At 43.3% G+C, this 58,370-nt stretch overlaps 5 protein-coding genes across 14 annotated transcripts; all 5 read right to left on the bottom strand.

Moving 5' to 3' along the window:
* Positions 1 to 2,066: 2,066 nt before the first annotated feature.
* On the bottom strand, positions 2,067 to 15,609 carry LOC106577532 (splicing factor 1). 2 transcript variants are annotated; one of them, XM_014155642.2, is made up of 12 exons: positions 15,212 to 15,609; positions 14,499 to 14,630; positions 12,188 to 12,263; positions 6,599 to 6,751; positions 6,190 to 6,279; positions 5,859 to 6,042; positions 5,588 to 5,703; positions 5,343 to 5,450; positions 4,657 to 4,843; positions 4,201 to 4,459; positions 3,839 to 4,003; positions 2,067 to 3,610 (listed from the first exon to the last, which is right to left on the bottom strand). In XM_014155642.2, exons 1-12 carry the CDS (start codon positions 15,465 to 15,467, stop codon positions 3,282 to 3,284), a joined length of 2,055 nt encoding a protein of 684 aa, XP_014011117.1. In that variant the 5' UTR covers positions 15,468 to 15,609; the 3' UTR covers positions 2,067 to 3,281. The 2 variants fall into 2 exon arrangements, with proteins under 2 accessions (XP_014011117.1, XP_045557282.1); XM_045701326.1 differs by lacking the exons at positions 12,188 to 12,263; positions 15,212 to 15,609.
* Positions 15,610 to 19,734: 4,125 nt separating this feature from the next.
* On the bottom strand, positions 19,735 to 24,695 carry LOC123723714 (RNA-binding protein 4.1). Of its 4 annotated transcripts, none has more exons than XM_045701321.1 (4): positions 24,574 to 24,695; positions 23,515 to 23,942; positions 22,196 to 23,087; positions 20,241 to 20,521 (listed from the first exon to the last, which is right to left on the bottom strand). In XM_045701321.1, the coding sequence occupies exons 1-3, from the start codon at positions 24,651 to 24,653 to the stop codon at positions 22,216 to 22,218; spliced, it is 1,380 nt and encodes a 459-aa protein (XP_045557277.1). In that variant the 5' UTR covers positions 24,654 to 24,695; the 3' UTR covers positions 20,241 to 20,521; positions 22,196 to 22,215. The 4 variants fall into 4 exon arrangements, with proteins under 4 accessions (XP_045557280.1, XP_045557279.1, XP_045557277.1 ...); XM_045701322.1 differs by having other exon boundaries at positions 20,252 to 20,521; positions 22,172 to 23,087; XM_045701324.1 differs by lacking the exon at positions 22,196 to 23,087 and having other exon boundaries at positions 19,735 to 20,521.
* A 175-nt stretch (positions 24,696 to 24,870) lies between these two features.
* On the bottom strand, positions 24,871 to 28,838 carry LOC106577530 (RNA-binding protein 4.1). Of its 2 annotated transcripts, none has more exons than XM_014155640.2 (4): positions 28,719 to 28,838; positions 27,510 to 27,945; positions 26,374 to 27,201; positions 24,871 to 26,135 (listed from the first exon to the last, which is right to left on the bottom strand). In XM_014155640.2, exons 2-3 carry the CDS (start codon positions 27,919 to 27,921, stop codon positions 26,390 to 26,392), a joined length of 1,224 nt encoding a protein of 407 aa, XP_014011115.1. In that variant the 5' UTR covers positions 27,922 to 27,945; positions 28,719 to 28,838; the 3' UTR covers positions 24,871 to 26,135; positions 26,374 to 26,389. The 2 variants fall into 2 exon arrangements, with proteins under 2 accessions (XP_014011115.1, XP_045557281.1); XM_045701325.1 differs by lacking the exon at positions 28,719 to 28,838 and adding an exon at positions 28,299 to 28,575.
* A 345-nt stretch (positions 28,839 to 29,183) lies between these two features.
* Positions 29,184 to 46,331, bottom strand: map4k2 (mitogen-activated protein kinase kinase kinase kinase 2). 3 transcript variants are annotated; one of them, XM_014155632.2, is made up of 32 exons: positions 45,905 to 46,331; positions 42,478 to 42,535; positions 42,118 to 42,208; positions 41,186 to 41,250; positions 41,028 to 41,083; positions 39,276 to 39,323; positions 38,992 to 39,034; positions 38,743 to 38,815; positions 38,351 to 38,482; positions 37,770 to 37,832; positions 37,481 to 37,562; positions 37,042 to 37,152; positions 36,717 to 36,795; positions 35,571 to 35,629; positions 35,337 to 35,389; positions 34,971 to 35,009; positions 34,540 to 34,573; positions 34,236 to 34,392; positions 33,789 to 33,964; positions 33,139 to 33,180; positions 32,777 to 32,861; positions 32,605 to 32,684; positions 32,453 to 32,513; positions 32,064 to 32,187; positions 31,799 to 31,860; positions 31,595 to 31,698; positions 31,283 to 31,466; positions 31,097 to 31,177; positions 30,913 to 30,999; positions 30,686 to 30,756; positions 30,509 to 30,564; positions 29,184 to 30,391 (listed from the first exon to the last, which is right to left on the bottom strand). In XM_014155632.2, exons 1-32 carry the CDS (start codon positions 45,998 to 46,000, stop codon positions 30,304 to 30,306), a joined length of 2,640 nt encoding a protein of 879 aa, XP_014011107.1. In that variant the 5' UTR covers positions 46,001 to 46,331; the 3' UTR covers positions 29,184 to 30,303. The 3 variants fall into 3 exon arrangements, with proteins under 3 accessions (XP_014011107.1, XP_014011108.1, XP_014011109.1); XM_014155633.2 differs by having other exon boundaries at positions 31,799 to 31,857; XM_014155634.2 differs by lacking the exon at positions 33,139 to 33,180.
* Positions 46,332 to 46,434: 103 nt separating this feature from the next.
* On the bottom strand, positions 46,435 to 56,016 carry LOC106577528 (menin). 3 transcript variants are annotated; one of them, XM_045701318.1, is made up of 10 exons: positions 55,886 to 56,016; positions 53,281 to 53,799; positions 52,824 to 53,032; positions 52,472 to 52,600; positions 51,613 to 51,653; positions 51,349 to 51,436; positions 51,021 to 51,157; positions 49,732 to 49,864; positions 49,200 to 49,373; positions 46,435 to 48,207 (listed from the first exon to the last, which is right to left on the bottom strand). In XM_045701318.1, the coding sequence occupies exons 2-10, from the start codon at positions 53,714 to 53,716 to the stop codon at positions 47,695 to 47,697; spliced, it is 1,860 nt and encodes a 619-aa protein (XP_045557274.1). In that variant the 5' UTR covers positions 53,717 to 53,799; positions 55,886 to 56,016; the 3' UTR covers positions 46,435 to 47,694. The 3 variants fall into 3 exon arrangements, with proteins under 3 accessions (XP_045557274.1, XP_014011105.1, XP_014011106.1); XM_014155630.2 differs by lacking the exon at positions 55,886 to 56,016 and adding an exon at positions 55,166 to 55,465; XM_014155631.2 differs by lacking the exon at positions 55,886 to 56,016 and adding an exon at positions 55,166 to 55,458 and having other exon boundaries at positions 53,281 to 53,779.
* Positions 56,017 to 58,370: the final 2,354 nt, after the last annotated feature.

Genomic DNA, 58,370 nt, shown 5'->3' with positions numbered 1-58,370 from the left:
CCGTTCCATGATCTTGCCATCACGGTTGACAACTCCCTTGTCCCCTCCTCCCAGAGTGCTAAGAACCTTGGCGTGATCCTGGACAACACCCTGTCGTTCTCCACTAACATCAAGGCGGTGACCCGATCCTGTAGGTTCATGCTCTACAACATTCGCAGAGTACGACCCTGCCTCACACAGGAAGCGGCGCAGGTCCTAATCCAGGCACTTGTCATCTCCCGTCTGGATTACTGCAACTCGCTGTTGGCTGGGCTCCCTGCCTGTGCCATTAAACCCCTACAACTCATCCAGAACGCCGCAGCCCGTCTGGTGTTCATCCTTCCCAAGTTCTCTCACGTCACCCCGCTCCTCCGCTCTCTCCACTGGCTTCCAGTTGAAGCTCGCATCCGCTACAAGACCATGGTGATTGCCTACGGAGCTGTGAAGGGAACGGCACCTCCATACCTTCAGGCTCTGATCAGGCCCTACACCCAAACAAGGGCACTGCGTTCATCCACCTCTGGCCTGCTGGCCCCCCTACCTCTGAGGAAGCACAGTTCCCGCTCAGCCCAGTCAAAACTGTTCGCTGCTCTGGCACCCCAATGGTGGAACATGCTCCCTCACGACGCCAGGACTTCGGAGTCAATCACCACCTTCCGGAGACACCTGAAACCCCACCTCTTTAAGGAATACCTAGGATAGGATAAAGTAATCCTTCTAACCCCCCCTTAAAAGATTTAGATGCACTATTGTAAAGTGGTTGTCCCACTGGATATCATAAGGTGAATGCACCAATTTGTAAGTCGCTCTGGATAAGAGCGTCTGCTAAATGACTTAAATGTAAATGTAAGATGCTGGAGGAAACAGGTACAAAAGTATCTATATCCGCAGTAAAATGAGTCCTATATCGACATAACCTGAAAGGCCGCAAGAAAGATGCCACTGCTCCAAAACCGCCATAAAAAAGCAAGACTACAGTTTGCAACTGCACATGGAGCAAAGATCGTACTTTTTGTACAAATGTCCGCTGGTCTGATGAAACAAAAATACAACAGTTTGGCCATAATGACCATCGTTATGTTTGGAGGAAAAAGGGTGTGGCTTGCAAGCTGAAGAACACCATCCCAACCGTGAAGCACGGGGGTGGCAGCATCATGTTGTGGGGGTGCTTTGCTGCAGTTCACAAAATAGATGGCATCATGAGGATGGAAAATTATGGGGATATATTGAAGCAACACCTCAAGACATCAGTCAGGAAGTTAAAGCTTGGTCGCAAATGGGTCTTCCAAATGGACAATGACCCCAAGCATACTTCCAAAGTTATGGCAAAATGGCTTAAGGACAACAAAGTCAAGGTATTGGAGTGGCCATCACAAAGCCCTAACCTCAATCCTATAGAAAATTTGTGGGCAGAACTGAAAACCTGTGTGGCCTACAATCCTGACTCAGTTAAAGCAGCTGTCAGGAGGAATGGGCCAAAATTCATCCAACTTATTGTGGGAAGCTTGTGGAAGGCTACCCGAAATGTTTGGCCCAAGTTAAACAATTTAAAGGCAATGCTTCCAAATACTAATTGAGTGTGTGTAAACTTCTGACCCACTGGGAATGCGATGATAGAAATAAAAGCTGAAATAAATAGTTCTCTACTATTATTCTGACATTTCACATTTTAAGTGATCCTAACTAACCTAACAGGCAATTTTTACAAGGATTAAATGTCAGGGATTGTGGAAAAACTGAGTTTAAAATGTGTATGTAAACTTCTGACTTCAACTGTACATGTTTTTTTGTGTGGTTTTCATAAACCCAACCTCACCTGCACACTTTTGTTTTTACCTGCAAGATTGATTTACACAAGACATGTGAAAGAAACTAAAGTAAAACCAAGAATACAAGTAGTTTTCTTGGATGTAGGACTGCAGACATAGTACACAGAAAAACAGCCTCATGACTGGGATGTTACATAAATTGAGGGAGGCTGAGCAAGCATTCTGTCTACACGGATTAAAACGATGGTCTGCGGAAGCTTTATTCAAGCGTCAGTGATGAAAGACACTTTGCAAGGCAAGAAGAAAATGACTGCAAAATTAAAGATTTTCTGTTTAATAACAATCAAGCAACATGGCAAGGACTATTCATTCAGGCTAGACCGAAAACAGGGCTGACAAACCAATTCCAAAAATAGAGTAAAAATACAATTGTATAACATCTAACATCATTTCTTCTTTTTTTCTCATTAAGCAACAAAAAGGGAACAGAAGGCGTGGTGATGTTGCGGAAGCAATATAAGCACTGCACACAGCTACAGATCAAAGCAAGGAGGGGAGAGGTTGTTAACAGAACAATCAAGCATACGATCAGAATCAGAAGTTGTTCAGTGTATCTTTTAAGCCAACTCGCTCTAGGATCCTATTCCCTGCTGCATCCTCATGGACCTAAATTAACTCGCATCTGGGGAAAAAGTTCATTAGAAACAGTTTACAGGGTTAAAAAAAAAAAAATACAAAATAAAATTATAGGGGATTAGAAATTATGCAAACAAATTGATAGAACCCAAAACCTATATGAAATCAGACAGTATTACAAAAGACCCGTTTTTCTGACAAAATAATTAGGAAGGAGATTCTCACATCCAAAAGATCTGAGCAATTACACTTCACATCAGGTTTAATTACAAAAATATCCAGCGCTGTGAAACGACAGCAAATGAATGGAACATGACGATGAATGAAGCTTGAGCCCATTGGACTGCCATGCCTACTAAACTGGCTGGATCATCAGAACAGTAAAAGATCACGTAAATGAAAACAAATAGTTACTAAGCTTCAGCTCCAGTCCAGTCGGCAAACCAAAGCTTTTGTTTGAGGTGATTTATTTGGTGTGAGAGATGGTGAGACAGTTATAAACCAACCATGGAGGGAGTAAGCCCTGCAAAATAGATACAAGGCATACCATATACTCTATGCACAGCAGCAGTGTTGGATGGACACAAGAGAGCCTACACAGTCAACAAAAACACTAACTTTTAAAAACAGAAATTCTGTAAAGAAAATGTACAAATTCAACCACACCACCTCCCTTGTTTGAGGAGTTTCTCTGCACGTTAACCATGACTGTGATTAAGGGAGTATAGCACAGGTCATGTCATTTTACTGAACAAAAACTATATGCCCTGGGCAGAGCTGTGTATCAGTCCATTGGGTAGCTGGTTGTGTGGTGTGCTGCGAGTCCATGGTGCTGAGTAAAATCTGGGAGGGCTGTGTGGTTGAGACTGAGGAACCTGGGGAGGTTACAGAGGGTGTTTAATTCTGAGGGGGTGGAGGTGGTGGTGCGGGGGGCATACCGAAGGGGGGCATGCCTGCCACCCCCATCCCCATCATGGTGACAAAGTTGGAGGGGTCCATGGGCGGAGGGGGAGGAGGGGCGTACATCATGCCGGCCGAGCCGGGGGGTGGGGGAGGAGGGGGAGGTGGGGCACCGGGGGGGAGAGGGGGCTGCACCCCGGGCGGAGGGGGGACCATGGAGGGGTTGCCCATGGGCGGAGGGGGCTGGGTGGCTGAGGCAGCGGACTGTTGGGGCTGCTGCCAGGGGGGAAGGTTGCCAGAGCCAGGACTGGATGTCGTGGTGGTATCTGGGGAGGAAAGAACTTTAGTTAGTAGGACATACAACAAACAACATGCTGCACTTACTCAACATTAGAAATCCCTCTAAGATCTTACAGGAATGATGCAACACTTAAAACATTGTCTATGTAAAGCAGCCATGTGTCAAATCTCGAAAAGTGTGAGAAACTGGCTGTACTTTTCTGTTTAACTGGTCAAAGCTTCAGAAACAAAGAGCCTGCGGCTAGTGTTCTTACTCTGTTGCCATGGCAGTGGTGCACTAGTGGCCATGCTGCTGGCGGGAGGGGGTGGGGGGGCCTGCTGTTGCCATGGTGGCAGGGGACCTGAAGGTGGCGGGGGAGGCTGGTTGTTGGGGGGCGGAGGTGGTGGTGGCATCATACCCATGGGTGGTGGCAGCAGACCTGAAGACAAACGGAGAAAATATGGACACAAGATGGCACAACCGATTGGATTACAAAGACAAAGCCCAGACGGCCTGTGTTTATTACATTTGTGTGTACATGACACCACCAACGCAATTTACAAACTGGGATAACAAAACGGAAGCGGGCTACAACAACAAAGACGGCACATTGACAGCAGGCTGTCTCCCTCCTACCCATATGGTGTCCGTGTCCCTGGCCCATGGGGGGCGGTGGGGGCTGCATCCACGGGGGTGGCATTCCATTGTTGGGGGGCATGTTGTGCCCTCCCATGTTGGACATGGGGGGTGGGAAGTTGTGGTGGCCTCCGTGACCTCCGTGACCCCCGTGGTTGCCATGACCCCCGTGTTGGTTGCCATGACCACCGTGGCCTCCGTGCATGCTGTTGAAGTTCCTGTTCTCAGACTGGCCAGAGTTCATCCAGGGAGGACGGCTCTGCAGTACAAACACAGAATGAGATGAGAGGCACTTGTATTGTTTATCGTTGTATTGTTTATCTGCTGTATTGTTTGTTCATCTGCTGATGAAATTCAAATCCATCAATCTTCTAACTTGGAATGTAAAGGCCTATTTTTATGGATAGACTAAGAAAATGGAAGCTTGGGTCGTGCTAGTCACTTCATTTAACTCACCGGTGGTGGCTGGTTGTTGTTGTTGCCTCTGTTGTGACCACTGTTCTGGTTGTTGGAGTGTCCCCCGCCAGAGGAGGGAACAGGGGCCTCGCCTAGCTCAGCCATGAGGGACAGATACTCCTTGTCCATACGGGCCTTGTCCTGGGCAGACTGGGGAGGCTCACCGGCCCTGGGCGCCGCAAAGGAGCTAGAGAGAGGAGAGAGGTCCTTATAATACATGGTTGATTTTTGGAAAAGATCCTGAATGGCCTTATTTTCTGTCAGAACTATAATCACTCCAAGTAGCCACTGTTCTGGGTCCTCTGTGTAGACATGTCACTCTACGCCCCTCATGACACAGACTCCACACTTACAGACTCCACACTTACAGACTCCACACTTACAGACTCCACACTTACAGACTCCACACTTACAGACTCCACACTTACAGACTCCACACTTACAGACTCCACACTTACAGACTCCACACTTACAGACTCCACACTTACAGACTCCACACTTACAGACTCCACACTTACAGACTCCACACTTACAGTCCGACTGCAACGCCTCAAGGGGCAGGTTCCTGGCATCTGTAGTACCAGATTGGGCTAGCAAAAAATGATCTTCCATTCAGTGTGTTTAAGCAAAAAGACTGCTTTCTGACCAGAAATCCTTTACACAACAGTATGTAGCTGGTTAGCTACCTGGTGAACTTGCAGTCAGAGGAGATGTGGCCTGCGCCACCGCACTTGGTACAGAGGGTGGTATTGGTGACACTGCGGGGTTCAGTGCTCTGCCACGGACGAAGGATCCTGGGTGGGGAACAAAGAGAAGCATTTCATATTTAACCAAGAGACGTGAAGAGGAGAGCAGATTTATCCAGGCCAGGCAGGGTACATGATTATGCAACCGTCACAGAATGGCTGCTGTCAAAATGTGGCAGGCTCACCGGTTGTCGTCCTCTCTCAGGGTGCCGTTGAGTCTGGCCAATTCCCTCAGCTGCATCTTCCTGAGGTCGTTCTGGTCCTCGGGGGTCTCGATACCCTGCTTCAGGATGGTACGGATCTACGGAGGAGACAAGATTGGACCACTCTCAGTATGTGTGGACAAATCAAAATACAACTGCATAGTGGCAGTACAATCCAACTCAATGGACACAAAGGTAAGCTAATAGTAGATAATGAGTTGTGAGTATGATGGGTGTGGGGGTGTGAGCTGACCTGTTCCACCGCCTTCTTGACGTTCTCCATGGTGTTGGCGGTGACCAGGGCGTGCAGCGGCTCGTCCTCCCCCGGCAGCATCTGACCGTCCTTACGGCCCACCTTGCCCTCCTTCACCGAGCCCTTGCCACGGATCATGATCTTGGCACAGCACTCCTTCTCTATGTTCTTCAGGGTGTTGCCACTGCAAGGACACAAGTAACACACTCAGTGTGTGTGTTGCAGTAAGGACTCATAGGCGCCACCTACTGGACTTCTAGGCAAATCCCCAAATAGACCCACAACACAAAAGGAACATTCGATCGATCCATGGTAAAGGACTATAACTCACCGTGGCCCAATGAGCAACCCAACAAAGTTAATCTCGGGGTACTCGTCCTGTGGGATCATCACCTTGTCGTTGACCCTAGTAGCTGGGGGCCTGTGGGGGACAACTATGTTCAGTATAGTGAAGGCTATAACCCAGTCTCTACACATTCATGCCAAGGTGAAGAAAATAAAGCATGGCTGTTCTCAGAAGCCGTGTGAAAAGTACCAGAGACCTACAGCAATAGCTCTGAAATTCAGACCAACCATAAAAGGAAAATGAGTTATTGCCACAACACCATAGGGAACAAACAAGTAATAAACAATTCTGGGAGGAGCAGGAAACAAACTAGAGGGTTAACAGTTGTTGCTTTAATAACGGCTAACGGGGATCCAAATAAACAAGACTATGTTAGGAGATAGAGAAAACATACTTGTAGTCAGCGGGGGGCTTGAACTCAGGGTTGAGTGCCACCATATCGGTGATGAGGGAGTGACGCTCCTCCTCGATCTTTTTGCGTGTGCGGTACTCCCTGGTATTCAGCCTCTTCCCCTCGCTGTTGTAGATGGGCTCTGGAGACGGGGACCTTGGGGAGGGGGAGAGAGTAGACAGACAACCATTAATAGCTCTAAGACCATTGACAATCATACACAAGTTTCTCTATGTCTAACTATGCCTTAAATAATGTTACCATGAAATAAAACATTTTAAGGAACACTTGATAATAGCATGGTCATGTCCCCAAGCCACTTATCAGTGAAGGGAAGGCAATGCAAGAGAAACAATGGTTACAGCAAGCATTTCGGTCACTGGTGGAGAAAAGAAAGTGTTCTCTCATAGGGCTTGTTATGAGATATCAATATTGGTGTTAGTTTTTGCATTCTCAAAAGGAAATGTCGGTTGCTAATAGGCTGTAGCGTTTGACTGGCCAATTGGGTTCTGGTATTTTATACACGTCTGAAAAATGGGGACATATCACCTTGTGATATGTAATAAAGACTACTCTGAAGGGGCAACGACAACTTCATCAAATAAATATATCTACACTGAACAAAAATATGAACACAACATGTTGGTCTCATGTTTTATGAGCGAAAATAAAAGATCACAGGAATATTCCATATGCACAAAAAGCTTATGTTGGTGAGCATTTCTCCTTTACCAAGATAATCAATCGACATAAAAAAAATATATAATAATAATCGAGCCACCCGACAAGTGTGGCATATCAAGAAGCTGATTAAACAGCATGATCATTACACAGGTGCATCTTGTGCTGAGGACAACACAAGGCCACTAATTGGCATCTGACGGCAGGAATGTCCACCTGAGCTGTTGCCAGAGAACTGAATGTTAATTTCTCTACCATAAGCCGCCTCAAATGTCATTTTAGACTATTTGGCAGTACGTCCAACCGGCCTCACAACCGCAGACGACGTGCTTGGTGTCGTGTGGGCGAGCTGTTTGCTGTTGTCAACATTGTGAACAGAGTGCCCCATGGTGGCTGTGGGGTTATGGTATGGGCAGGCATAAGCTACGGACAACGCTTACTCACCAGACATGTCACCCATTAAGCACGTTTAGGATGCTCTGAACTGACGTGTACGACAGCGTGTTCCAGTTCTCGCCAACATCCAGCAACTTCAAACAGCCATTGAAGATGAGTGGGACAACATTCCACAGGCCACAATCAACAGCCTGATCAACTCTGCAAAGGAGATGTGTCACGCTGCATGAGGCAAACGGTGGTCACACCAGATACTGACTGGTTTTCTGATCCACGCCCCTACCTTTTTTAAAGGTATCTGTGACCAACAGATGCATATCTGTATTCCCAGTCATGTGAAATCCATAGATTAGGGCCTCATGAATTTATTTCAATTGAATGATTTCCTTATATGAACTGTAACTCAGTAAACTCTTTGAAATTGTTGCATGTTGTGTTTATATTTTTGTTCAGCATAAAAGAAAAAAGGGGGAGGGGACAGAATTAATCCTGCATACAGGTTGTAAAGGGCAACCAAAAAAAGGATGCATTCCTCAAGGAACTGCTGGTTTTGGGAGTCGGATGGTGCCATATTGGATGCTGAGGTGGTGGGTGTTTAAGCCAGGTCCATACCTCCTCTTGGACGGAACACCTGAAAACCTGTTACGCTGCATTAGAGGCTCTGCGTTTGAAAAAGGTTAAGGTGACGAGGGGTAATTTGGGGTTAGAGAAAATGAATTATGATTAGAAGTTAACCCTTTTCATAGAGCGCTCACCCACAAGAGAGCTAACATTTGGGCGAACAATTCAGGAGAGAAAAAGTAGAAAAATCTAAATAGAGGGAAGGGTTCTCTTTTTATATCTTGAAATTTCCACCGGTGACAACCTGAAACACTCCCGTTATTTGTTGGAGTGACATTATTAGCGTCCTGCGATGAGCTTTTTGTTGTCGCTGTGGAAATATCTGATTAAGATTACAATGAAACTATGTCAAATACAGATGACAGGGACAGTGGCCAACAAAGAGATATCAATCTCACACTCATAAAAATAATATGACATTTCCTGCTGGAATAATAGATGCAGACTACTACAGTGTCAGAGCTGATCTGTGTCGTTCCGGAATAGCCAGGATCAGAGGGGTTTCTCCTCCAGAGCCTCAAAGTTCCAACTGGAATACTGTCGAACCCACTGGGCGGAACTTTGGGAAGCTTCATTACGGAAAACCCATTAATGACCATGGAAAAACACCCAACGGTTAAATGTTCATTTGTCAGGTTTCAGGTGGAATCTAACAATGGTTGGACCATTTGAATTTACGAGACAAGCCAAGAAAAAAGGGTAACACATTAGGATTAAAGTCAGGTCAAGCACTGGCAGAAAAAGGTTATTCTAAAGAAACCCATTACTGAAAACCAAACTTGTCCTAGTTGGTTGTTCATATAGCAATCTGTATATCATTGAGTAACTATTTAAGATGTTAGATCTGGGTCTACTTACTCACTTTAACTTACAGCTCTATGACTATCAAAAGGAGAAATATGCAATCACAAACTCTAAATTATAAGCAATCATAATAAGCTGTTAAACCAATAATAGATTAACTTTGTCATAAGTACTGACCCAAACCTACTTTTAAGTTGAAGAAATGGTGTTAATCTAAGATGCATTCTAAAAAATTCAAACACATTGTCAACATCGGAGTTGACAGAAAATGGCTAAACCATGACGCACACGTCGACATATTAGCTCAATTATAGTCAACAAAAATAAGACTATGATAGATAAATACAAGAGGTCACAGCTAAGGCCGTAGGAAATATATAGTAAGTGTGATATACACTCCCCTACGTATTTATTTGGACAGTGAAGCGACATTTGGCTCTTTAGTCTAGCATTTTGGATTAGAGATCAAATGTTTCATATGTTTTACCATTTAGTAATGAAGGCACTTTATGCATCTAGTCCCCCCATTTGAATAAATATATATTAGTATTTGGCTAAATTCCCCTCATAGCGTATTAAAGTAGTCAAAAGTGTAGTATTTGGTCCCATATTCCTAGCACGCAATGACTACATCAAGCTTGTGGCACGTCAAACTTGTTGGATGCATTCGCAGTTTGTGTTTCAGATTGTTGTTTTGCCCAATAGGAACTAAATGATAAATAATGTACTGTGTCATTTTGTAGTCACTTATATTGTAAATAAGAATATAATACGTTTTTGAAAACTTCTACATTAAGGTGGATGTTACCATGATTCTAGATATTCATGAATTAATTGTGAAAAATGATGAGTGAGAAAGTTACAGTGGAACAAATATCACGGCCCGGTTGCATAAAACACCTTAGGTAAATTTTCCCCTCATCTTTTTCCTTAACTTGAAGTCAGTTGGACAAAATATTTTAGGGTGAATTTCCCCGTTAAACTAAGTACAAAGGTTAAGGGTGTCCATGAGGTCCCTTAACTGCCTCATTATGTATGGATATCAATGTAAACAACATTTGTAGAGGTGAATGTTGATTTCATCTGCTCTGGTTACAAAAGGAAAACGTCAACCAGCTAACTACTTAGCTAAACAATGGAAGGTGCACGATCCATGGCTACAAAGCTAGCTGGCTAGTTAGCTACAGCTACTCTGTAAGCTAGCTTGACGTACTAGAAAGTAATATAAACAAGCTGAGAAAAAAGTAACTACAAGAAACATGGTTTATTATCTTCTGAAGCAAATTGATTATCCTGTCTTGGCTGTATAAATTTAACTTTGCTATCTCACAAAATGAAAGCAATCTCTTTGAGGAGATGTTTAGTCAGTGAATCAGGCCATCTCCATGGTAACCAGATGCTCCTCCTGCTATACATGCCTTCAAACTACCCTAAAACCCCTTATGTATGCCCTTACCTAAGGAAATATTTGAGGGGCTTTATGCAACGCCCTTAAACAATTCCCTTAGGTAAGGGAAAATTATTCGATAAGGTAAACCCTTACGGGAAACACTTAACATGTTTTATGCAACCAGGCCCATACCCACCTGAAAACTGTTTTTAAGCTTTCAAATGGGGGAGGGAGACTACATGCATAAAGTGCATTCATTTCTAAACGGTAAAACAGATATGTATGAAAATCTCCACAAATGAAAGGTGAAATTCTGTACTTTTGCCTGATAAAACATTTGATACCAGATGCAAAATGCTGGAGTATAAATTGAAATTAAACATTTTAGTTTCACTGTCCAAATAAATACATAGGGGAGTTCAGAATATTAGGGCAATTGTCTTTTGACAGAGCACAAAGTAATGCATAGTAATAATTCCATCTGTCAGGAGACAATGATACCATTTAAGTATAAGAAAATAATTATGGAATATAAGAATATTATAAGGGTACAAACTCAAACGAGGCTCATTTAGATGGGAATAAATGTAAACTGGAAATGCTTGAACACCAAGTAAGCAAGAGGTGACCATGGTAACTTCACAGCACACCTTGACGCAGAGCCATAAGGTTTATATAATTACCACTTTGTAATCCTTCCAATTTAGATTCCTACCAATTCAGAAATGAAGAGCTACATCTAACAAATTGGCCGGGGAGTAAAAAAGTAATCATACACACACACATGCACCTTTCTTTTCCTACGACCACTGACTTTTCTGATAACTACTTTGTTGAAGGAAAATGTACTTGCTACAATTGTGATATGTTGTCTCACCTAGCTGTCTTAAGATTAAGGCAACAATATAAGTCGCTCTGGATAAGAGCACCTGCTAAATGACTAAAATGTACATTTGAACACCTTTGTTTTCTCAATGACATTCAATTCAGCATTGAAAAAAAGTGCAAGTTTGAGTTTGTTCCATCTGAGTGAGACTGACCACAGGTCAGAGACCATTATGATGGCACACCAAATGTGTTTGATGGGTTGCCGGAAAAGAGCAGGAATAGGAATGGGTCCTTTTTGTCTTCTAATGCGTCTAAAGGGGAAGTGATCTCATTAAGGAGTTTGGGTAATCCAAAAGGTACCCAACTGATTACAGTTTTGGACAGGTAACTAGTAACTAACGGATTACATTTACAAAGTAACCTACCCAACTCTGCAGATTGGGATGTAACACTGAAAAGTAATTCTGAGGAAAACTTTAGTCTTCAGTCTTCCTGGAAGTTGTGACTATAAGCACCCAGAAGTATGACATCCCTAAATACTACTGGAAGGAGAAGCATATCATATTATGGCGAAACGTTGGATATTCAATTTTTGCATCTGAGCTGCTAGAGTGTGCGGCTCTCCCTTATTTTCAAGTTTTCTACTCCGCTAGCCAGCACCTCGCCTTAATAGGTGTGCGTTTCTTTTTCTTCTATATTATGGCACTACCACTGCTGGATAATAACTAATCCTTACAATGGCTACTAAACTTTAGGACCTAAAGCATCTTCTGAAAAATATGTCTAATTTTACCAAAGACCAACATTTGGCGTCAAAAGAACGACAAGGTAGAGAAAATGTTACTGTTCGTGGGTTTAAAACTTTTCCCGACCTGTCCTCAGGGTTAACAGGGATTCCCAGGTCTCCTGTACGCAGTTTACGAGTCAGGTCTTCGATCTGCAGTTGGACTGGAAGAATTCAGGTTAGGAAAGAAAAACAAGAAGGATGGAGAGAAATGTGGTTACAACAATAATATTCAACTGGAGACAGTGCTTGAATTAAGATTGCACTGTCTCATTTGTTTGAGAGGCAAAAACACATGACTACAATGAATGATGAATAATTTACATGAAAATACAAGGGGAATAAAATGACTTTGAATTTCAGCAAATATTCTACACGAGTAAAAACCCTTCTTCATTTCTGGGAAACGGAGGTACCAAAATGACCATGCAAAACTCTAGAAACAATTCATTGAACTGTCATCAATAGCTAACAAGCTCCAGGATGTTTTACAAATGCACAGGTGAAAAATTTGGCATCCCAGTGATGAAGGGTTTAAACAGCAACATTTTAGCGTGGATCATTAGACCAGGGTTCCATTCGATGCCCGCCAGCATAAATTAACCACATTCCAAACCCCACCCCAAACGATTCAAGAATAATTCAAATTTGAGATTGTCATACGACGGTAGTTGAATGTGGCTTTGGCATAAAAGGGGAACCTGATCCACAAGTAGGACTAACACAATATACATTAATAAAGTTGAAGAGTCACTGTCTGCACTGCTGAAGAGCTACAGCTGAGGAGCTATTTGTTATGTAAAATGAGAAGGAACAAAAATAAAATCACTCATGACATGCACATTTCTGTCTGTATGGGATCATGACCAAATTTACCCCCCCAACTGCCAAAAACTCCCACCTCTTCCTGGCAAGATTCAACAATGACTCAATTATGAAGTTTCAGCTTAATTGACAAATTATGCCAGAGATGAAGACAGCCCCTGTAAATTTATATTTCACTGCCATTTCATCTTACGGGCTTCCAACAAATCCCTTTGGACCCCCCCCGCAGTTCTTGTTTTGAATGATTAATGTAAACATAGAAGTGAGAACATAAGGCAGGCACAAATTAGGCTTGGGCGGTATGCCATATTCTGAGGTATTTTGAAATACAGACAGCATGACTTAACACAAAAATATATATATATAATAATAATAATTGCTTATAACTAAGTTAACGATCCAAGATGTGCCAAATCAATTCTCAAACTCAGGGCTCCAGCTATGCATTTGTCTTGCTAACTTGCCAGCTAAGTGGCTAGCTTGCAAGATAAAGCTTCTTAGGGTACAGCAGACAATCAATCCCCTACTGGATCAAGAAAAGAAAAAAAGGTTCTGGATACCGCCCAACCCTGGCAGAAATGAATGTTTACATACCGAGGAAGACCAACCAAACAATGACATACATTGATAACCCCTTCTGTTATTGAGGGGTAGACTCACCTGCTTCAAACACCCTACAAGTGTCTAAAGCCAGTTTGGTGGTGTTACACTACTGCTGAAAGGCATTTATTGTCAAGCCGACCGTTTCTTAAACTAATTTCGTTTGAAAACATCCAGATGAGTGCCTATTTTAAAGGATGCACTGGAAATGAGTATGATGCTTTCGCCATTGCTCACACATTAAACTCACATGTATGATATCAAGGAATAATTTTGCATGTTACAAGGACAACATGGGTAGACCCTTTCATGCCAGGGCAGCTGGTGAAGTACAAGGGGACAGTGACCTGCAGCCCAAAACAATTACACGGCAAGCAGCAACACCTTTCTGATTTGCTAATGGATGTCCAGTGGTATGCAAACCTTAATGCTACCAAAAGTGTGCTATAGGAGAACCACATTACTGTACCTCCTTGTCTTAGGACAATGGCCTTCCTTCACACTCCACATCAACCAGTTAGTATACTCAGTGGATTAGAATACTGAATTTCGTCTGAGCAATAGGATTTTGAATTATAGCTTCAGTTGCATAATTTTTTACAAAGCTTTGTCAATGTATTGGCAAATACTGTACTTGAATCATCTTGATGAATGCATTTGAACCAGTTTGTGGTTATGCACCAGTCTGAACTTTGGTCAGTCTCCCAGCTCTACCAAGTGAGTGACCCAACATGTCCTGTAATCTGATTCAATCAACTCTAACTGATGAAATTTAGCAAACATGTCAGGAACTATGAATAACATTTCAATATGCAAAAAGTGAGAAAATCATGGCAACTGGATCCCACAGGGTCAGGTAAAAAAGAACACAATACAGTAACACCCCTTGACTTTGATTTCCTGTAAATCTAGAACACTAGTAAAGTGCAGTTTACAGTTCAGTTAGGTTATACTGTAGTGGAAAAGATGGTTACCTATATAGGCCCTCTCCTGATCCCGAGTCAGTCCAGGCGGGATGACGGTGGGCATGCCAGGAATGACCGTCTTCTGGTCGGGTGTCTCGCTACTCCAGCGGCTCCTTTTCCTGGCTTTTTTCTGACCGAAGTCTGACAGATGAGATGGAGGGTATTCTCAATTTGAGTATTTATACATGTTCACTGAATTTACAAATGGATTAACAGACAACTAGCTAAATGTTAAATTAGTAACGTTAACGTCAGCTAACGTTACACAGCTAAGACGATGCCAGGGTGACAGATGCCCTAAAAATAAGGCCTGTTTTTTCGTGATTACTTCAAAACTACGACAGGCAGCTGGGACATAAGGTAATATTATGAAACTGGGCTCCACCGCGGATTCAATGAACTAGTTTTTATTACAAAAAAGCATTGTTAAAAATGTAATGTGTCCAGCCTAACGATGGCTAGGTACTTGTAACTACCACGCATTGTTTGCTAACTAGCGTTAGCTATTACTAATTAATGTCTAGCCATCTTTATCTTGTTCACTTCACTTGCAAGTGTGATAATGTTGCAATGTTTCGCATAAACGTCAATGAGCAGTTAGTTAACGTTAGCTATCAGCGTCTAAAACATATCTAGATAGCTAAGCCCAGCAACACCAGCCTCGCACATACAGCCCTACACTCCAGACCTTTCTCTAGATAACGTTAGTTAGCCTGGCTTACCTGACTGAGACGGAATTCCTGCTCCTTGGGGTGGTTGTGGCGGGGTGGGAAAAGCGGCCACCGCAGCAAATACTGGGTGAGCTTGCGGGAAAGAGACGTTTGGAATTGGGGGCTGAAAGTTCGGGAGCGAGGGAAAGGAAACAGGCGGCCCCGGTGTAGGCATTAACCCCGCACCGGGCCCGGCTTCAAAGCCTCGTTTAGCGCCAATACTCGGGTGCAGCTTCCCCAGAGGGGTTGCATTTGCTCCCGTAGCCATTTCCAAATGTGCTCTGTTTCAAATTAAAGTTGTATCAAATTAAATTAGGCTTGTAAATATATTAAGAAACATGAAATTCAACAACTTCCACAACCTTCTCCACTCGCGCTGGGGGGTGTACAAGATGGCGCACGGCGGAATATCACAAAGGAGGACGAACTGTACAGCAAAGCTCAGCTATTGGTGTAGCGCAGTGCTAGCCGAAACGTTCCCTCTTTTCATTGGATAAAACATGGGGTCTCAACTTCCTCAAAAAACGATTGGACTCTTATCTTGACAATCATTTAGCCCCACTCTTTGATTGGGCTTTGAAATGTGTTGCCCGTTGTTATCATTGGATAAAACATAGCGTCAATCTGCCATCGCTCAATGTCCTCGAAACACGATTGGACTCTAATCTTGACAATCATTGAGCCGCACTCTTTGATTGGGCTTTGACATTTGCCTACCATTACCCGCGCGCGCAGACAGCCCAGTTGTGCCCCTGGTGCCCGTTTTTGTTATACCTCAGTGGTAGTGCCAGGGAAGCACTTCACTTGTCACTTTGGATTAATACGTTTAAATAAAAAAATAAACATGCACTGACAAACCTTAAAACATGATTGCATTGAAATTAGGATTATCACCACTCCATACTGCAAATAGATCAAAACATTGAAAAAACGAGTTATGGTGGGTATGCTCTTCTTGATATTAGATTATTATAAATATAGCTGTCAGCAGCAGTGAAGTGAGTTCGAAGGATGGCAGTTGGATAACAAAGCAAGCATTATCATGTAGCATTATCATAATTATCATTATGTCCAATCAGAGAAAATGTCCATGTTTATCTATCAATACCAGAAGGATGACTCAAGTGAAGTTTAATCTAGTGCTGTAGGTTAGTTATCTTTGAATGCAGCAGGTAATCTTTTTAAAGTCATTACTTAATATACTGAGTTTATATACCAATTCTGGGGTCAATTTGACTAATGGTGTATGTTAACATTTGTGAAATATTCTCAGCGTTAGTGTATTGGTATATTGCAGGCATCTTTGAATACTGGGACTAATTTTGTCTAAATCTGTTCGTGTATTTTTTTTATTTAACCTTTATTTATCTAGGCAAGTCAGTTAAGAACAAATTCGTATTTACAATGACGGCCTACGCCGGCCAAACCCTAACCAGGATGACGCTGGACCAATTGTGCCGCCCTATAGGACTCCCGATCACGGCTAGTTGTGATACAGCCAGGGATCAAACCAGGGTCTGTAGTGACGCCTCTAGCACTGCGATGCAGTGTCTTAGACCGCTGCGCCACTCGGGAGCCCCGAGTGTTGTAAATTATTTAATACTGAGTTGGTACACTCCACATTAGCATTCCAAAATACTAAAACACACTCTCACAGCTGTAAAACGCTGACTGCTCAAGTGGCAGGAATTTTCCTGAATAAAATATCCACTTTTCACTAAGTTCAGACCACATAATAGGGCAATAATATGTGATTATACAGATCGACTAATCACAATATTTCACAGTTAGTCTGCATAATTTAAATCTAACATTAATTTGAAGGACAAAGTCCACTTGATCAATAGTTATTGTTTTAGTATCTAGGGTGACCACGTCTCGGATTGTGCGGGACAGTCCCGAATATAGGCCCTTTTTCCTGCGCAGTGCAACCAACCAATCATGTTCCGCATTTTATCAACAGAATTAAAACGCACTAATTGTGAAAAAAGGTCAATTTGTCCCATATTTCAGTCAGACTTCCTATTCATTTGATGAAAAGTGACAATCCAACCTGTCTCTTTTGCAGTCACTTTGCGCTTATGACAAGATATTATATCATATGGATGTGGTGCTGGTGCTGGTGATGTTAAACATTTATCCTATCGTTGTTGAGATCTGCTATGATGCGCAGCGCAAGAGACGTATGTCAATGTCATATCACCAACCAATCACATTTGTCAAATCCTTATGGGATAAATTCCAGCTAAACTTGGAGGACAGTTAATTTTGCTGCAGTAGGCTAAATCAGGGTCACACAGAGTGTTTCTTGGTAGTCTTAAACAAATCTACTTTGAAAAACAATTATACACCTCACACACATGGTTATGGGCTTAAAATACAGTGCCTTCAGAAAGTATCGAATTTAACATTTATTAAATAGATATTTTTTTGTCACTGGCTTACACACAATACCCCATGTCAAATTGGAATTATGTTTTTTGAAATCTTTACAAATTAATAAAAAATGAAAAGCTGAGGGTCTCCTGAGTGGCGCAGCGGTCTAAGGCTCTGCATCTAAGTGCTAGAGGAGTCACTACAGACCCGGGTTTGATCCTAGGCTGTATCACAAACAGCCGTGATCGGGAGTCCCACAGGGAGGTGCACAAATTGGCCCAGCGTCGTCCAGTTAGGGGAGGGTTTGGCCAGGGGGGCTTTACTTGGCTCATCGCACTCTAGCAGCTCCTTGTGGCGGGCCAGGCGCCAGCATGCTAACCTCGGTCGTCAGTTGAACGGTGTTTCCTCCGACACATTGGTGCGGCTGGCTTTCGGGTTAAGCGGGCGGGTATTAAGAAGCTCGGTTTGTTTTGGAGGACGCATGAATCAACCTTTGCCTCTCCTGAGATCGTTGGGGTGTTGCAGCGATGAGACAAGATCAAAATTGGGGAGAAAAAAATGGGTAAATGTATTGAGTCAATAAGTATTTAACCCCTTTGTTATGGCAAACCTAAATAAGTTCAGGAGTAAAAATGTGCTTAACAAGTCACGTTAAGTTGCATGGACTCACTCTGTGTGCAATAATAGTGTTGAACATGCTTTTTGAATGACTACCTCATCTCTGTACCCCACACATACAATTATCTTGAAGGTCCCTCAGTCGAGCAGTGAAAATCAAACACAGATTCAACCACAAAGACCCACCTATTGGTAGATGGGTAAAAAATAAATAAAAGCAGACATTGAATATCCCTTTGAGCATGGTGATAATAATTACGCTTTGGATTGTGTATCAATACACCCAGTCACTACAAAAATACAGGCATCCTTCCTCACTCAGTTGTCGGAGCGGAAGGAAACCGCTCACGGATTTCACCCTGAGGCCTATTGAGACTTTAAAACAGTTTAATGGTTGTGAGAGGAGAAAACTGAGGATGGCTCAACAGTGAAAAGAAGGACACCTGTACAGAAAAAAAATATTTGTAAAAATGCATCCTGTTTGCAACAAGGCACTAAAATAATACTGCAAAAAATGTGGCAAAGCAATTAACTTTTTGTCCTGAATACCTAGTGTTGTTTATGGCAAATCCAATACAACACATTACTGAGTACCACTCCATATTTTCAAACATAGTGGTGGCTGCATCATATTATGTATATGCTTGAAATCATTAAGGACTGGGTAGTTTTTCAGGATAAAACAAAATTACGTAATGGAGTCACAGGCAAAATCCTAGAGGAAAACCTGGTTCAGTCTGCTTTCCAGCAGACGCTGGGAGATGAATTCACATTTCAGCAGGGCAATAACCTAAAACACAAGGTCAAATCTACACTGGAGTTGCTTACCAAGAAGACAGTGAACGTTCTTGAGTGGCCGAGTTACAGTTTTGACTTAACTTGAAAATCTAAGGTAAGACCTGAAAATGTTAATGGCTGGAATGGATTAAATGGAACGGCATCAAACACAAACATACGGAAACCAGTTTGACTCGGTTTCATTAATTCCATTCCAGCCGTTCCAATGAGCCCGTCCACCTATAGCCCCCCCTCTGCTACCAACAAAGTCTATAGTCTCTAGGTCAAACGGGGCAACGGATATGAAGGTTTAAGTGAAACTGCTTATAACAGTGCCACCTAAAGGCCAATCGGTGCTAAAAATAAATAAATACCAAGTTATTTATGGCCTCTAGTTTCTGTGTGCCAAATTAGGAAAAACTACCAATCTATGCCTGAGTTCTTTGACCATGACAAGAAAAAAAGGAAAAAGAATTGAATAATTTTTTGGTCAATCATCAAACCAATGTGTAGACCTAACCAAATGGTATGTTTTGACATGATTCGTCCTGGATTAACAACCTATCAGGTGTGTTAATTAACCTACAGTATAGAATAGATCATGGCCATATAATATTACCACTATAATGTTAGAGTCTAAGAGGAGAAATACACACTAAAATGTATTCATGCTACTGCTGAGATACTGAGGGGAAACATTTGAGCTTGAAAACTACATTCCAAAAGAAGAGTTCACGAAATCATGAATCAAATGACAAATAGTATGCCTTTTCAGAGTGATTTTATTGAGAAACAAATGGACATAAATATTTCTCATATCATTCAGGGCAAATGGTGCCAAATGCACTCCTAAACATTTTTTTTCAAGATGGAATGGGCCTATAGGCCTACACAACAGTTTAGAAATTTTCTAAAATGTTCAGAATGTATACAAAGTGTAATATTTCATTTAAACACATTTGAGTAATACAGTCATGTGTTAAGTGGAAAATTAGATTTGAAGCAGGTGTTCCCTTCTGAGTGCAATTTCACATTCAAAAGGTATTGAAAAATATCAGCCGAAATGCATAATATGCCTCCCCTGCCTTAGGTGTGGAGTAAAATAAAATGTATATTATTTACACATTCATTCACAACACCTGTATCTATTGTTTTAATGGTTTTATATGTATTTTAAAAGGAAGGCGAATGTGATTAGCAAATGATTGCATTCATCGCACTAATGCATAAAACGGCTAACTAGAGTCAAGTGCAATGACTGATTACACTACTGCTACATCACCTCCAACTGAAGGACTCACATTAAAAAATAAACAACGTGCACGTGGTTGCTTTTTGTTAAATACCTCAAATCTAATAATACCTGAAATCTATATTTACATTGTTTTCTGCGGGGAAATACAAACGTTACTAAGCTATCAGTTAACACACAAGACATATCGAACAGCGAAGCTAAATGTCTGCACATTCCCCATCCAGCCCACGACCACGTCGAAACGCATAGCGAGACGGAACTAAGATGGCCAACCGAGCACGAAACTGTTGCGATACCTGAAAAGAGAGCATACGAAATAGTAACACGGTCACCCACAAGATGCATTCAAGTTCTACGGCATGCATTCTCTCCTATTTGATCAACCTATGACAAGACAGAAAACCTGACTAATCTAAGACATTACCTAGAGAAAATATCAAACACCCAGTGTTTACATTAATACTACACCGAACAAAAATATAAACGCAACATGCAACAATTTCAAATTTGTTACTGAGTTACAGTTCATAACTGAACGGCAGCGAAATAAATTCATCAGGTCCTAATCTACGGATTGCACATGACTGGGAATACAGATAAAGAAAAGGTAGGGGCTTCAATCAGAAAACCAGTCAGTGTCTGGTGTGACCACCATTTGTCTCATGCAGCACAACACATCTCCTTCACATAGAGTTGATCAGGCTGTTGATTATGGCCCGTGGAATATTGTCCCACTCCTCTTCAATGGCTGTTTGAAGTTGCTGTACATTGGCCGGACCTGGAACACGCTGTCCTACATGTAGATCCAGAGCATGCCAAACACGCTCAATGGGTGACATGTCTGGTGAGTACGCAGGCCATGGAAGAACTGGTACATTTTAAACTTCCAGGAATTGTGTACAGATACTTGTGACATGGGGCCGTGCCTTTTCATGCTGAAACATGAGTTGATGGCGGCGAATGAATGGCATGACAATGGGCCTCAGGATCTCGTCATACTATCTCAGTGCATTCAAATTGCCATAAAAAAAATACAATTGTGTTCGTTGTCAGTAGCATCTGCCTGCCTATAGCATAACCCCACTGCCACCATGGGGCGCTCTTTTCACAACGTTGACATCAGCAAACCGCTTGCCCACACGATGCCATACACGCCATCTGCCCGGTAGTTGAAACAGATTCATCCGTAGAGAGGACACTTTTCCAGCATGCCAGTGGCCATCGAAGGTGATAATTTGCCCACTGAAGTCGGTTACGACTCCAAACTGCCGTCAGGTCAAAACCCTGGTGAGGAAGACGAGCACGCAGATGAGTTTCCCTGAAGCGGTTTCTGACAGTTTGTGCAGAAATCATTCGGTCGTGCAAACAGTTTCATCAGCTGTCTGGGTGGCTGGTCTCAGACGATCCCGCAGGTGAAGATGCCGGATGTGGAGGTCCTGGGCTGGCGTGGTTACACGTGGGGTCTGCGGTTGTGAGACTGTTTGGACGTACTGCCAAATTCTCTAAAGTGACATTGAAGGCGGCTTACGGTAGAGAAATGACATTCAATTCTCTGGTGGACATTCCTGCAGTCAGCATGCCAATTGCACGCTCCCTCAAAACTTGAGACACCTCTGGCATTGTGTTGTGTGACAAAACTGCACATTTTAGAGTAGCCTTTTATTGTCCCCAGCACAAGCTGCACCTGTGTTATGATCATGCCGTTTAATCAGCTCCATGATATGCCACACCGTTCTGGTGGATGGATTATCTTGGCAAAGGAGAAATACTCACTAACAGGGATGTAAACAAACTTGCGTACAAAATTTGAGAGAAATAAGCTTTTTCAGGGTATTGAACATTTCTGGGATCTTTTATTTCAGCTCATGAAACATTGGATCAACACTTTATATGGTGCGTTTATTTTTGTTCAGTGTAGTTCCCAAGGAACTTAAAATCACGCTAACCTGTGAAAACTAGTCAGGTCTCACCTGGACAAGTGGGAAAAAGGTTAGTAAGCATAGCGCGCCCGCTCGGCGTAGGGGTCCCGCGGGATGTCATAAGCCAAGCTTCTGGGGAGGGAGGACACTGGGGAGAGGCGCGCGCGCTCGTACGCGTAGCCCTCAGCATCAGCAGGGATTCGCCGGATCGGGCTCCGGTCGCGGGAGTAGTATGAGGAGATGGAGGCTGGTAGAGGAGGGAGGGGACAGCGCTCGTATAGGTCGAGGCTAGAGGGCGGCAGGCGCTCCCTCATTATGGCCGAGGAGGGGGGAGGTGGGGCTGGCAAAGGGACAGACCGGCGCTCTTCGAAATAACTGGCTCCATACGAGCGAGCCCGGTACTTCTCATAGAAGTCCACAACACCATAAGGATCCCGGTCCTCGTAAGATGACCGGCGCACTGGGTTGGCTGGGATCGCACCATAGCTCGAGCTGGTGCCGCCGTACACTGCCTCGCTGGCGTATGTCCGGGCCATGCATTGTTCGGCAGCGCTCATTCCATAACCCTGCGGGACATGGTAACTCATTGCGCTCTCGTAGCCCGCGCCCCTGCCATACCCGGGTACACTGCCGCTGCCGTAAGCAGACCCTCTGCTGCCAAAGTCGTGCACGGAAGCGTAGCTGCCACTGTAACCTGGATCGCCGCCACTGAAGCCCCGTTGATAAACGCGGTCGCTGCGACTGCCCTCGCCGAACCTGGGGGCACCGCCATCGAATCCGTCAGAGCTTGGCTCGGCACCCTCTCTGTAGTTGCCCAACGTGTCGAGCGGACATTCTTTGGACCAGTGGCCTTCCTGCCCGCACCGATAACAACCAGTCCTCTCTCCCATGCCAGGCGTAGTACGCAGGCGGCTAGTCGAAAGCTTCACGCTCAGCAGTTTGCCTTAAAAAAAAAAAAAGACGCAAGAGTTTACGACGATACAATAAACTGTTCCCTCTATATCTATGCATATGATCTACGGAATCAGAAAGGTGGGCACGTACTAAAACACTACCCTAATAGCCTACATTTTAAAACACCTCTGAACGTAAACACTGACGATTGTTCCAGCCAAGCAACACTGACCCAGGTATACGGAAATATATCCACAACTGACACGTCCATATTCTGGGTTGAATTTTAAAGATACAAAAATGAGTACAACATGTGCATTTGGAGATAGCGGTTGACTGCCCCTTACCTTTATCCATGACTTACCTATCAGTTTTGTTAAGACCTTTTCTTAGTGAATAGAACTCATTATAATTATCAGGGTGGACCTACACCACACCGGGCACTAACCAACCAAGCCCTGCCTGTGTGAGTTCACCTTGGAAGGCTGTGTTGTCCAGCCCACTGACGGCCTCCATGGCATCCTCCACACGCTCCAAGTGGACAAATGCGTAGTCCTTCACTATGTCACACTCCACCACTGGGCCGTACTCCTCAAACTTGGCCCGTAGTTCTTGGTTGGTACAGCTGCTGTTGATATTACCCACGTGCAGCTTGGTGGAGGCTTTGGGTCTGCCGCGGCTCATCTCCACATTCATGGCCTGCCCGTTGAGCTCGTAGTGGTGGAGATTCTTGATGGCATCTTCCGCCTTGGCTTTGTCGTCCATGTGCACAAAGCCAAAGTTCTTGATGATGTCGCACTCTGAGATCTTGCCATACTGGGAGAAGAGGGAGCGCAGCTCCTCTGCCGTGGTGTCTGGAGACAAATTCCCAATGAAGATTTTCACCATGGTGATGATGCTCCTGCTTCAGTATATAAACAGTGGAAGAGGAAATTAAAACAGATGAAACAAATTGAAACATTTTAAATAACTTGGCTCAGGAAGTCTTATGAACCTAAGAGCATATTGATTAACCAAACTATTAGAATATCACATTATTTGATAAATTCGCTCCATCAATAATCCACTGTGCAGTGCAAGTGGATGCATTGGATCATTAACAGGACCAATTTACCAATCATAATGCTGGTTACTCTCTGCCACCACTGTCAGAAGTAGCTAGCGGGTTTGGAACTAGACAAGCTGTCCATTGGTCATTAATTCAGCCCAATTATTCAGGCACGTAAGCGAACGTTTAAAATTCAAAACCATTTCAGCGATCAGCATAGTTAAAGCATATATTTGCACGTGTAGTCATTTGTAACGTGCAAGAGAGCTAGCGACACCGAATTGCCTTTTGTGGCAACTCTAGCAAGTGTCTGCATATGCATGCATAACGAGCATGCTATGCTAACAATAGATCCGAAACGCGTTGCATGGTCATATCTTTCATAGCAGTATGTCAGTTATTTTCTGTTCACATAAGGCAATATGCAACGTCACAATTCACTTTTTTTTTTTAATTACGCGATAGAACACATTTTCTACTTTCGTACCTTTCACGGTCGGATGCCACTGGTTTCCGAGGAGATGAAATGGCGCCGCGCCTGCTAGCTACAGCACAATCTCTGCCCATCCCCTCAAAAGGCAAAACCAGATTGGAGGGCGTCGAAATCAGACCGGTTGATTGGACGAAAGAAGCATACTTGCGTTTCTTCCCTACTGTACTTGATTTAGTATTACCAGGTTTTAGTTGGTATTATCAGAAAAATATTCATTTCAATGAAGTGTAGATGTGGATAAAGTCTGGATAAAGGCTGAAGAGAGCATACATAAAAGAAAACTCGCACCAAAATACTTTATGGTTTATTAAAAAATAAAACAAAAAAACGTACACGCTTGGACTAAGGAAAAATACAAACTACAATTCCCAAAATAGCTTAGCTATAAAGGCACCCATAGAAAGTGATTAAGACAAGAGCCCCTTTTACCTTAATGATTATGTCATAGCCCTGAGTTATGCTCATGTTATTTCCTGTATTGAACATGTTTATGTCGAGTTGCAATGAATACAGGTCAATTTGATGTATTAAAACTTAAGATTGTTAGAAAACAATACTTAATATATTTCTATATCCTCTTGAATTGGTGTATATCAGATTGGGCCAGATTGGGCAATCTAAGCAAGAGTACATTTGGAAGTGCATGAATCTATACATGCTATACACACTGTTCAAATTAGTACAAACTGAATTCTTCTTTTTGGTTAGGAGACATATAAAGATATTATTGATGAAGCAAATCAACTGACACAAATTGGAATGTTTGTTTTGGGATAAGGATGTCACCGTGACAGCCAATAGCAACTCTAAGCAAAAGCAGTATGACGAGGATTTCCTCGACACTAAGCGGAATGTCTTCTTGAAACCAGATGTACATGAACGTTCTCCTTAAAGCCAGTGCATGAATTTCACAAATATTCGTACCGGTCTAGTCTTAAATTGTGTATTACTGGGGCAAATTCAAAACAAAAATGTGGTTGAATGACTGAGCTATACATGGCATGAATGAGATTATAATTTGTAATATATATAGCTGAAAACAATTAAATGAATGAAAAATATTCCTCAAATAAGACAAATGTCTCTAAACTATGGTCACCTCAATACGACAAATTAAAATTGGCCAAATTCAGTGGCCAATTAGCTTTGAGGAGATTCTTAAAAAAAATATTTAAAAAAAGTTTTTTTAAAAAAGAAAATAAAGAAACAAAGCGAGTGGAAAGCCGGTATAGTTAAGCTAGTATTAACATCACACACACAGTGCCAGACCTGTGGTTTCAGATAGCTAAGTGTCCTTGTAAGTGACAACTGTAAATAAAGGAAGTATGTTGACTTGAATATGGATTGATTAGTTAGTTGAGATGAAGATTCATCTGCCGACGGCTGGCACACAGGTGCCAGGAAGATGCACATGCCGATTTCCGCCTGCATCATTCTCGTGCCATCACATTCCGAGTCACGAAAGGTTTGTTTGCGGCACGTGGCACAGCTCGATGGAACCATGCAGCTCGGAGGAGGAATGGTAGCAAAGGAAAAGTCTGGCGAGTCATACACACCTAGAAAAGAGCAGAGCATTCGCTTTGAGAATTGGATTGTATTTTACGGTTTAAAAGCACTGTGGGGGGGACATAGTTTCTGTTCTTCATTGAAGAAATATTAAGATGAACACGAGTCTACAGTTCCCAGCCCCCACCGTGTCATCATCATCATCATGTACCCGTTACACATTCAATGGCACGCACCATTCCAGATGTCACAGAGCAATGGGCCAGTACTCCTGGTTGGTTGGCTCACCTTGGCAGTATGTAGCTCAGTAAGCATAGCGTGTCCGATCGGTGTAAGGGTCCCTGGCCTGTGGGACGGCGTACGAGGAGCTTCTGGAGGACGACACCGGGGACAGCCGTGAACGCTCATAACCATAGCTGTCAGAGGTGACAGGCACTCGTCTGATCGGGCTGCGGTCTCGCAAGTAGTACGAGGCGGCTGCCGAGGATGGTGGTAGTGGGCGACGCTCGTACGGGTCGACACTAGAGGAGAGCCTTGAGAGGGAGGAAGAGGGGAGAGGGGGGATATAGCCCAGGCGGCGCTCTTCAAAATAGCTCGACCCATATGGTTGTGCCCTGTACTTCTCATAATAGTCAACATGGCTGCTGTAACGGTCTCGCTCATAGGCCGATACCTTCTCGGGATAAGAGCTCGGTAGCCTGCCGCTGTACCGATCCCTGGCATCGGCGCTGTACTCCCGAGCAGAGCCATAGCTAGGCCTACGGCTCAAAGGGGAAAGAGGCGGCCCCCCCAGATAACTGGACGCTCTGCTATACCCTAGCCTGCCCATGTAATAGGATGCTGCATCTCTTGGGGGCATCCCGTAGCCACTCGGGTATCTTTCGCCACTCCTGCTGAAACCCAGGGGACCCCGTGGGAAACCCCTGCCGCGGCCCATCATTAGGCCACCCCTGGGGCGTTCACCACGGTCACCATAGCTACCGCCGTTCTGACCACCGTTCGGGCAATCTTTTGACCAGTGACCCTGTTTCCCGCAGACATAGCAGCCGGTTTGAGCTCCCATTCCCGGGATCGTGCGCAGGCGACTGGTGGACAGATGCACGCTCATCAGCTTGCCTTTTGAGGAGAGAGAAGAGACGCATGAGACGGTTGGGTTCTGACACGCACACCACTCCTTCTTAACGGCTGTTATTTCCTCATTGCAAATACTTATATATTAGCATCAATTGGTTCACCCTGCACTGTTACCTTGAAACCGGATAAAATAATCACGAAAGTCTCACGACTTTACAGTGCCATTACGTATTCATTAAACTCAGAGAATTAAACCAAAATGCTTTTCGGCATCACGTTACGATCTTTATGCCATCTAAAGGGAAGTGTATTCTGTAACTACAGAAAGCTCAGACTATCTGCGGGTTCACCTTGGAAGGCTGTGTTGTCCAGCCTACTGATGGCCTCCATGGCATCATCCACAGACTCCATGTGGACAAATGCATAATCTTTCACTATGTCAGCCTCCACCACAGGGCCATACTCCTCAAACTTGGTCTTCAGCTCCTCGTTGGTGCAACCCTCTGGGATGTTGCTGACATGTAGCTTGGTGGTGGCCTTTGGTCTACCGCGGCTCATCTCCACGTTCATTTGCTCCCCGTTGAGCTCATAGTGGTGAAGGTTCTTGATTGCCTCCTCCGCTTCGGCTTTGTCGTTCATGTGCACAAAGCCAAAATTCTTGACGATGTCGCACTCTGAGATCTTGCCATACTGGGAGAAGAGAGTGCGTAGCTCGTCCACGGTGGTGTCGGAGTCAAGATTGCCTATGAATATTTTCACCATCTTCAAATCTGTGTTGTGTTATTCCTGGAAGTGGAGACAAGCAGTTGTTTGTTTACCAAGTCAATTTCAAATATGTGAAGCATGAAGAAAAATACCACGTCCAAAATTAGCTATGAAAGACAACTTTCATAACTAATGTAATGATTATAGGCCTACTTTAATAAAATGTCAAAAGAGAATAAGTTTGCAAGCTCTGATGTACAGTAGCTAGCTACTTAAGCTAGCTAATGTTATCTAGTTACCTACCGCTAGCTAATTCTCCAGCTAACAGTAGCTGACCAGGCCAAATAGAAAAGTTAACGTTAGTATTGAGAACTTACCATTTAATCTTTCATGGCTATTAAGATTTAAAAAAATATATTTATAAAATACGTTACCTTGCAGCTAACTTCGTAAGTCTGACCGTAGCTATAAAAAGTAGAAATTCCCTCACTTTAGCCAGTTAACGTCAGCTAGTTGCTTGTTCTGTCGGAATTAACTTAGCTAGTTTAGCTAGCTACCTGTTCTGTTAACAACCTGTCTGACACTCTCTAAAACCTCCAACTGAAATTCAAATGAGGTTGATAACCTAGCCAACTAGCTTGGTCTTCGTTTGCGTTAACTAGTTTCTAACATTATATATATATTATTTGTTGTTGCAAAAAACATTTGCACGGCATGGTGCTAGCTATTAATAATTCTGGTCAAGCAAAACACATCATGATAATATCGTACAGGATGTCTTAGTCCTCCCTCTAGCAACTTGTTGAATACAAATCAACACTGATTGAGATGTGAATTTCCACAATGTCCCTTACCTGAATAACGACTCAAACTGCAAATGCCAATGAATGAATTCTGAAATGGCGCCGTGATTATTTTTAGGAAGTGTGTGACGCAATCAAGGGGATCAAAAATAAGCAATGGAGCCCCCGTCTGTTCAGTCGAGATACTACATCAATTATAAAGTTACGCATCATGTCATGTTTTTACGGAAGCTTACCCATTTCATAATACTGTTGTAAATAATCTTTCGTACAGGAAAGATTCTGATCTCGTTTCATTTTCTTATTACAAGTGGATAAAAATGATTACATTTTTATCAACTAATTGTACAAAGAGCCCTATAATGAAATTTATACTAATACAAATTAGCATGCCAACCTATTTTGACACTAGTCACACACATTCTTGAGGCTTGCTAAACTAGACTAACTTCATAGGTAATGTTGTCTAATGTCTTTAGAAAATCACATTAATCTTTTATCTTTGCATCAGTCGACTCACATTTTTTAAAATCTTTTTATTTTATCATTGGGAATTCAATGTTTTGGCGTAAGTTCAACAAAGTATACATAAAAACTCTCAAATCCATATTCTCACATACTTTTTTCTTAAAAGAAACAATTAAATAGCAACATGCATTCTCCTTCAAGTGTCTTTCAGGGATGACGAGTGTCACATTGGGCCCAGTCCCTCCCATACATAACCAAACAAAAGCAAACCAGTATCATTAAACACAACGTAGTCTTACTTTGTGGCAAACACACATGTCTGGTTTGAGACTAAACACAACAGAACAATATTGGAATTCATCATACAATTCAACTTCATTAGGGCTGGTTTCCCCAGATGCAGATTAAGCCCAATCCTGTCCTAAAAAGCATGCTCAACGGAGATCTCCATTGAAAACACTTTAACTACTGGAAAAGTCTTAATCTGATCTCAGAAAAGTCTTTCAAAGCACTTTTAAAATGTATTAGCACTCTGATTTTAGGTGACATATTTTCAAGCGTATGAGGTGAAATCTGTTTATGTTGACACCTCGGAGCAGTGCCACCTATGCCATTACAGGTAGTGAACAGAGCATGGTGGTCTAACGGTATATTCCATTCACCGATGTAGTTGGTTTCCACTTCACAATGTTGTATCAGTTAGTGTATTTCCAATGGCATACCAGTAAGAAAACACAATGGGGTTGGAACCAGGTTAAAAGTAGTGTGTGCGCATTCAAGGGGTTAGGGGTCATGACTGGGGGGGCTCTCTCTAACAAGTCTTTTTCAACAAGTTCTTTCTTGAACACACAACAGCTCAGTTTTCTCCCTGTGGCTAATTGTGTGAGAGTCTCATATGGTCTGTCTGTTCCCAGTATGCAGGTAGAGGCGGTTACATCAGTTTGAGACAAGTCTACACTGAGGGGGCTCGTTCCAGTTTATTAGGTGCCAGGGGGCTCGTTCGAGTTTATTAGGTGCCAGGGAGAGCCAGTGGCCTGTAGTGCCTCCTTTCTTCACACAATAAAAGCTGCCCATCTCTGGGACACACTCTTCTTCACTTCTTCCTTGAATACAGCTTTCTCTTCTTTCTTCTTTCCTTCCTTCCTCAGTCCTTTTTCTCTGTCTTATCTTAGTAGCTGCTTTCATGACCAGTCAGGATATAGAGGTTGCTCATTGCTGATGGGTCCTCAGTGGGGGTACTCTGAAGGACAATATCCCTATGGAAATGACAAAAGACAGCGTGATTGGTTTTCTCAAAATAACCTTTGACCCCTTATGGGATCACACATAATGTGGTTTTCAAGGTAACAGGCCAGCTAGAGTTTGGAGCCTACCTGTTTGTCCCCAAGACCCGGAATACTCTGCTTTCGTCTGTGATCTCCTGCGTGACCTAAGATGAGTGTAAATGTATTTCACTGTTTCAGAGAGATAAAATACTAACAATGCAGATCAAGCATTTTTGGTTTGAATGAGCGCACAAGCGCATGGTGGAGAGAAGGCATTATAATCACCTCATTTGTGTGAAGACTCCTCCCTTTAAGACCATGCTTCCAGAAAGCCAGAACACTGTCCTGTAAACAAACTAGCCACACAACAGTAATGTCACAAAGAAATAACCCACACATACAGTACGTAGTGTGTAGCTACAATACCTCACCCCTGTAGCTATGATTTGGTGATGAATTGAGAACATTCTATGCAGTAAAGAATGATAATTGGGATTGAATTAAGTTTTTACTTAGTGTTTCAATGGGGAAGTCAAAGACCAGTTCAAAAGCCAGCTCCTTGGAAGGAAGCCCTTGTAGGGTGACAATCTTCACAGTCTCTGTAAAAATACCATTAGTATTGGTCATTAAAGGGTAGGTAGTGATAATGATACTCTAGGGAGATAATATATTCCAATCGAGCTACAATAGACTCACTCTCCAGTGCAATGAGAACCGTGTCTCTGTCCAGCTGTGTCACCTGCACGGCTCCAGGTCCGGCGCCGACAGGCATACTCTCTGCACACGCACACACACAAGACAGAAAGAGAGAAAGAAAATTATACAATTCTTCTACACAATGTTATATGGTTGAAATCCTGACATCTAACATATCTGTGCTACCTGGTGAAGAGTTTGGTGTGCCGTTCAGCTCTACGATATCAAACTTCAGTTGCTGGTTGGTTGGCGGTTTCCCTTTCTCTGCAGTACAGTCTCTCACACCAACACACAACTGTGGAAACTCATCTGTCACTAACACCAGTAGCTCAAAGATAGGGAGCGGATCTGGTAGACGTATGTCTATATGCTGAAAGAAGGAGAGGGAAGAAGAGAGCATAGGGGGATACATTTTACAAGTCTAACAGACATGGTTCATCTAAATAAATTGTAAGTAATCATTTTAATAGGACAATATTGAGTTATGTCAATACACACCTTGAGCTGCATAAATTTCTGCATGGGGTCATACCACAAGAGTAGAACTAGACCTGACGGTACAGCCCCACACAGGAACGTGCTGTCTGTGTATGGGTTCCTTGCTGCGGCAGAGAGAGAGGGAGGGAGAAAGAGCAATTGAATACATTTTGGGTCAATTTCATAAACTTCCTTGAACATATTGCATTGTCAAATTACACTTACCCACACTGCATCTTCGACAGCTTTTAGTGTCTGGTATCTTCACAGTTACAGCATATTTCCTGCTGATGGACAAACATTTAAAAAAAATAAAAAAATTAGGAGATGCACATAAATTGAAGGCAAACTTAACCCGATAACATCAATCCACACACACACACACACACACACACACACACACACACACACACACACACACACACACACACACACACACACACACACACACACACACACACACACACACACACACACACACACACTCTACCTGGGGTTGATCCTCTCAGTGAGGCGGTTGGTACTGAGGGACAGGTGACTCTGTTTCTGCTGTTTGTGACCTCTCTGTTCAAACAGAGACATCAGACTGTGGGAGTACAGCTGGGAAGATTTCCCTGAAGATGGGGGTGGAGAGGGAAGGAATGGTAAGAAACCAGTGTTCCAATTTAGCAGTGCTTTTTTCGAGCTTGCCCGGTACAATGGAACCAATGGAGTGCAAACCCCACCCACCTGGCAGTCAAAGTAGGCTCAAGCAAACACTCAAATACTATTTGAACCCAGATCTGGTTTGGAGTAGTGTAGTTGATGGTGTAGGATCCTATGACCAATCGGATAGGTGTGCGATTGGGGTGAACGAAAAATGGGGATCGATTGTCCTACCTGACACGGACATCAAAACGTTGTTCATGACATACAGCCAGGCACATCTCTGTGGGAGCAACTGTGGGGCGAATAGAGAGGTATTAGTGGGATGGTCAGGAATTCAACATGAATTCACCCTTTACCACATTCATAAATGTCTGTACCACTACCTTCTCCAGAGTGTCCTCGTGGAGCTCGTTGAGGTTGAGAGTATATACACCCTCCTCTGCCCCCAGGATAAGGTACTGATCTGAGGACGAGATAAGATCACGTCTTGGTTCATATTCCAGGTGGTGTGTTAGAACCTTATTTTAACCTCTTCAACCCTTTCTGGAACCCTACCTCTGGTTTTAGGGAGGATCCAGGTCACAGCACAGTGGATCTTCAGAGGACAACCATTGAAGACTTTGGAGAAACAGGCACCCATCTATTAAACAAAACAATATACTGTATTGTTTTAATATTGTGTTGACTAATTCCTACATTACTGTAAAATAGGCACGGTTAGAATATTGAGATGTGTCCACTGTCCATCTACACATAAGCAATGTTGCAGTGAGCATTCCGTCAAGCGTTCGTTAGACCGACAGACATTAGCTAGGTCTGTATGTAAGCATGTGTTGTTAGTTATTGGTGCAGCAGTGTCATTGGTCATGTCCCTGTAGTGTAGGGCACATGCTGTTAGACTAGACCTCTGCACTTACATGGACTTGAGGGGTAGGAGGGAGTCCATGACAATCAGCTCTCTAGAAGTTAAAAAGGTTACACACAACAACAAAAAAGAGGGGTAAACTGTGTAGTTCAAATGATAATGTTGTTGAAATGAATGGAACAAAACAGCAATGTCATGGGATCTGGCTGTTTGTTGACTCTTCTGAATTCTCTCCTCCCTATATTAATGTTACAAAATGATTGTTTATTAAAGGAGATAAAACTGGATGTTTTGAAACAGGTTATTAGGTTAACAAACCACACACTTTTTGGTTAACAGTACACACACTTGCTGGTTAACAAACCACACACTTTTTGGTTAACAGTACACACACTTGCTGGTTAACAAACCACACACTTTTTGGTTAACAGTACACACACTTGCTGGTTAACAAACCACACACTTTTTGGTTAACAAACCACACACTTTTTGTCACTATGTCCCAGGGTTGGATGAATGACACTTTTCAACTATTGCGTTGAAATTTCACTTCATCCCAAGTGTCAGAATTTACATTGAATTTAACCCCAACCATGCTATACACTGACAGCCTCGAATATTGGCATCAGCACATACAGTATGGATATGAAACTAATGTACTCATATGTAGTGGGTCAACATTTCCCTGTGTTTTAAACTCACAGAGTCCTCTGTCTTTCTCCTCAGTGTGCTCCACTCTGGAGAGAGAGAGGTTTCCCTGCTCGGAGAGGCCATTCCCCTTGTCTTCTTCTCCGCCTGCACGGCGCTCCCCTCAGAAACACTGGGGTCACTGCACCACTGTCTGCTGATGTCCTGGGTAGCGGAACACCTGGCCAAGACTAGAGAACCACACGAGAGGAGGAGAGATGGGAGAACCCATTTTTCATGTTGTCAATCTTAGCATGAATGAGAAAAGCTACAATGATTTGGATTAAAACACACAGAAGATATACTGTATAATTGAATATATTACGATTGCATTAGAATATACTGATCACTTGTCAAATATTCACGTCAACATATAATCTCGGGACCCAGAACCAAATCAGTTGTCATGACAGATTGACATTTAACCTGGAAACATGTACTCTGTGTGTGGAGGTTCAGTACCTGACATGGAGTTGTTGGGTGTGGAGTCGGGCCCCAGGGTGGAGCTGGGGCGGAGGGTGAGGTCCTTGTCCTCCAGGGTGGGACAGAAGGAGCCGATGGCAGGCAGGGAGGCTGTGGAAGGGCTGAATAACCCACTCTTCCTCCCACCTTTACCCCCCTACACAACCAAAGACAATAGACAAAACACCATCATATAATGCAATAGGAAATAGCTGAAAGGTCAAAAGGATTGTCTTCATATATTGCATTACACTATTTCAGAAGGTACTCTTTGTTTTCTTGGGGTTGTGTTATTGGCACTTACGTCAGTAGATGGCACTCTTTTGATGGTTAAGCTCCTGGATGAAATAGTCAATGGTATTATTGTTACTGAAGCACTCTGTGGTAAATCAAAGGTAAATCAGATTTCCTTTCCATGTGGGATACTTGCTGTCACAGTCAATAAACTGACATGGGCTCAATTAAGATTTGGAGCAGGGCAGGTTCAATGAATTGTAAAAAATACAATCATTTTTTTATATTTTATTTAAAATATGCATACCCAACAATAATAATCAGTGGTCAAATATTCTATACTTCTTTACCAGATAATGTCAAGTTACCATGAAAAGGTATTCATTTCAATGTAATTAAACAAACGTTCATTGCTTCCTTGATAAGAGTTGCCACAGGGTAGAATAGTGTTGAATTGTGTTTTTACAATGGGTGGGAGGGGGAGGGGGTCTGCTGGCCTACCTCAGCTGCAGAGCTTCCTCCACACATTCTAACAGGCTCCTGAAATAGGAAGACACGATGTGAATGTCTCTATAGAGCCACTTGTTCTGTGTGCATGATGTGACAGAGCACTGTTCTGTGACAATAGGAGCGTTGCAGCCAGTGTTCGCTCTCAAGGAGGAAGCAAACTTTTCCTTTTACTGCAAATATGAGTCTATTAATAATGCATCAGGAGTTTTTTCAATGTTTTCCCCTCTCTAGTGGGGACGTCACATCCATGGACACACAAACACTGATAGTAGATTTGAGATAATGCTCCGAAATACTATGTCTTTGACGTAATGCTACTAGATTTGAGAAAATTGGTGAGGAAGAGGAGCATCTTACGGTGATTCAGTTTCATCTTCTGAGAGGTCCCAATCGTCTTCATACGAGCTTTGCTGAAATATGACAAAAAAACATCAACAACATACACATTCATAGTATCCCTATTAATAACATCTTAAAATCATGCCATAAAAGAACTCACATCTCGTAATCCCACTTCCCCAAATAGCCATTCTATGTTGAATTGACCTCTAACCCCCTACATGTCAAACACAGGAAATAAATGTCACTCACCATATCAGGATAAGGCTCTGTGACTTTCCTCAACGGGGGCCCAAACTTCACTTGGTCAACTAAGGCAAGCACAGCTTAGTTAACCATGAGCAAAAGTTACACTTAAATACAACGTATGTACTTATAATTACTAACTGCTGATCCAAAACATGTTTTATGTGATTCATTTTACTATCATTTATTATCACTTGTTATATATTCCAATCGATTGGTCAACTACTTTCTTGCTCAGGGGCACACTCTCACAGGCTATATCACACTCATATCACAACCTCAATCATGTGTTACAGTACTACCATCGGCTTCAGGCAACTCACCGTACTGCTCACCCCAGAAAACCTATTGTGATGCCCATTCACAATGACTCACCACATCCCTTTCCACAAACATGCCCGAGAACCTATTGTATTTGCATAAGAGACGAGTCACAACACCCCTCTCCACTCCCACCATCTATTTGTTTTCATGTTGACATGCTTGTCTAAATATACGCTGTTTGTCCCAGGCTGCTGTAGAGCGGCCGCATTGTCCACCATCACCGCGCCCTGTGTATGCTGTAACCTCACTCATAGGAGACATAACAATAGTTCCTCAGTCGCCCCTCCTCGCCTCACACGTGGGTCGCCAGGCACGTCAGGGTCATGGCAGAAAGGGGACATGGCATGTGCGTGTGTGGACAGTGCCACCTCTATGCGTCCCTCTGTGTTGGGTGACCGTGTGACTTGGTGACTTCATCTCCCCCTTCAAGTCTCAATGGGCGTCTTGTAACAGGAGTCAGGACCCCAAGAGTCTTGTGTTGTGGGCTACTCTCCTCTACCTCGGCCACCGATCCATACATTAAGCCAGCGAGGGTGATGTTGACCTCAACTCTCCAAGCACGCAGGATACACAAGGATACACACACGCACACACACACACACACACCCTCTCTAACTATAGATGAGTGTCCACTTGAATTATCGTGGACGGATGTACAGTCAAAGCCCACGTACAGTGCTCAGGGCAGAAGACCCTCATTGATGTTGATTTTGATGGTTTTGCAAATAGAACTTCAATAACCCTTGTCACAAATTGTAGTGATGATGCCATGTGTGGGCTGATGATGATGCTTCAGTGCCATAACTGTATAGCGATTTGAAGACTCACACTGCTCTTCAGATAGAGTCCTCTCCACAGGCAGGTGTTTCCCTGCAGACTGGATCTTATCAGGAGCAGCTTCTCCATTCTGCAGACAAACACACACACACACACACACACACACACACACACACACACACACACACACACACACACACACACACACACACACACACACACACACACACACACACACACACACACACACACACACACACACACACACACACACACACTCACATAATAAATCACACTAGGAACAAGCAATGTTCCTGAGAGTTCTAGGTGATGGCCATGCATGTGCGTCTGTCTGTCTATCGTCGCCTATCCTCACCTCCAGGTCGTTATCATCCATGCCGTGTGTGGAGTGGAGGTCTGGGTTGTTGGCCATGTCCAGCAGCTCAATGATCAGGTTACGAGTCAGTAGCTGGGTCACAAACGGATGCTGGGGATACGACGACAGATTTATTTTTAAATGTAAAAGCTCTACATCAATAAATAACGTCATCATTAATTTCCTTGATCTCTCACAGCTCCCGAGGTCCTGTTAGGGGTCCCTATTAGCTATAGACATGAATACAGGATCGCTATGCTTTTTGCACCTCAGTCAGAGGCTCTAGTCCAGAGGCTCTGTCTATAATGACGGTGAATATTGATCGCCATTCAGGGGCTTTTCATGAATGTTTCCTCCGCTTGTTTTATAGAGAGAGAGAGAGAGAGAGAGAGAGAGAGAGAGGAAAGCAACGTGCTCTCAGTGGTGTACAGAAGTGTACCTGCAGTAAGGTCTCAGACGACGGTCTCTTCCTGGGGTTCTTAATGAGGGACATCTTCACAAAGCTCTGGAACCCCGCAGACCTGCAGAGAGAGGAGGGAGGGAGGGAGATGAGACAGCAAAAAAAAATGCATAACCATATTGAGAAATATGGAGAATATCAATGCTGCATTCAAAGAACAGTCGTGTCAGGAGGATGCTTTCGGAGAAGAGGTATTTCACATACAGTATGATGCACGGTGAGGTGGCTGAATTGTTCAGGGAATGTGGTGTGCTCATGTTCATCTCACCACTTGGTCTTGTCCTTGAGCCTGGGTGGCTGGAAGCTGCTTTTCGACATTAACATCAAGGCTCTGGAACATAGTTTTAATAGTTTGAAACGTTAACACGGTGGAAAGCCTAGCCTTCTTCGTAGATCTGTTTATTATGTGCCTTAGCCAGCTCCTTTGTCCTTCGCTGACATGTTTTGCCATAACGACAAACACTACAGAGGGGATTTCCAAAAGCACAAACAGATCTGCTACCAGGCTTGAGATTTTTGTTGTTGTTGTCGTCGTCACATACAAAGCTATGATAGCATATTGGATTCAGAGGTATGTGGATAGCCCGCAAAATGCAACACAGCACAAATATATATCCATCATAATTTATTTTCAGTGGAATTATTGTGGATTTAGAGGAGTGAATGAAAAGGGGATGGAAACTATTTATTGTTGATGTGAAGGCTAGAGTCTAGAGGGGACTGGTACGGAGTCTGCCTGTCTGTGTCTGGATCTCTGCCTTGCTTTGCCTGGATCTCTGCCTTGCTTTGCCTGGTTCTCTGCCTCTGTCTCAGTTTGTCTGTAACTCTGTCCGTTGTCTCAGAGCTCACCTCATAGGGTGGAGGTCAAACATGGGTGGCTGGAGCTCTGCCAGCTCGATGGCCGTGATGCCCACCGCCCAGATGTCACACAGATGGTTGTACCCGCCCTTTTTCTCCACTGCTGCCACCTCCGGTGCCATCCTGGCATGGGTACATAAACACCAGTCAGGTGAAATGGGATGTTGGGGGTTATGAATTATGATGTGGTTATAATGAATTATAAGACTTGTCATAAGGAAATATGACCACCTTATAAAGTGTCTCATAGCCATCCTGAAAGAACATGTCCAAAGAGGGAAACGTATGACTACTGTAAGATGTATCAGTGTCAGCATAAATAAGCATTGAAGTATATCGTTTTCAATGAGAGTCATAACGTGGTTTGAGCCCAGTTATCTTACCAGTAGGGAGTTCCTATAAAAGACTTCCTCTTGGCTACAGAAGCACTGATCTCTGCAGCAACTCCAAAATCGGCTGCATGGAAACAGAGACAGAGAAGACAGTCTTGTGGCAGGGGGAGACAGAATACAGAATCCAATATGTCTTATGAGTGGTTTATTTTTACCACGCTAGTTAACCTCAAAGTTATCGCAGACAATGTATATGAGTGTGTGTGATTGATTGATGGTATAGAATAGATGTTCACTGACCCAGTTTGACATCTCCTCGTTCTGTGATAAGGATATTTGCTCCCTATAGACAGATGGACACACACACACACACACACACACACACACACACACACACACACACACACACACACACACACACACACACACACACACACACACACACACACACACACACACACAACACACACACACACACACACACACACAAACACACACAAACACACACACAAAGATATGAGCTCACAAAGATGCAGATCAGAGCCATTCACTGACAACAACATACTGGTATGTCAAAATTATACCTTTATGTCTCTATGCATTTTACTTGTTTCGTGCAGGTGGTACAAGCCCTGTTGAAAAACAAAAACACAGAAACAGTTTGACAAATCTCTCAATCTCATCCTCAGTTCACCACACAAGCCCATAGAGCCAGACACAACACAACAGTGTGCAACAATCACGAAGTGTTGACACGAATGAGGGAGGTAATGTTATGTTGCTGTGCTGTATGTGTGGTGTCATGAAACATGCTGCATTGCTTTCCTGTGGTTAGAAACACATGATTATACCAGTGGCGTGTATTGAAGGATTTCAAAGGGAAGCCAGCCTTCCCTAATGAATAGACAAAGAAAGAAAAAAATATATATAGATATATATTTTGTCTCTCTCTGTGTTTTATAATTTTTCTCCAATTCGCAAGAGGTTGACTGTATCTCACTGGAGAAAACATCAGAGCGAGTGAAACAGCGCCCCTCTGTCTCTGTATCTGTAAGCCATCTATCTGATGCTGTCTGGTCAAAAAGAGTATGACATTGATGCCGCTCGTAGCATTGAATGTCAGGGAAGCCAGCGAGGATTCAGTTCAGCATTGAGCTGAACTCAGAGAGCTCAACTGTGAATGGTCCTGGAGCACCAAAAACAAAGTGTCAAGTTAAATAAAAGTTCAATAAAAAATAAAAAAATCTATTAAAAAGAGGCCAGTTTGGATTTTTCTTCACACAACTCACAAGCCAAGCGTCATTTACAAAAACAACTTGAATTGTTGCATCTCGTAGTGTCGTTGTCCTCCGGTGGCTAGCTAAAATCACCCCTTTCCTAAATTAATTATGGATTGAGATAGGGATTTGGCCTTGTGGTTTTATTTAATTTTCCGTACTGGCCAATGATTAATACAGAGATTCTGATCCAACCATAAATTCATATTGTGCCCCTGGCCCTGAGAGGATGTAAGTTCAATATGTAGCTAGATGTAGTAGGCTAATGTTAACTAGCTGGTCTGGCGCATCGTTGTCCATGAAAGTAAGTTAGGCTAGCGATCAAGCATTTTAGCCAGCTAGGACAACTATTTGTTTTTAAAGTGTGTACTGTATGACAGAGTCATAAAAGAAAGGAGGATGACATTGGCATTTCTGGGTGAGTCAAAATGTTTTTTTTCTACTTGCAAGCTCGCGCATACACACAGAGAAATCAGAACCATCAACAGCCACATCATATTTAGTTTACGTTGATTGGACTAAATCGTTTTTTGGTATCTTTTAGCTGTAATTATTAGACTAAGCATAGGTGATTTGATGATGTTGAAATGTTGAAGTTGAAATGGTGCTGCAATAACGGACGCATCTCCTGTTTTCTTTGCGACTTGCGGTAACACTCTGTGGTTCTAAATCAATAGTTGTTTAGCGTCCCGAAAATGTCGGAAACATTAACTTGCTTGACCATGCTGCAGGTCATGTAACTGTCTGTTTGTGGACTTCACCGGACAGATGCTCTCTGGTCTTGTGCTGAAACCAAGGTGTGGCTGAATTTATTCTGCCACTGTGTCATCTTATTGTCTCGGCCTTTAGATCACAGTCGCAAGGCATATGAATGAACAGGTTAAAGAGCAAACAACGCAATTATCACAACACATAAGTTGTAATATGTATTTTCTTTCCTGGCTTGGCTTCCTCAGTGATTTTATCCACACACTGCTACTGGATTATACTGTGACCATCTGTCCCAGTTAGGAAAGTGACAGAGCTCATAACTTATAGTACATCCCTGGGCTGACTAACCTGGAGGGTTTCTCTGCAGATGTAGGCTATCTGCTTCTCCTTTAAGGGCCCAGTCACTGTGGAAAGACAAGTAGAGACCTTAGATTAATGGCCATACAAGAGAGGAAGGAAAATACATGGCTATAAAGTAAGGTCAGTTCAGTTGTAGCAATACATACCGTGGTAAATGTCTTGTAACGACCCCCCTCCACAGTACTCCATACATATCCACAATTTAGTGTTTCTGCAAAAAATGGGAGATACACAGTTTGATTACCAGTCGGGGACGCATTCTTTTGACTTTGCAGACAAAAAAAATAAATAATAATCGGAATATGGATTTTTTTTAACCAATTACTATGAATTTCATTGTTGAGGAGAACTGAGTAGGGACTGTTTCGCCATCCAAACAAATCACAATATTATCTGACCTTGAAATGTTACAGAGGTAACATTCAGACGTTCCAAGAAGACTAAGATAAAACGGTGAAAACCTTGAGCAAAATAATTTGAGACTCAGCAACAGTGTGGGTGTATGCACGCACGCACTCATGCACACACATATGCGACATGCATACATGCATACGTTTTTTCCTGTGTGTATGCATGCGCTTGTTAGTGACCGTAGTCTATCAACAACAGAGCTTTTTGTGTGTATAACATTAATTTTGAGAGCCACAATTTCTGTAGTGTGGGAGAGAATGTTGCATTCTAAGTCCTAGTAGTGGGTGTTTGAGGTAAGAGGTTTCCCGAGTGGCGCAGTGAGTGAGTAGCGCAGCGGTCTAAGGCACTGATTCGCAGTGCTAGGAGGCGCCACTACAGACCCTGGTTCAATCCTTGGTTCGATCACGGGCGATATCACAACTGGCCGTGATCTGGAGTCCCATAGGGCGGCGCACAATCGGCCCAGCGTTGTCCGGGTTAGGGGAGGGTTTGGCCGGGGTAGGCCATCATTGTAAAATAAGAATTTGTTCTAAACTGACTTGCCTAGTTAAATAAAAATAAAAAGAGTGGAATTCAACACATCCAAGAACACTCACAATCCAAGGAATTCCACGGATGGACGTGGAACTCTGATGAAGTGTAAAATTAGACAAGCCTAAACATGTACCTGTGATAGCTGCCGAAATAGGCCACGATGTTCTTGTGTTTACATTCCTTCATCATAGTGATCTCCTGCTGGATGGATGTGATGTCATCACCTGAACAGGGAGCATGCAGGTCACATGACCAAACTAAGACACATATATAGGCCATTTCCTGACATCTCAACACTAATACTAGTACTAGAACTACTAGCTACTTCTACTACTAGCCTACTGCTGCTAGTAGTAATAGTTAACTGTGTCACATACACACAATAGATTGTCTCCAAAGACTTAAGAATGTACTACACAAAGCATACAGGAAGGCAAAACATGCAAGAAATAGCCCATAATACATGTATAACAAGACTAGGCTGGTCACTTACCAGGATCCAGTTTGACTATTTTGATGGCGGCCATTGCCGAACTCTTGATGTTGCGAGCCTGAAAGAAAGGGTGAACGTAGCTGTGAGTGATTAATACTGTGAACTTTATACAGGGAATACAGATTACAGAATGACATGTCCATGGATTAGTCAGCAGTACATAGGCCTACAGCACTAGACACCTACATTGGGGAGAGTGGAACAACACCAACAGTAATCAGTTTCCTCGAAGCAATTGCATCCAATTGCTGACGTCTCATTGCAATTGTTCTATTTACAACAGTCAATTAGCTGTTTACAACCATTTCATTTTTCTTTTTCTCACAATTTCTAACTCTAAATACAATTTCTTAGTATTGGCAATGGAAAACAGAACAGCTAATGCAATTAAATCACAAAATATCTAGATCTATATAGCTATGATAGTCCTATTTGTGAAATTCAAATGAAAAGCCATTTTTTGGGGCCAAAATGCAATTTTCTCTGTAACTCATTCCTAAATGCATTTTCATCTCAGTTTGGAGATCTGCCACAATCCTCCCATCACTATAGGAAGCCCTGGGCATCCATTCAAAACCCAAACCCCCTAGTCAGCCATCTTGATGATAAAAGACCCATTATTAGACCCTGGTCTGGCCGGGCTAGTCGCATTCTGTCTCTGACCTTCAGCTTCACCTTGTAGAAATGTAACAGAAGGAGAGAGAGACAGGGGCTGCTGGGGACACTATAGTAGTGAGAGGTATTTCCTACACAGTCCCAGGTTGTATCTGAAATGACACCCTATTCCCTCTATAGTGCACTACTTGTGACCAGGGACCGCATCAAAAGTGGTGCACTGTATAGAGAATAGTGTGTCACTTCAGACGCAGACCCAGAGCCTTAAGGGGTCCCGTGTGGCTCAGTTGGTAGAGCATGGTGTTTGCGAGGCCAGGGTTGTGGGTTCGATTCACACGGGGGACCAGTACGGAGGAAGAAAAAATTATGAAATGTATGCATTCACTACTGTAAGTCGCTCTGGATAAGAGCGTCTGCTAAATGACTACATTTTTTAAGTGACATGGTCTATGTCAGGGCGTAAGAGAGAACAGGGGGAAAAGTCCCTGGCTTTGAATCCAGAGGATGTTGTTTACAATGTCCATCCGACGTTCGTCCGTCATTTCCTCTCGTTTTATCCTTTAAAAACATGGATTGCTCCCATTCTTTCTGACAGGTCAAACGGTGAAGTGACGTCAGGTGGTAAGGTCCTTTACTCTATGCTCAACAAACATAGAATCAGCCAATGGTCTATCAGATTGCCTATAGACAAAACCTGAAGCTTGGCTACACGGACTTCCTGTTTTTTTCCTGTTATAACAGAGCACTTCCTGTGACTAAAGTGACAGTAATGTCTCTTTAATGTTCGCCACGGGGCAGCATGAAAGAACAGCGTGTTGTGGGATAGAGTTTACAGACAATGGTAATGAAAATAAAACTTCATCACTTTGATCAAAGTTCCAAAAGTAGTTATTTCTCAGGGCTTGATGATTTAAATTCCACACAATAAAAACACAGACGGCTTTTCCCAGCTTTTCCATACAATCATTCGGAAGTATGTTGCACTAAACTGGCCTCAAGACATTATTGATATTCAGTGAGAGACAGATCCCACAACAGCATAAATGGAAATATGTGTGTGTGTGATGTAACTTGCAATAACAAACGACTAGCAGCCCACAGTGTGACAGTGATGACTGGGCTCTGTAGTGCTGCTGCTGGTTTGTGAAACATATTTCTGTTCTGTGGGTTTCCCCTACCAACGAACCTCAGGCAATCTCAGTCAGGTCACAAGTTTATAACCATGAATGTACGTACGTATGACTCCTCAACCTGTCTTTGGCATAGTTTCACTAGACTAGAAGACAAAAATAACTATTCACTCGTAAAAGCAACCTCCCACTGTGGTCTTTGAGATGAATATCAGGGCTACTTCTGAGGCATGAAATCTATGCTTTCTTGTCTGACATAGGCTTCATTCTTTATTTCCGTAGCTGCAACAGGTCACACACTTGAGAGCAGAACCCTCAGCTGAGTAGCTGAAGAGCTTCCTGGATCTTGTGAACAATGGTCATCTAATGAATGTCCAGAGTCAGAGAGCCCACTAGGTCACATGGCCAGTGGTTTGACCCCTGACCTCCACGGAGCTCCAGTACGGCTGGAGAAACAGAACAGTGGAGGAGAGGAAGAGAACAGCGAGGTAGTGGGAGGTGATAATAGGCCATTGTCTATGGGACAGTAACAGTTTCTCCATTCACAGCAGGCAGGCAGGCATAGCCTGGGCAGTGACATGGCGCTAAGGCATGGCAGGCGTGGTACAACATTACATAACGTCAAGACTGAGTGAAACAGAGGACATGCCTAGGGGACATTTTGAATTATTCATATTCATAAAGCATTAGTCCAAAAGTTAACAATTGTGCTTGCAGTAAATGTTGAGTGTTGTACTTGTTTACTTTTGTAGCCTGTTGGATACCAAATGTTTCAGGTAGGGGAGGAGAGGCACACCGCAATTTCAGTCTGTTGCTCTTGCAGGATGCATGTATTTTACATTCAGGGTGGGATCACAGGATGTTTTTTTATCCTGCAGCTCACATCACGAAGTGAAAATAGACGAGACTGACTGAAAAATACCTTATCGATAGTCAAGATACATAAATGCTGATAAATGTCACCGTGCCCTTCAGACTAGATTTCTTGTAACATCCCCCGGTCTTAAAAAGGTGATCTATGAAGTAAGTTATTCTACCTTCATAAAAAAACAGCACAAAATGAGAGTATATTACAGAGAGCTTTATAGTATTGCTGAGACAGCTAATAAAAAGTTATAATGAAATGCCTTGATAAATGTTCCTGTGGTGGCCTGGGTCCTAATGGATGTTGAACTAATGGTCCAGCCCGGATGCTATCCCAGCCTGATTATGAATACTGAACAGCAAAAAATTAACGACTAGTCAGTAGTTTATGGGCATTAACCATAGGCACTAAAGGCATCATTAGGATTAGGGGCTCATTGACTATCCCCGCATTATTCTCACATAGCAGTCGCACTTGCAGGGGCGCCATACCCAACCTTTTACCAGTTATTGGTTACCTGCATACACATGATTTGTTGAGTGGTCATATATAAAGTTTAACGTAGAAGATTATGTTAATAACGTTAAAGTATGGTGGCTGTGCTTCTATCCACTTTTGAATGTTAAGAGCCTGTCAACATAAAATTCAATAAAATGTCCCATTGTGGAATACAGGAAGAAAAAAAACGTGTTTATTAACAGCTAGGCGACGTTGGTTTACTAATTTGACATGTCAACGGCTTAGCCTAACCCCATAGGTAGTCAATCAAAAACCCATGCATACGTGCGAACTGATATTTTCCCCACTCACGACTCACCTTGAACACATCTCCGTACGTGCCACTCCCAATACGATGAATTAACTCGTAATCATTCAACGGGTCCAAAAACGAGACTCCAATAGTAGTATCCATGCCTGCAGACAGAACTGCGTCTGGTCACTCACGCACGTTTATATCCACTCATGACAACAACACATACAGCGAATCAACAACTGGACGCGAGGTATAGTTGCAGTAAACCCAGGGGTGCAGTCTCGATGAAATACTACTACACCGCGACACTTCTGACCAAGCAAATATAACTGATAACCTGACAGTATCGGTATTGATTACGTGACCAGACACCACAGATATCCTTCTTCCGAGTCATTCATGTTACCCTAGGCGAGCCCGCCAGATCATGCAAAGTCAAGTGATCTCAATTCTCAAGTCTTCGACTATAGGCGCATGACGGAATTTTCCTGGTCATTAAAGCAGACGAGCAGAGGATGCACACTGTACATCTATGAATAGCCCATTATGACACGTGCAACAGTATTCCCATTATATTCAAAACAGAAAGGGTATCATAATTGAAATTATTTTATTACCTGCAAATAAAAAAACAAATTAATCAAGCAAAATACTACTGTATGTAGCTGGGAAAACTACAGCAATACCCTTTAAACAGTGCATGGTCTTTCTGGTCACTTTCTAATCACGAGGTTGCCTATTGCAGCTCTGTCTAGTCTCAAAACTAAAAAGGCCACCTAAATTTGAAATAAAAAAGGCGACGTATAAGGCAACCAACAGCTAGCATGTAAGTGACAACATAGCAGGGTTGGACATTGTTACACAGTAATAGTCCAAATCACTTCCAGGGATTTCAGTCAAAAAGATGAAAATTAAGTCAAGACTTGAAAATATAGAATGGAATTCTGACTGCTTTAACAGAGCAATTCTCCCATCCCATAAAATGTTCAGGGACAAGGTGTTTTCATCATCTAAACGCCCATTACTTTGGCTGTCAAATAACTTCCACACAAGTCAATGAGAACTCAACAGTGGATGTGTGCCACTGCCCAGTTGATCCTCAGTGACAGCATTTAAAAAAAAAAAAAGTTAAGTTGTTTGATACACAATCATTATTGAATCACAAGATTAAAAGGAGCAACTTGGTCAACACATGTTCAAACTTGATTAAAATGACTTCCTGCCCTTAAACACACACGTCATGTGCTTACCGACCCTCGTATGACCTTATTGGTAGGGCCCGGACGATGCCAGCGTCACAATATTTTTCCATGGCAAAAATGAAAACACAAACCATACAAAACCTGCTGTACGTACAATATTGTGCACTATAGCTTGGAAAATAAACAAATGTGACTCTGGATGCCTACAACTTAATGATTTATGTTTCCAACATTAGAGCTGTTTTCCAAAACACGTTAAACCTGCTTTGTTTTGTTTCCTTGCCACAATACTAACGAGTATCATGTTACTGGTATCGTCCTGGCCCTACTTATTGGGACTTATGATATGATTGCTAAAATAACCTTTGGATGAAGAAAATAAAGTAAATCGCAGGATGCGCAGCAGATGCAAGTTGATGCGGCAGTCTTTTTTTGTGCTGCCTCGCCTCTCACAGTCACAGCACAACAGAAATGTCCTTCAGACAGCCTCTCCTCGTTTCTCTCCCAATGAAGAGAAAGTCTAGCCTGGTACCAGATCTGTGTGTGCTGTATAGTCAACTCTTATGATAAATGACCATAAGTGTTGGCTTTACAACACAACCAGACTTGGGAACCATGCTAGAGGAATGTTCTACAGACAGAGTCCTCCTTCTACAGAGATTTACGCTGGCGCTTCATAAAGGACATGGTGTAGTCTCCCGACGGCGTGCTCTTCTGCCTCTTCATCTGCACCTGAGATTGGGCGGTGAGCTGGAGCTTAATGGCGCTGGCGTTGACCTTGGGTGCAGCCAGCAGCTCCTTCATGCCCTTCATCTTCTTGCTCCGGAAGGCCACCAGGGGACTCCCACAGGGGGAGGGCAGCTGCTGGAGAGGAGAGGGCACCGGGCTGGACGACTTCGCCTTGCCTTCGGGGTCTCCACCGCGGAGCCCTGAAGAGCGACGCCGCGTCCCACCCTCGCCACCTACTTTCTTAGCCTGGTTGGGTTGGGTTGGTGGTGGGACAGGGGTGGTGGGGGTGGATTGTGTAGGAGGGGAAGCTTGGTCTTCCAGTCTGGACTCACGCCTCGGGCCACGTCTCCGGCCTTCGCGAGGGTCCTCACTGGATTGGTCATCGTCGTCCTGGGGCTCAGGCTCTTTGGTGATGATGGACACCCTCTGACGGATCTGTGGAGGATGTACATACATTACATATATACACACACACACACACAAAAGTCTGTGGACACCCCTTCAAATTAGTGGATTTCGCTATTTCAGCCACACTTTTGCTGACAGGTGTATAAAATTGAGCACACAGCCATGCAATCTCCATAGGAAATAACATTGGCAGTAGAATGGCCTTACTGAAGAGCTCAGAGATGGTCTACGTGGCACCGTCATTGGATGCCACCTCTCCAACAAGTCAGTTCGTCATATTTCTGCCCTGCTAGAGCTACCCCGGTCAACTGTAAGAGCTGTTATTGTGAAGTGGAAACGTCTAGGAGAAACAACGGCTCAGCTGCGAAGTGGTGGGCCACACAAGCTCATAGAACGGGACCACCAAGTGCTGAAGCGCGTAGAGCATACAAATCGTCTGTACTTGGTTGCGACACTCACTACAGAGTTCCAAACTGCATCTGGAAGCAACGTCAGCACAATAACTGTTCGTCGGGAGCTTCACGAAATGGGTTTTCATGGCCGAGCAGCCGTACACAAGCCTAAGATCACCATGCGTAATGCCAAGCGTTAGCTGGCGTGGTGTAAAGCTCGCCGCCATTGGACTCTGGATGAGTGGAAAAGCGTTCTCTGGAGTGATGAATCGTGCTTCACCATCTGGCAGTCCGACGGACAAATCTGGGTTTGGCCGATGCCAGGAGAACGCAGCAAAGGTCAACTCCATGATTTTGGAATGAGATGTTTGACGAGCTGGTGTCCACATACTTTTGGTCATGCAGTGTAATTTACATTGAACCCAATGTGAGACAACATAATTAAAAAGGTGAGAGAGAGAAAAAAAAAAAAGGATAATAACATTGTTTCAAAGGGATGTACCACTACCATCTACAGCCAACAGAAAGACCAAGTTAGATTGATTGTATTATGAGTGGAACACTATATCTCTTTAAAGTAAATGGGGAAGGGTTTCGGATTTAAAATTCAGGTTTGTGGTATTTTACCTGTGGGTCAAAGCGACTGAGGGACTGGACCAGGTAGGTGGCCCAGCCAACATGAAGGACAGGGGTGGGGCTACCCTCCTCCCACTTACAGATGCCGTCATAGAAACGCAACAGGTGGGCAAAGCATTCTGGGTCCTGGAGGGCAGAGAGGGCAGCGGCCTGTATGGGCTGGTCCTGAGGGGGGTGGGGGGGGGAAAAAATAGTGTGTTATGGAGAATAAAAAGGAAACCTTCAGAGAATAGCTTGAGAGGCAGTAGCTGTAATATGAAATATGAATGCCTCATTCTTTGACTTGAGATTAACATTTTACATTACATTTTAGTCATTTAGCAGACGCTCTTATCCAGAGCGACTTACAGTAGTGAATTTCATTTCATGCATTTTTTTTTTGTACTGGCCCCCCGTGGGAATCGAACCCACAACCCTGGCGTTGCACACACCATGCGCTACCAACTGAGCCCTGAGAAGGGGAAACATTTTATTCCATTCTCATCTAAATTTCCAATAGTGCCTTGGTGGCGAGAGTCATTACCTTCTCTCCTCCCTCGCTCCCTTCGCCGCTCTCGGCGGCTGCAGCCGTCTCCTTCAGCAGGGTGGGGATGACGTCATTGGCAATGTCGAAAAACTCCTTGTAGATCTCTTCGTCCTCGCGGAAGTAGTTGTAGCTGAGAGACAGGTGAGAAATCACACCTTGTTCTAAACACAGACATTGAAAATTGGCAATTCATGATTATCACTAATACAATTGTTCTGTTGTTTTCCACATAAGCAGGACAAGGGGTATTAAAAGGCGTGTGCACTTATAAACACTGTTCTATCCCGTCTTTTTGGCGGGAAATCAAAAACACTATAGCAAATACTCAAAAACGTAACGTTTTGTATATGTTTGTAGATCACACTCCACATTCCTTTTTGTCGTGACAGCGAACAGATGGAGCCGAGATTAAAGAACAATAGGTGAAACAGGAAAGGAAAGGCAGAGGGGGAAAGGGAAGGCGAAAGAGGAGGGACGGAATGCACAGAATGCTACACTGCTCTGGGCGTGCCAGTCTCACACACGCTAGAGAAGACAGAGAGAGACGGGAGGGGTCAGCCCCTCGGATGTTCCCTGTGATCCGGTCGGTCAGGTTTTTTTTTTAGCCCTGGCGGCCCGATGAACAGTGTGTATAAGCGCGAGCAACGTGCACGTTTACTGCCCTCCCACCCTCTAAGAACAAGTGCCAAGGCTGGATGGTTGGGAGGAAGTTTCCTGTGATTGCATGTCCTGATGACATCGTTTTTAGTTAGACAAAATGATACCCCTGGAAAACGTGCATGCATTATGATCACTAAAATCATAAGAAAAAGAGAACCGTTTCAAGCTATATAAAGGGGTATAACGCCATACAAAATGGAAATACTGCCATGCAAAACATCAAGCTAGAATGAAATCACAATTTCAGACAACTTGTTCCAGATTTGAGACTACAAACACTAACACCATAAAGTACTGAGGAAGTGTTCAAAAACATTACCGCTAGGGATCTGCTGCCCTCCGCTGTCAGAAAGGTGACACAGCAACTGATGTAAACTGTCAATGTGTACCTCAGCCAGAGATGGTCAACGGGCTTTGTCTCAGCATCCATGCAGATTTCAATATAACTTATCATACCATATAAGGCATTATCATAACCACCTAACAAGGATTTTTAAACGAATGACGCTAAATATTATTTATGTGGGTCAAACGCACTTATTGCAATAAGAAAGACAGTTGACACAGAGCAGTAGTGTGTAAGATGCATAGAGAAGGTAGCTAGGCTAGCTGCTCCAGTAACGTACTCCTGCATGACCTGTGCAGCCTCGGCCCAGGCCCCCAAGGCCTCCCGGACCTCCCTGTGTCTGTAGTGGTAGCCGGCCAGGTACATGAAGGGGTAGATGTGCTCGTTGTTGTAGTACTTCTTAGCAGAGTTCACAGCCTAGAAACAAAATAAACACACTTTAAGCAAACAAATTCACAATGATGATATAAGTTAAGGAGTAAAAGCCATTAAAAAAAAAAGCTATTATTTACCAAAGTTAATGAAATAACCTGTTATTTTAAGATCATGACATTTTGACTTTTGAGTAAGCTTTTTACAAGAATATGTACAGCTCTCCACACACTCACTTTAAGGTGGATGGCGTGGGGGCTCTCTTTGCCAGGGATGGGCTCCTGGTCCTCCAGGTCTGCCAGGGTGCCCATGGCCATGGGGTATCTGTGGAACAGCAAGAGAAAAAGAGCTCGAGTTTGTTGATTTGACAGGATAAGAACATGTTTACTACATAAAATAATTCATTTGGATATAACCATGAGACATTTTCACTGGAACCATTCAAAAACAACTGATCGTTTTTTCCAGATACTTTTTCGAAATGTACCAAAAAGTATCACCTTTCCAGGTCTCCTCGCTCATACAGCAGCCATAGAAGCCTCTGTGTACGAAAAAGATCAGAGAGAGATCAGAAAGAGGACATCACACAGAAGCACTGATCAGGTAAATATAAACTACAGTTCGGGCATGCTTGATGTCTTGGATGATGCCAACAGGTGCAACTCTCCCTTTACAATATCAGGAAGTACTATTCATTATATCACAAGTGCTTGTGCAGGGATTCCCAAACATTTTTGCGTCAGGGACCCCTTGGGCTCCCGAGTGGCGCAAGGCACTGCATCTTAGTGCTAGAGGCGTCACTACAGACACCCTGGTTCGAATCCAGGCTGTATCACAACCGGCCGTGATTGGGAGTCCCATAAGGCGGCGCACAATTGGCCCAGCAACGCCCGGGTTTGGCCGGTGTAGGCAGTCACTGTAAATAAGAATTTGTTCTTCACCGACTTGCCTAGGTTACATTTTTTTTTTTTATAAAATAATATCAAATCAATATCACTTTAAAAATTTAGAGTGCGATAAAAATAGCATACAAGCAGTTTTACAAGACTTTTGCAGTACATGACCGGAGTAATTAAGTCTCAGGCCCTGGGAAATAACATCTTAAAGGCCCTCCTCTTTCATTCAGAGAGAACAGCAATTCTACACAGTTAGCCTTGGGCAGAGAAAACATTTAGCAGTTTTAAGCTAATTTATTGCAATTCTACAAATTTTGACATGGGGTAGTATGCCATTTGCAGTTTTAAAGCTTAAATTAGAGCATTTATGTTCAAAACAAACAAACACACACGGACCCCTGACCCCACTTTGGGAAACCCTGTGCTAGTGTACATCTATTGTTAATATTGGTGGTGGTCTGACCTGCTGAAGTTGTAGCATCTCGGAGCTGTCAGTGTGCAGGTCCAGAGAGGGGTTGATGGCACACACCATGAAGGCCACCTCCATGTTCCTGTTACACTTCATATAGGAGCCCTTTAAGTACAGCCAGCTCTGGGGAAGGGGGAGAGATAGGGGTTAGAGTTGAGAGGTGTTGTGTTTTACTCTGTGATTACAAATGCAAGGTGAGAGGAGTGTGTGTGTGTGTGTGTGTGTGTGTGTGTGTAGAACAGCTGTTATATGTAGTTGATATGTAAGCTATATTAAAAAAGGTATGTGAGAGTGCATGTTATTATACTGTTTCTGCGGGGGACGGAAGTATCGCTATCTTACTTACCCTCTCACTGACACCGGCAGCAACTGTCTGCCCCCTCCGGTCCTCGTTACCCTTTCCGTGCCAGGTGACCTCTGCAGTCTCCTCTCCATTCTTGCCAAAGATGACCCAGGCATGGTCCTCGGACAGGGCCAGGTGCACATCCCGCAGCCCCAGCACCTGGCATGCTGCCACCACCGCAAACGCCACCCCCGAGCTGTCCAGCTTTGTGCCTGTTCAAAATGACAAAAATATGATAGATTATTAGTAGCTTTACCCCTCTTTCAGACAACTGACTGGTGTGAGGATGGACACACTGCAATGACACAGAAACATGTTTGTCCAAGAAATATAGCTACTGGGCCACAAATGCAATATAGCTAATCATCCAACATAGGAGACTGTATCAATATTATAGATCATATTCAATTAATGTAGGTGTACCCCCATATAACCCATCCCTGCATCTAATGACCCCTACCAGTGATGAGACTGAAGAGGGACTGGATGTGGGCGCGGTCCTTAAAGTAGGAGCGGCTCAGGCTGTTCCAGATGACGTCAGATACTTTCTTAACCAGTTCCCTGCTGGACCCGCCAGCAGGCCTGCGATACTGGGACAGATCCACAGTGCCCCGGATCTGGGCTGCGAAGCGCTCGTGCAGGGCCGATAGCATCCCTAACTCCACTGTAGGAAAGCAGGAGTTTGGGCAGTCTGGCTCCAGCGGCTCAAAGCGCACCCCGGGGACGTTTATTGGTATGACCCGGTTGACAGCCAGGAAGTGTTCTGCAAAGCCCAGGACCAATGAGAGAAGGGCTAGGTCCGGTTGAGATTTACGGAGCTCCGCGTCGAACAGTGCAACCACACCACCAATCCCCTTCAGGGGAAAGTGCTTCTTCTGGGCTGAGTGTAGCCCCATGTTGACCCCTCTCCTCTGCCACAGCTGTCACTCACTTGGCCAGTGTGTCTTCTCTACGCTCAGCTGTAGTGATGTCATAGGGGCTGGATGAGAGCAATGTGGAAATCAGTACCAGCACACACCTTGAAATCACTTGAGCTGTATTTTTCCTTAAAATTGTCTTTTTTTGACTATGGAGAAAATAGAATAGACTAGGTTGCCTTATTGGGCGTGACATTTATCCACTTATCCATTCATTATGCAAAATGTGTTTAAAAATTGTAAACTAATACGGGAACAAATACTGATATCTGATACAAAACTGGGATAGTTAAGAACAAGGTTTTCAATTAATAACAAATCCAGATTATTATAGCGAACTAACTTTTCAAAGAGCTAGTAGTTAATTCCGATTTCTATCGCCTGAAGAATGCGCACAAGTTAGATACATGCACAAGAGCCATACTTGCCGAGCTCTTGCAAGTTTATAGCGAAATGGTTCTACGCATGCTTCAGGTGACACCAGCGGTTTGAAAAGTTTGTAATTATACTTTCCTGTGGATATATTGTCTCACATTACTACCACCAAAAAGGACCAACCGCACAGACAACCGGTGAAGTACATTAAAATATAATTGTATTCAACATTCTGGGTTGTAGAGGTCGTGAGTAAACTCTCCGGATTCAAACGCCCATTCTAGCGCCTTAAGAGGCCGCACAGGTATCATTTGGTTATCACTACGGCAACAGCTTCCAGGAACAACGAAATATTTACATCTTAGTTATTCAGAAAATAAGGAAAATTAATTAAATATGGAACACGGTTTTACACATTTCAAATGTGTATATACTGTTCTAGTCCATCCTATTCAACTATTGCTGTACATATTATTCTGACCACGTGTTCTTCAGATAACGACGTTACTAACGTTATATTCTATCCACACACGGTCCATAATGTCTATACATCCAATCACACAGACAGATGTGTACTGTTAGCAATTGCTGCACTGTTGCAGCAAGGAACACATGCATCTCTACATAACATCTGCTAAACATGTGTATGAGACCAATAAAATGACGTTTGATTTCTGCCTTGGCGTAACGTTAGACTTGAATGCAATTCAACGTCGGGTTTCCAGGCAACTAACTACAGTAGGTAGGTCGGTTAGATAGTTTACTGAAACTGAACGGTTTCAACAACCCACACAGGACCGGGAAATTAAAAACAAGCTAGCTAACGTTATCTTATTAAGATTAATTTCTGGTCAACACCAAACATGCAGGTGGAGGCAATACATTGAAGCTAAACCAGGCAGCTACAAATATACTATGCAATATGGCTAGCAAGCTATGCTAGCAGTAATCATGAAAAACACAACTTGTGTATTTCAATCTACGTACAAACATTACCAAACTCATAGCCTGCTCGTATGCTCATTAAAATGTAAAAATAAACCTTATACGCACCAGTTTGTTCAAAGCTGCACCCACATGTTTTTGTTTGTGCTATGACTGTGTTGGTCTGTTCAAATCTGTCAGAACTCGAAAGATTTGGCGCGCTTGCTTAATCTTACATTGAGTCGCGCTCAATGTAATATTAATTCAGAGTATCCGTAGATCTACGAAGCTGCACACCCAGCGCTCAGTTTGAACAAACCCCCTTGTTTCTGTGTTAGTGTTATCAAAGATCATGGATATACTGACAAGATACATCTATCTCCGCCCTAACAATGGAGTCGTTGTCAACGGCACGGCGGGCTGTCTAGTTCCCACGTATCCTTTTTTTGGATTGGTCGACACATCTCATTATTGTAATCCTTTTTGAATATTCGAAAAGGGTTGTTGACGTCAACCGCCTGTATTCAATGGGGAGAATACAGTCTTTATTTTTTGGGGAACTTTTGTGAGCGTAATGTTTACTGTAAATGTGTATTGTTTATTTCACTTTTGTTTATTTATTTCACTTGCTTTGGCAATGTAAACATCTGTTTCCCATGCCAATAAAGCCCCATACATTGAAACTGAGTGAGTTGCTTTGCTACTAGCCTCATGTCATGAATACCCATAGCCATCTCCGATATAAATGTTTTTTTCTCAAAGTTGCCGTAATGTCACATGTCCTACCTATCAGTACACTACAAACAAATGAAGTATTATTACATTTCTATTAAATCAAATAAACCTCACCGAGGAAGTAAGCCATTCATTGTTGTTGTTGTTGACCAGTCAACTCTCTTCTTGACCTCCATACAAAAACTCCTTGCTTGGTGTGCGAAAAAACGAAAATACGCCATCTGTTGGATGGAGACAGATGTTCCGCCGAGTTGGATTTCTTTCTCTCTGGTGCTATCCAAAATATGTCCCGTAGAGCATGATAGAGGCCTCTAGTTGCCACAAAAGGTCGTTTTACCACGGGAAGCGCCATTTATTTTTTATTTAACTAGGCAAGTTAGTTAAGAACAAATTCGTATATACAATGACGGCCTAGGAGGGGGTACGACAGATTTTTACCTTGTCAGCTCGGGGATTCAATCTAGCAATCTTTTGGTTACTGGCCCAACGCTCTAACCACAAGGCTACCTGCCACCATTGAGGGCTTCCACCATTTTAAAGTAGTCAACTGGGTGGGAATTCTTATGGGTTGTAGCCTCTATAGAGCGCCTCAGTGGAGGTGTCATAAAACCTAGCGGTCAGACAGCTAATTAGCGTTTCATTTTGGGGGGTAAATATAGGCAAATATATTGATAAGTCACCTTGCCCTAAAGAGATTTACACGGTTATCAAAACGTCACGCCAGGGTAAGCCTACACGAAACACAGCCCTTATTTGAAGTGTTTCTAAAGTCCCCTATTGGAAAAATGAGTGGTGGAAAAACAATTGAAACCATTTACCTGTTTGACCGTTAGGTATTATGACTCATACTGTGGTACTCTATGAAGCTGTCATAACGGCACAGATATAAAGATGAGTCGTCCCAACGGGGGGGGGGGGTATGGACGTCCCAAGGATCCCAGATAGCAAAGACCTTGTATTGTATTGAAATTCCTTGTCGACTGAACAGATGCATTTATGGAGATGTAGTTAAACATTGCACCATTGTTGCCAAAACATCCTAATAAGGATCACCGGCAGAGGGCAATATTATAACGAGATACTGATACATTGTTACAAAATGGTAAAGTCTAGCGATGAACATTACATAATGAAAAAGAGGCGTGTACACTCCCCATGTGAAATGGAATGGTCTCGCAAAGCAATGTTTTTACATAAATAAGCCTAACATGTTTCAATGGAATGTTTTAGATTATTGTATGTAGAAAGATTGATCATAACACATGCATACACTGGGCTTCTTTTTTATTATAGCCTTAGTATTTTATAGGCCTATTTACATTCTCAAAGTAGAAAAAAAAATAGGGTAATGTTTGCATAATAAAATGTGGTAGGTATTTTGCCATAAATAGGCTATGCATATACAGTGCATTCGGAAAGTATTCAGACCCATTTACTTTTTTCACATTTTGTTATGTTACAGCCTTATTCTAAAAAACCAAAAAAAAATTAAATCCCCTCAATCTACACACAATACCACGTAATGACAAAGCAAAAAAAAGTTTTTATAAATGTTTGCAAATGTATAAAAAAATATATATATATATATATCACATTTATATAACTATTCAGACCCTTTGCTCAGTACTTTGTTGAAGCACCTTTTGCAGCGATTACAGCCTCAGGTCCTCTTGGGTAAGCTTGGCACACCTGTATTTCTCCCTATCTTCTCTGCAGATCCTCTCAAGCTCTGTCAGGTTGGATGGGGAGCGTCGCTGCACAGCTATTTTCAGGTCTCTCCAGAGATGTTCGATCAGATTCAAGTCCGAGCTCTGGCTGGGCCACTCAAGGACATTCAGAGACTTGTCCCGAAGCGACTCTTGCGTTTTCTTGGCTGTGTGCTTAAGGTTGTTGTCCTGTTGGAAGGTGAACCTTCACCCCAGCCTGATGTCCTGAGCGCTCTGGAGCAGGTTTTCATCAAGGATCTCCCTGTACTTTGCTCTGTTCATCTTTCCCTCGATCCTGACTAGTCTCCCAGTCCTTGCCGCTGAAAAACAACCCTGCAGAATGATGCTGCCACCATGCTTCACCGTAGGGATGGTGCAGGTTTCCTCCAGACGTGACGTTTGGCATTCAGCCCAAAGAGTTCAGTCTTGGTTTCATCAGACCAGAGAATCTTGTTTCTCATGGTCTGAGAGTCCTTTAGGTGCCTTTTGGCAAACTGCAAGCGGGCTGTCATGTGCCTTTTACTGAGGAGTGGCTTCCTTCTGGCCAATCTACTAAAAATGCCTGATTGGTGCAGTTCTGCATAGATGGTTGTCCTTCTGGACTACCACCTCCACAGCGAGAAACTCTGGACAGAGCTCCAGAATTCCTGTGGACAGAACCCGAGTGACCATCGGGTTCTTGGTCACCTCCCTAACCAAGGCCCTTCTCCCTCAATTGCTCAGTTTGGCCGGATGGCCAGCTCTAGGAAGAGTCTTAGTGATTCCAAACTTCTTCCATTTATGAATGATGGAGGCCACTGTGTTCATTGGGACCTTCAATGCTGCAGAAATGTGTTGGACAATTCCTTCGACCTCATGGCTTGGTTTTTGCTCGAACCTGCACTGTCAACTGT

The sequence above is a fragment of the Salmo salar genome, chromosome ssa18 (genome assembly GCF_905237065.1).
Source record: "Salmo salar chromosome ssa18, Ssal_v3.1, whole genome shotgun sequence".
NCBI classification, from domain to species: domain Eukaryota; kingdom Metazoa; phylum Chordata; class Actinopteri; order Salmoniformes; family Salmonidae; genus Salmo; species Salmo salar.
The sequence above is the reverse complement of the archived record's forward strand: the minus strand, read 5'-3'. Positions and strand labels throughout refer to the sequence as shown.

What these genes read in the sequence shown, in the direction of transcription:
- LOC106577532 (XM_014155642.2), bottom strand. Translation starts at nt 15,467, where the DNA reads ATGGCTACGGGAGCAAATGCAACCCCTCTGGGGAAGCTGCACCCGAGT. An exon ending in TCAGGAGAGGGCCTATATAG is followed by an intron (nt 12,264 to 14,498) that starts GTAACCATCTTT and finishes GAATTCTTCCAG; the next exon opens with TCCAACTGCAGATCGAAGAC. An exon ending in GGGACACGGACACCATATGG is followed by an intron (nt 4,004 to 4,200) that starts GTAGGAGGGAGA and finishes GTTTGTCTTCAG; the next exon opens with GTCTGCTGCCACCACCCATG.
- LOC123723714 (XM_045701321.1), bottom strand. Translation starts at nt 24,653, where the DNA reads ATGGGCAGAGATTGTGCTGTAGCTAGCAGGCGCGGCGCCATTTCATCT. An exon ending in GTGGCATCCGACCGTGAAAG is followed by an intron (nt 23,943 to 24,573) that starts GTACGAAAGTAG and finishes TATATACTGAAG; the next exon opens with CAGGAGCATCATCACCATGG. An exon ending in GGACAACACAGCCTTCCAAG is followed by an intron (nt 23,088 to 23,514) that starts GTGAACTCACAC and finishes TTTTTTTTTAAG; the next exon opens with GCAAACTGCTGAGCGTGAAG.
- LOC106577530 (XM_014155640.2), bottom strand. Translation starts at nt 27,921, where the DNA reads ATGGTGAAAATATTCATAGGCAATCTTGACTCCGACACCACCGTGGAC. An exon ending in GGACAACACAGCCTTCCAAG is followed by an intron (nt 27,202 to 27,509) that starts GTGAACCCGCAG and finishes TCTCCTCAAAAG; the next exon opens with GCAAGCTGATGAGCGTGCAT.
- map4k2 (XM_014155632.2), bottom strand. Translation starts at nt 46,000, where the DNA reads ATGGATACTACTATTGGAGTCTCGTTTTTGGACCCGTTGAATGATTAC. An exon ending in ACGAGGACACTCTGGAGAAG is followed by an intron (nt 32,514 to 32,604) that starts GTAGTGGTACAG and finishes TTCGCCCCACAG; the next exon opens with TTGCTCCCACAGAGATGTGC. An exon ending in AGAAATTTATGCAGCTCAAG is followed by an intron (nt 31,467 to 31,594) that starts GTGTGTATTGAC and finishes TCCTTCTTTCAG; the next exon opens with CATATAGACATACGTCTACC.
- LOC106577528 (XM_045701318.1), bottom strand. Translation starts at nt 53,716, where the DNA reads ATGGGGCTACACTCAGCCCAGAAGAAGCACTTTCCCCTGAAGGGGATT. An exon ending in GAGCGAGGAGACCTGGAAAG is followed by an intron (nt 51,437 to 51,612) that starts GTGATACTTTTT and finishes GCTGTTCCACAG; the next exon opens with ATACCCCATGGCCATGGGCA. An exon ending in TCAGTCGCTTTGACCCACAG is followed by an intron (nt 48,208 to 49,199) that starts GTAAAATACCAC and finishes CATCCTCCACAG; the next exon opens with ATCCGTCAGAGGGTGTCCAT.